The sequence below is a fragment of the Hordeum vulgare genome, chromosome 1H (assembly GCF_904849725.1).
Source record: "Hordeum vulgare subsp. vulgare chromosome 1H, MorexV3_pseudomolecules_assembly, whole genome shotgun sequence".
In the NCBI taxonomy this organism is placed as follows: Eukaryota; Viridiplantae; Streptophyta; class Magnoliopsida; order Poales; family Poaceae; genus Hordeum; species Hordeum vulgare.
The window spans coordinates 398,722,270-398,794,358 of NC_058518.1; positions in this window are offsets into that span (position 1 = coordinate 398,722,270).

A 72,089-nucleotide genomic window follows, 5' to 3' on the forward strand; every position below is an offset into this window, starting at 1 on the left:
AGGATGACAATCAATAGACTAATCATGCTCAGACTTCATCACATAGCGGTTCACCATACGTGCATGCTACGGGAATCACTAACTTCAACATAAGTATTTATAGATCCACAACACCTTACTAGCCTAACTTCAATATTACCATAACCACAACTCAAAACTAGTTGAGATGAATCAAACTTCTCTAACTATTCAGTGCACATGAAGGTGGAAGTTTTCCTATCCCTTTGGATAACTACCCCTTTTGAGACTACTTTAAAATCATAGATCAACTACCAAGCCACGCACCGCCGTGCTCTAAAATATATAAGTGAAGCACATAGAGCAAAAGCATCTAGCTCAAAAGATATAAGTGAAGCACATGTGAGCTGAATTGTCTAACCAAAGGATATAAGTGAAGCTCGAAAAAATCACGGTGAGTGCATGTCTCTCTCTCTAGGTGTGCAGCAAGGATGATTGTGGCACAACAAAAATAAAAGACTCCTACGATACAAGACACTCCAAGCAAGACACATAACATGTGGTGAATAAAAATATGGCCCCAAGTAACGTTACTGATGGATTGAAGACGAAAGAGGGGATGCCTTCCCGGGGCATCCCCAAACTTAGGCTTTTACAACATCCTTGAATCATCTTGGGGTGCCTTGGACATCCCCAAGCTTGAGCTCTTTCCACTCTTTATCTTTTTGTCCATCAGAACTTCACCAAAACTTGAAAACTTCACAACACGAAACTTAAACTAAAACTCGTGATAACATTAGTACAAGAAAGAAAACCACCACTTCCTTAGGTACTGTAGCAAACTTGAATTCTACTTATGTTGATGTTGGGTTACTGTATTTTCAATCTTCCATGGCTAATACCCCCCGATACTATCCATAGTTTCATCAAAATAAGCAACCAACACAACAAAAACAGAATCTGTTAACAACAGACCAGTGTGTAGCAATCTGTATACTTCGTATACTTCTCGTACTTCAAAAATTCTGAACAATTACGAAAGTATGAAGAATTCTCGTAGCAACCAGCAGCAAAAAGAATCAACTCAAAATCTCTTACAGAAAAAAAAATTCTTTTCGTGAGCAGAAAGTTTCTGTCTTTTCCAGCATGACCAAACGATCATCCCCAAGACTAATCATAACGGTTTTGCTTGGCACAAACGCATAAAGAAACAAAAAAACACAATCATAACAGAATTATAAAAGTGTGGAAAACACAAAACAGAAGGAAAAAGGATAGATTCGTTGGGTTGCCTCCCAACAAGCGCTATTGTTTAACGCCCTTAGCTAGGCAAAAGGTGATGGAATCACGTATAGTCATCCTTGGTGCTCAAACCATAAGTATTGTGATCATTCATCATCTTAAGATCTTCATCTTTATTGGATGACTCACCACTATCTTTAGGAACAAAAACAGACTTGACGGTCTTTTTGAGAGTGAGATTTGGAGTATTTTGCACAGCGGAAAAAGCGGAACCCAAGTTGGTTATGACATCTTCTAGTTTGCCAATTCTAGAAGAATCATTAACTATAAGTTCCTTCTCCCTTAAATTTTTCAAAAAAATTCCCACTTTGGATCCGTACTGAGTAATTTCATTGTGGATATTTCTATCCAAACTCTCAATAAGTTCAACTGTGGCAATTTTGTTTTCAATAGCGTCAAGCCTTTGCATCACGTGTTCCAAGGTTAAGATAGTTCCATTAACCATGAGCGGGGGTGAGCCTACCAAATTCATGATAGCTCCATAGGAGTCAACAGTATGGCTCCCCAAAAAATTCCCGCCTACAATGGTATCAAGGATATACCTATTCCAAGGAGAAATTCCAACATAGAAACTGCAAAGAAGAACAGTAGTGGATTGCTTACGAGTAAATCTACTTTGAGCATTGCAAATCCTGTACCAAGCGTCCTTTAAATTTTCTTCCTCATTGTGCCTAAAATTGAGAACTTCATTCTCAGGGGTATCGTTTGGAGTGGTAGGTCTAGCCATTGATGGACTATCTCACACACAAACGAGCAGGAAAAGGGAGAGTGAAACGGGCAAAAGAAAAACGGCAAGGGAGAAAGGCAAAAAGGCAAAAAGGCAAAAGAAAACAGCAAAGGAGAAAGGCAAATGAAAACGGCAAATGTGAAGTGGGGGAGAGGAAAACGAGAGGCAACTGGCAAAAAAGTAAATGCAGGAGATGAGTTTGTGAGACCTACTTGGATATATCTCTCCTTCCCTGGCAACGGCACCAGAAATACTTCTGCTGATGCAACAAAAGACCTTCCAACGGCGCCAGAAACACGTGCTGATGAGATTTATTATTGTCTTGATTCTCCTCAGCAACGGCACCAGGAATCCTTCTGCTGCGGCTACGCAATTAGGGACTTCCTTGGCAAATATGCAAACGATTCCCCCGTGGCCTTGGAGCCTTGCGTTGGTGTTCCCTCGAAGCGGAAAGGGTGATGTAGCAAAGCGGTGGTAAGTATTTCCCTCGGTTTTGAGAACCAAGGTATCGATCCAGTGAAGGAGTATCACAAGTACCTGCACAAACACAAAAATCTTGCTCCCAACTCTATGAAGGGGTTGTCAATCCCTTATAGATTGCTTGCCAAGTGAGAACTGAAAGCAACAAAGTAACAAAGCAAAGTAAAAGCGGAGGTGTAAACGATAGGTGTGAATAGTCCCGGGGGTCGTAGTGTTCACTAGTGGCTTCTCTCATGAAAGCAAGTAGAAGGTGGGTGAACAAATTACTATTGAGCAATTGATAGAACCGCGCAAAGTTGTGACATCATCTATGGCAATGATTATATCTATAAGCATCACGTCCGAAACAAGTAGACCGATACTTTCTGCATCTACTACTATTACTCCACACGTCGACCGCTATCTAGCCTGCATCTAGTGTATTAAGTCCAAAAGAACAGAGTAACACCTTAAGCAAGATGACATGATGTAGATGGACAATCTCATATCTACGACAAAGCCCATCTTGTTACCGTTGATGGCAACTACACGATGTGTGCCTTGCTACCCCTACTGTCACTGGGAAAGGTCACCACACGGTAAGAACCCAAAACCAAGCACTTCTCCCATTGCAAGAATCATAGATCTAGTTGGCCAAACAAAACCCAAGACTCGGAGAGACTTACAAGGATATCAAATCATGCATATGAGAAATCAACAAAGACTCAAATATATATCATAGATAATCTGATCACAAATCCACAATTCATCGGATCTCGACAAACACACCGCCAAAGAAGATTACATCGGATAGATCTCCATGAAGATCATGGAGAACTTTGTATTGAAGATCCAAGAGAGAGAAGAAGCCATCTAGCTACTAACTACGGACCCGTAGGTCTGAAGTGAACTACTCACGAGTCATTGGAGGGGCAATGATGTTCATGTAGAAGCCCTCCAACTCCAAAGTCCCCTCCGGCAGGGCACCGGGAAGGGTCTCCAGATGAGATCTCGCGGAAACGGAAGCTTGCGGCGGCGGAAAAGTGTTTTCGTGGGCGCCCTGATTTTTTCTGGATTTTTAGGGAATTTATAGGCCAAAGACCTAGGGTAGGGGAGCGCCAGGGGGGCACAAGCTTGGTTGCCGCGGCCTCCCCCCTGGCCGCGGCAACAGGGCTTGTGGGCTCCCTGTGGGATGATACGTCCATTTTGCATCATGCTTTCATGTTGATATTTATTGCTTTTTGGGCTGTTATATTACTTGTGGTACCATATTTATGCCTTTTCTCTCTTATTTTGCAAGTATTATTTGAAGAGGGAGAATTCAGGCAGCTGGAATTCTGGACTGGAAAAGGAGCAAATCCTAGTCCACTATTCTGCACATCTCCAAATGCCCTAAAAATTTACGTGGATTTTTTCTGGAATATATTAAAAATACTGGGCAAAAGAACTACTGGAGGGGGGCCACAAGGGCCCCACAAGCCCCACTCCGCCACCACCACCCTGGTGGCGGTGGGCAAGCTTGTCGGCTGCCTGAAGGCCCACCATCCCCCCTCTTTTGCTATATGAAGCATCCTAGTCTGGAAAAAAAAATTCAATCGAGAGTTTTTTCGTGGTTTCGCCGCCGCCACGAGGCGGAACTTGAGCAGATCCAATCTAGAGCTCCGGCAGGACGATCCTGCCGGGGAAACTTCCCTCCCGGAGGGGGAAATCGTCGCCATCGTCATCACCAACACTCCTCTCGTCGGAGGGGAGGCATCTTCGTCAACATCTTCATCAGAACCATCTCCTCTCCAATCCCTAGTTGATCTCTTGTAACCAATCTTTGTCTCGCGACTCCGATTGGTACTTGTAAGGTTGCTAGTAGTGTTGATTACTCTTTGTAGTTGATGCTAGTTGGATTATTTGGTGGAAGAGTTTATGTTCATATCCTTGATGCTATTCATTACACCTCTGGTCATGATTATGATTATGTCTTGTGAGTAGTTACTTTTGTTCCTGAGGACATGGGATAAGTCGTGTTAATAATAGTCATGTGAATTTGATATTCGTTCGGTATTTTGATATGATGTATGTTGTTTTTCCTCTAGTGGTGTTATGTGAACGTCGACTACATAACAGTTCACCATATTTGGGCCTAGAGGAAGTCATTGGGAAGTAGTAAGTAGATGATGGGTTGCTGGAGTGAAAGAAGCTTAAACCCCAGTCTATGCGTTGCTTCGTGAGGGGCTGATTTGGATCCACTAGTTTAATGCTATAGTTAGACTTTATCTTAATTCTTCTTTTGTAGTTGCGGATGCTTGCGAGAGCGGTTAATCATAAGTGGGATGCTTGTACAAGTAAGGGCAGTACCCAAGAGCCGGTCCACCCACATATCAAAGTATCAAAGTAACGAACGCGAACCATATGAACATGATGAAACTAGCATGACAGAAATTACCGTGTGTCCTCGGGAGAATTTTTCCTCCTATAAGACTTTGTTCAGGCTTGTCCCTTGCTACAAAAGGGATTGGGCCACTTGATGCACCGTTGCTACTACTTGTTACTTGTTACTCTTTGCTTGCTACGTTTCACCTCGCTACACAATCACCTGTTACCGCTACTTTCAGTGCTTGCAGTTATTACCTTGCTGAAATCCGTTTATCAGAGCCTTCTGCTCCTCGTTGGGTTCGACACTCTTACTTATCGAAAGGACTATGATTGATCCCCTATACTTGTGGGTCATCAAGACTCTTTTCTGGCGCCGTTGCCGGGGAGTGAAGCGCCTTTGGTAAGTGGAAATTGCTAAGGAAACATCTATATACTGTGCTGAAATTTATTGTCACTTGTCACTATGGAAACTCTTCCCTTGAGGAGTTTGTTCGGGGTATCTTCACCACGAACGGAAGCACGAGGAGTTGCTCCTCAACGTGTGGTACCTCTTGAAAATATCTTTTATGAAATTCCTTTGGGCATGCTTGAGAAACTGCTGGCTAATCCTTCTACAGGAGATGGATCTTCACATCCAGACTTTCATCTAATCTATGTAGATGAAGTTTGTGGTTTATTTAAGCTTGCAGGTTTGCCCGATGATGAGGTAAAGAATAAAGTATTTCATTTATCTTTGAAGGATAAGGCGTTGACATGGTATAGGCTATGTGATGACGCTGGATCATGGGGCTACAATCGGTTGAAATTGGAGTTTCATCAAAAGTTCTATCCTATGCATTTAGTACATCGTGATCGGAACTTTATTTATAACTTTTGGCCTCGTGAGAGGGAAAGCATAGCTCAAGCTTGGTGGAGGCTTAAATCAATGCTATATTCATGCCCCAATCATGAGCTCTCGAGAGAAATCATCACTCAAAACTTTTATGCTCGACTTTCTCATGAAGATCGTACCATGCTTGACACTTCTTGCGCCGGTTCTTTTATGAAGAAGGATATTGATCACAAGTGGAATTTATTGGAGAGAATCAAACGCAACTCTGAAGATTGGGAGCTGGAGGAAGGTAAGGAGTCAGGTATGAATTTCCAGTTTGATTGCGTTAAATCTTTTGTTGAGACAAACACTTCTAGAGATTTTAGCGCTAAGTATGGACTTGACTCTGAGATAGTAGCTTCTCTATGTGAACCTTTTGCTGCTCATGTTGATCTTCCCAAAGCGAAGTGGTTAAATATCAGCCTCCTGTAGAAAGCAACATAGCCAAAACCAATCTAGTTGAGGAGAAAATCATAGCTTTTAGTGATCCTGTTGTTCCTTGTGCTTACACTAAGAAACCACCATACCGTGCTAGGATAAAGGATTATTCTAAAGCTCCAACTGTGATACGTATGGGTTACATTAGACCACTTGCACCCCCTGAGGAGATTAGAGTTGAACCTAGTGTTGCTATTATCAAAGATCTCTTAGCCGAAGACATAGACGGGCATGTTATCAAATTCTGTGAGGACTCCACTAGAATTGCTAAACCTCACGCGAACGACAAGCACGGACCTATAGTTGGCGTGCCCGTTGTTTCTGTTAAGATAGGAGATCACTGTTACCATGGTTTATGTGATATGGGAGCTAGTGTTAGTGCAATACCCCGTTCTCTATATGATGAAATCAAAGATGAGATTGCACCTGCTGAGTTAGAACCCATTGATGTCACTATTACGTTAGCTAATAGAGACACTATCTGCCCTCTAGGAATTGTGAGAGACGTAGAAGTCCTGTGTGGTAAGACGAAGTATCCTACTGATTTCCTCGTCCTTGGTACTGCACAAGATAGCTTTTGTCCCATCATATTTATTAGACCCTTTCTCAACACTGTCAGTGCTCACATTGACTGCATTAAGCAGACTGTCACAGTAAGTTTCGAGGGTGTGTCTCATGAATTTAACTTCTCCAAGTTCGGAAGACAAACCCATGAAAGAGAGTCGTCTGGTAGAGATGAAATCATTGCTCTTGCCTCTATTGCCGTACCTCCTATGGATCCTTTAGAGCAATATCTGCTTGAGCATGAAAATGATATGCATATGGAGGAGAGAGATGAGATAGATAGAATTGTCTTAGAACAACATCCTATTCTCAAGAATAATCTTCCTGTTGAACTGCTTGGGCTTCCTCCCCCACCAAAGGGTGATCCTCCGTTCGAGCTTAGACAGTTGCCTGATACTCTTAAGTATGCCTATCTTGATGAGAAGGAGATATATCCTGTCATTATTAGTGCTCTCCTCTCAGAGCGCGAAGAGAAGAAGTTACTAAAAACTCTGAGGAAGCACCGCGCTGCTATTGAATATACTCTTGATGATCTTAAGGGTATTAGTCCTACTCTATGTCAGCACAAGATTAAAACCGATCATGACTTTAAACCAGTTGCTGATCATCAAAGGAGATTAAATCCTAAGATGAAAGAGGTCGTTAGAAAGGAAATATTAAAGCTTCTAGAAGTAGGAATCATTTATCCTGTTGCTCATAGTGATTGGGTAAGTCCAGTACATTGCGTACCTAAGAAGGGAGGTATCACCGTCGTTCCTAATGATAAGGATGAACTAATCCCACAAAGGATTATTACCGGCTATAGAATGGTGATAGACTTTCGGAAACTGAACAAGGCAACCAGGAAAGATCATTATCCTTTGCCGTTCATCGACCAAATGCTAGAAAGGCTATCAAAACACACACACTTCTGCTTTCTAGATGGTTATTCAGGTTTCTCGCAAATACCTGTTGCACAATCTGATCAAGAGAAAACCACTTTCACCTGCCCTTTCGGTACCTTTGCCTATAGACGTATGCCTTTTGGCTTATGTAATGCACCTGCCACCTTCCAAAGATGTATGACGGCTATATTCTCTGACTTTTGTGAGAAGATTGTCGAGGTTTTCATGGATGACTTCTCCGTTTACGGGTCTTCCTTTGATGATTGCCTCAGCAACCTTGATCGAGTCTTACAGAGATGCGAAGAAACCAACCTCGTCTTGAGTTGGGAGAAGTGCCACTTTATGGTTAATGAAGGAATCGTCCAAGGACACAAAATCTCTGAAAGAGGCATTGAAGTTGATAAGGCTAAGGTTGATGCAATTGAGAAAATGCCTTGCCCCACAGATATCAGAGGTATACAAAGTTTCTTAGGTCATGCTGGTTTCTATAGAAGGTTCATTAAAGACTTCTCTAAGATTTCTAGGCCTCTTACCAACCTCTTGCAGAAGGATGTTCCTTTTGTTTTTGATGTGGATTGTGAGGAAGCCTTTGAAATACTTAAGAAGGCTTTGATAACCGCACCTATTGTTCAACCACCTGACTGGAACTTGCCCTTTGAAATCATGTGTGACGCTAGTGATTATGCTGTTGGTGTTGTTCTAGGACAAAGAGTTGACAAGAAGTTGAATGTCATTCACTACGCTAGTAAAACTCTAGACAGTGCCCAAAGAAACTATGCCACTACGGAGAAGGAATTTTTAGCAGTCTGTTTGCATGTGAAAAGTTTAGATCTTACATAGTTGACTCCAAAGTCACTATTCACTCTGATCATGCTGCTATTAAGTACCTCATGCAGAAGAAGGACGCTAAACCTAGGCTAATCAGATGGGTTCTCCTGCTACAGGAATTTGATTTGCACGTCATTGACCGAAAGGGTGCTGATAACCCTGTAGCAGATAACTTGTCTAGGCTAGAGAATGTCCTTGATGACCCACTACCAATTGATGACAGCTTTCCTGATGAGCAATTAAATGTCATCCGCACTTCACTTAGTGCACCGTGGTATGCCGATTATGCAAACTATATCGTAGCCAAATACATACCACCCAGTTTCACCTATCAAGAAAAGAAGAAATTCTTCTTTGATTTGAGACACTACTTTTGGGATGATCCTCACCTTTATATGGAGTAGATGGTGTTATTAGATGTTGTGTGCCTGAACATGAACAGGGACAAATCCTGCAGAAGTGTCATTCCGAAGCCTACGGAGGACACCATGCTGGAGATAGAACTGCCCATAAGGTATTGCAATCAGGTTTCTATTGGCCCACTCTATTCAAGGATGCCCGTAAGTTTGTCTTGTCTTGTGATGAATGCCAAAGGATAGGGAACATCAGTAAGCGCCAAGAGATGCCTATGAACTATTCACTTGTCATTGAACCATTTGATGTCTGGGGCTTTGATTATATGGGACCCTTCCCGAGTTCCAATGGGTACACTCACATCTTAGTTGCTGTGGATTACGTTACTAAGTGGGTAGAAGCTATCCCCACTAAAAATTCTAATCACCACACCTCTATTAAGATGCTTAAAGAAGTCATATTCCCAAGATTTGGAGTCCCTAGATACTTGATGACTAATGGCGGTTCACACTTCATTCATGGTGTTTTCCGCAAGATGCTAGCTAAGTATGATGTCAACCATAGAGTTGCATCTCCTTATCATCCTCAGTCCAGTGGTCAAGTTGAGTTGAGTAATAGGGAGATCAAGTTGATCCTTCAAAAGATCGTCAATAGATCTCGAAAGAACTGGTCTAGCAAACTTGACGATGCACTATGGGCTTATAGGACTGCTTATAAGAATCCCATGGGCATGTCACCGTATAAAATGGTTTACGGTAAGGCCTGTCATTTACCTCTTGAGCTGGAACACAAAGCTTATTGGGAAATCAAAGAGCTCAACTTTGATTTCAAACTTGCCGGTGAGAAGTGGTTGTTTGATATCAGCTCGTTAGATGAATGGAAAGCCCAGGCATACGAGAATGCCAGGTTGTTCAAGGAAAAGGTTAAGAGATGGCACGACAAACGGATACAGAAACGAGAGTTCAATGTAGGTGATTACGTCTTGCTATACAATGCTCGTTTGAGATTCTTTGCATGCAAGTTTCTCTCTAAATGGGAAGGTCCCTATGTTGTCGAGGAACTATATCGTTCCGGTGCCATCAAAATCAATAACACGGAAGGAAATTTTCCTAGAGTGGTAAATGGTCAAAGAATCAAGCATTACATCTCTGGTACTCCCATAAATGTTGAGACCAATAACATCAATGTCATAACTCCATAGGAGTACATAAAGGATGTTTATCAGCCTGTTTCAGACCTTGAAAACGAAGATGTATCTGTTTCGGCAAGAAATTGGACTCCGATACTTTTCCAATAGGAAATTTCTTCCGTTTTGGATTTTTTGGAAAATTAGAAAAATAAAAAGCAGTGTGGAGAGCAAACGAGGCACCCACAAGGGCCCACTCCGCCACCCCCCTTGTGGCGGTGGGCAAGCTTGTGGGCACCTCGTGTGCCTCCCGGACTCTGTTTTCTTGCGGAGGACTCCTTCTGGCCCAGAAAAAATCAATATATAGTCGCCCGAAGGTTTTGATCTCCGTATCGCGTAGTTTTCCTCTGTTTTCGTTTAGAGCTTGTTGTCTGCTGCAGATTTAGAGCAAAGATGTCTCACGAATCTGTTGGGGAGAATGATCTTCACCAAGTTCATGAGGAAGTAGATGCTGATCTGAAAAGAGTAGAAGTCACGGAAGCCAGGGACCAAGCTAAGGAGAAAACCCAAGCTAGGGAGGAAGTTCAACCTATGTTCAACATTGAAGACGTTGAAGGAGTATATTTTCTCCAACCCTTCCTCCACGTGCTGTCTCCATCCTTGATTGAACTCTTGAGGTTTTGCGAAACAACTCGTGCTCGCAATATTTCTCTTTCTCGTGAAGTTGTTTTGCTGGAAAACCATGTCACAGATCTCAAAGGTATAAATCAAAGATTGATAGCTCTCTTGGAATCAAAGGCGACAACAACATCACCATCACCACCAAAGGAAGACAACTAAGCATTGGTATGGGCAATCCCCTTGGCTTCTGCCAAGCTTGGGGGAGTTGCCCTGGTATCGTATCACCTTTATATCTTTTGCTTTTACCTTTGTTTTAGTTCTTTCCTTTTCAGTTTTTATTTCTTCTTTTAGAGGAATAAGTCTTTAGTTTTTAGTTTGAGTCTTTTGCTTTTGTCTCTCCCCCGATGTATTCGAGCTTACGAGCTATATAATAAAGAGTGTCTTAGTCAAGGGCTTTGCTTTGTGCCATGATCAAAGAGTATGAAAAGAACGATAGCATGAAAGATCATGAGACAATCTTATGGGAAGTGATAACTTCACTTATGACACATATGATGATTGAAACTTGTTGAGAATAAATCAACATAGACCTCAGTCATTATTGCAATTAATAAGAAGTAATAAGGAAAGAGAGGTTCACATATAAATATATCATCTTAGACACTTTTTACAATTGCGAGCACTCACCAAACTATTACATGCCTAGGAGTAGATGTTGGACAAGGAAGACAACATAAGGAATTGTGTTTGCTTGGTTCCAAACAATGTTATATGATTAGAGATCCCTTAGCATGTGACGATTGCTTCCACCTCATATTAGCCAAAACTCCCGCACCAAGTAGAGATACTACTTGTGCATCCATAAACCTCCAACCAGTTTTGCCATGAGAGTCCACCATACCTACCTATGGATTGAATAAGATCCTTCAAGTAAGTTGTCATCGGTGCAAGCAATAAAAATTGCTCTCTAATATGTATGATCTATTAGTGTGTGGAAAATAAGCTTTGTACGAACCTGTGGTGAGGAAGACATAAAAGCGACAGAATGCATAATAAAGTTCTTTATCACAGGGGGCAATATAAAGTGATGTTCCTCCGCACTAAGAGGACACGCATCCAAACCTCAAAAGCGCATGACACCTCTGCTTCCCTCTGCGAAGGGCCTATCTTGTGCCTTTACTTTTTACCCTTGTAAGAGTCATGGTGATCATCACCAATTCCCTTTTTGCCTTTGCTTGTCTACCGTCACATGCTTGGGAAAGATCTATATTCATATATCAACTTGGAGTTGAGTACTCATGCTTTATTATTGTTGACTTTACCCTTGAGGTATACCGTTGGGAGGCAAAACTATAAGCCCCTATCTTCCTCTGTGTCCAGCTGAAACTTTGACACCATGAGTACCACGTGAGTTGTAACAATTGTGGAAAACAAAAGAGATGATTGAGTATGTGGGTTTGCCTTACAAGCTCTTATTTGACTCTTTCTGATGTTGTGATAAATTGCAATTGCCTCAATGACTATGGACTATTTTTGGTTACATCTCGGTAAGGTTTTTTGCTTCATGCTTTGCTTTGTGAAGGAATTGTTGCTTTCCCATAAGAATCTTTATGATATATTGCTGTCCTATGTGTGATCATGATGCGCTCATGTCTGTATTATGTTTTATCGACACCTTCGTCCCTCAACATGTGGACATGTTTATGGAACTTGGTTTTCGCTTGAGGACAAGCGAGGTCTAAGCTTGGGGGAGTTGATACGTCCATTTTGCATCATGCTTTCATGTTGATATTTATTGCTTTTTGGGCTGTTATATTACTTGTGGTACCATATTTATGCCTTTTCTCTCTTATTTTGCAAGGATTATTTGAAGAGGGAGAATTCAGGCAGTTGGAATTCTGGACTGGAAAAGGAGCAAATCCTAGTCCACTATTATGCACATCTCCAAATGCCCTAAAAATTTATGTGGATTTTTTCTAGAATATATTAAAAATACTGGGCGAAAGAACTACCGGAGGGGGGCCACCAAGGCCCCACAAGCCCCCACTCCGCCACCACCCCCTGGTGGCGGTGGGCAAGCTTGTGGGCTGCCTGAAGGCCCACTAGCCCCCCTATTTTGCTATATGAAGCGTGGTGGTCTGGAAAAAAAATCAATCGGGAGCTTTTTCGTGGTTTCGGCGCTGCCACGAGGTGGAACTTGAGCACATCCAATCTAGAGCTCCGGCAGGATGATCCTGCCGGGGAAACTTCCCTCCCGGAGGGGGAAATCGTCGCCATCGTCATCACCAACACTCCTCTCATCGGAGGGGAGGCACCTTCATCAACATCTTCATCAGCACCATCTCCTCTCCAATCCCTAGTTCATCTCTTGTAACCAATCTTCGTCTCGCGACTCCGATTGGTACTTGTAAGGTTGCTAGTAGTGTTGATTACTCTTTGTAGTTGATGCTAGTTGGATTATTTGGTGGAAGAGTTTATGTCCAGATCCTTGATGCTATTCATTACACCTCTGGTCATGATTAAGATTATGTCTTGTGAGTAGTTAATTTTGTTCCTGAGGACATGGGATAAGTCATGTTAATAATAGTCATGTGAATTTGATATTCGTTCGGTATTTTGGTATGTTGTATGTTGTTTTTCCTCTGGTGGTGTTATGTGAACATCGACTACATAACACTTCACCATATTTGGGCCTAGAGGAAGGCATTGGGAAGTAGTAAGTAGATGATGGGTTGCTGGAGTGACAGAAGCTTAAACACCAATCTATGCGTTGCTTCATGAGGGGCTGATTTGGATCCACTAGTTTAATGATATGGTTAGACTTCGTCTTAATTCTTCTTTTGTAGTTGCGGATGCTTGCGAGAGAGGTTAATCATAAGTGGGATTCTTGTCCAAGTAAGGGCAGTACCCAAGCGCCGGTCCACCCACATATCAAACTATCAAAGTAACGAACGCGAATCATATGAACATGATGAAACTAGCATGACAGAAATTCCCGTGTGTCCTCGGGAGCGTTTTTTCCTCCTATAAGACTTTGTTCAGGCTTGTCCCTTGCTACAAAAGGGATTGGGCCACTTGCTGCACCGTTGCTACTACTTGTTACCTGTTACTCTTTACTTGCTACGTTTCGCCTCGCTACACAATCACCTGTTACCGCTACTTTCAGTGCTTGCAGTTATTACCTTGCTGAAATCCGTTTATCACAGCCTTCTGCTCCTCGTTGGGTTCGACACTCTTACGTATTGAAAGGACTACGATTGACCCCCTATACTTGTGGGTCATCATGAGCCCACTTGCTTGGCCCTCAAGCCTCCCGACCTTCTTCTGTTCTGGAAAAAATCATTTTGGGCATTTTATTCCTTTTGGACTCCGTTCCAAAATCAGATCTGAAAAGAGTCAAAAACACAGAAAAAACAGGAACTGGCGCTTGGCACTGAGTTAATAAGTTAGTCCCAAAAAAGATATAAAAGGTAAACAAAACATCCAAAGTTGACAAGATAACAACGTGAAACCATCAAAAATTATAGATACGTTTGAGACGTATCAAATACCTCAAAGAATTATTATTGGATATAGAATGTGTATTGATTACAGGAAGCTGAACAAGGCAACCAGGAAAGGACCACTACCCGCTGCCGTTTATCGACCAAATGCTTAAAAGGTTATCCAAAAACACTCACTTTTGCTATCTTCATGGGTACTCTGGCTTCTCTCAAATTCATGTTAATACTGCCGATCAAGAGAATACCACTTTTACTTGTCCCTTTGGTACTTATGCTTATAGACGTATGCCTTTCGGTTTATGCAATGCTCCTGCTACTTTACAAAGGTGTATGTCCGCTATTTTTCATGGTTTTTGCGAGGAAATCGTGGAGGTCTTCATGGACGATTTCTCCGTCTATGGAACCTCTTTTGACCATTGTCTCCACAAACTTAATAAAGTTTTCCAGAGATGTGAGGAGACGAACTTGGTACTCAACTGGGAGAACTGCCACTTCATGGTCAATGAGGGAATTTTTGTTGGCCACAAGATTTCTGAAAGAGGAATCGAGGTGGACAGGGCAAAGATTGAAGCAATCGAGAGAATGCCTTATCCAAAAGATATCAGAGGTATTTGTAGTTTCCTCGGTCATGCTGGTTTCTATAGGAGATTTATTAAAGACCTTTCTAAAACTTCGAAACCCCTTACAAATCTTCTCCAGAAGGATATTCCTTTCGTGTTTGATGAAGATTGTAAGGAAGCCTTTGAAGTTCTTAAGAAAGCCTCTATAACCGCCCCTATAGTCCAACCACCTGATTGGAATTTGCCTTTTGAAATCATGTGTGATGCTAGTGATTTTGTTGTTGGAGTTGTGTTAGGACAAAGGGTTGATAAGAAATTGAATGTTATCCATTATGCTAGCAAAACCCTTGACACTGCTCAAAATAATTATGCTACTACTGAAAAGAATTTTTAGCGGCACTGTTTGCTTGTGATAAGTTTAGGCCTTACATTATTGATTCCAAAGTCATTATTCATAGTGATCATGATGCTATTAAGTATCTTATGGAAAAGAAGGATGCCAAACCAAGGCTTATCAGATGGTCCTTCTTCTTCAAGAATTTGATTTGCAGATTGTTGATTCGAAAGGAGCAGACAACCTTGTAGCAGACAACCTTTCCATGATGGAGGACATACCACATGATCCTATTCCGGTCAATGATAGTTTTCCTGACGAACAATTAGCTATTGTACAGGTGAAATCTAATTCAGATCCATGGTATGCAGATTATGCTAACTTTATTGTTGCAAAGTTTTTGCCTCCAGGTTTAACATTTCAGCAGCGGAAGAAGTTCTTCCACGACTTGAGGTATTACTTTTGGGATGACCCACATCTTTTTAGAGAAGGTGTGGATGGAATTTTGAGGAGATGCATACCGGAGCATGAGCAGAAGGATATCTTGAGACAATGTCATAGCAGTCCTTATGGGGGACATCATGCCGGTGATAGGACCTCACACAATGTTCTCCAATCAGGTTTTTATTGGTCTACTCTCTTTAAAGATGCTAGAAATTATGTTTTGTCCTGTGATAAGTGCCAGAGAGTTGGTAATATTAGTAGGACGAATGAGATGCCTATGAATTATACGCTAGTCACTGAGCCTTTTGATTGCCGGGGTTTTGATTTTATGGGTCCTTTCCCTCCTTCACACAAGTACACTCACATCTTAGTAGTTGTAGATTATGTGACCAAGTGGGTTGAAGTAATCCCCACTGAAAGTGCTGATCATAAGACATCTTTGAAAATGCTCAAGGATGTAATCTTCCCTAGGTTTGGTGTACCTAGGTACCTCATGTCTGACGGAGGATCACATTTTACACATGGTGCTTTTATAAAAGCTCTAGCCAAATATGATGTTAATCGTAGAATTGCTTCACCTTACCATCCTCAAACAAGTGGGCAAGTTGAGCTCAAAAATAGAGAGATCAAGTTGATATTGCAAAAGATAGTGAACAATTCTAGGAAGGACTGGTCCAATAAGTTAGGAGATGCCTTGTGGGCGTATAGAACTGCTTACAAAAATCCCATGGGGATGTCTCCGTATAAGATGGTTTATGGCAAGGCATGCCATCTACCTCTAGAATTAGAGCACAAAGCTTTCTGGGCTGTTAGAGAGCTTAAAGTTGATCCTAAGCTTGCTGGTGAAAAGCGTCTCATGAACTTGACTTCTCTAGATGAGTGGAGAAGTGAAGCTTACGAGAGCGCAAAAATGTTCAAAGAAAAGGTAAAGAAGTGGTATGACAAGAGAATTTTGAAACGTGAATTTAATGTTGGTGACAAAGTTTTGTTGTATAGATGTCGTTTCACGTTTTCTCCAGGTAAATTACTTTCCAAGTGGGAAGGACCGTACCATATCTAAGAAGTCTACCGCTCCGGTGCAATCAAGATTAATAATTTTGAAGGCACAAAACCACATGTTGTGAATGGGCAAAGACTCAAGCATTACATGGCTGGAGACCCCATCAATGTAGAGGTGGATGTGATACAGGTAGCCACTCACGAAGAACATATCGCAACACTGTATCAGACACCGGCAGAAGCAGAATAAGAAAACGTATGAAATATGGTAAGAAAACTTTGCGAACATCAATAAAAGTTCCGTATTACGCATTTTTGCGAAATTAGGAAAATTTCGAGCCGAAGCAGAGCCGGAGAGGAGCTCCAGGTCACCCAGGCGACCTGCTGGCGCGAGCTGGCCCCTGGCCGCACCACGAGGCCGCGTGGACAGCCTGGAGCCCGTCTCCGAGTCCACTCTCGCTTGTTACCTTCCTTTCGATGCAGAAATTTTTCCTATATATTTTCCCGGATCGTCCCGGCGTTGTATCTTGCGATTCCATGCGTTTTCTCTTTCGATCTTTTTTCTGCCAGGCTAAGAAGCTATTGTTCAAGATGTCTTCTTGTGACTCAAGCAGGGAAGACTACATAGGTCGTCGTCTCCTCCATGTCCGGCAAGATATCAACCGAGGGAAGGTCGTCGGATGGGCTACCAATGAAGAGATAGCCGCAAGACAAGCAGAGATGGAGTGCTTTGTAAGATAGGAAGTCAAGATGGTCACCGCCCAGCAAGAAGGAGATCCTTCATCACGAGGATCTAGCTCCAACAACCCCATCCTCATGGGATTTATTAACCTTCAACATGATCTTTCTCTGCACCTTCTAGAAACTGCCCCTCCACGAGGAGCTCCACCTGTGTCATCTACTATATCCGAAGCTTACAGAATCACTAACCAATTTTTTAAAGATTTCCATGTGCATCAAGTGCAGGTGGCCATACTGGAAGCTGAAAACAAAACCCTTCGGTGCATTATAGCGGACTTGAATAACAACAAGAACAAGGATGAAGAGTGAAATCTTCATGGGTAATGTCATTCCCTTTGCTTGTTCCAAGCTTGGGAAAGTGCTCGATATCTTTATTTATTTTTATCCTTTACTTATTTTTGGTCAAGTTTAGTGTCGTATCATGTCTAGGGAAGTTATCTTATGAAATACGTGTTTGCATTGAGGTTTATCACTCCTTTGTGGAGAGTTTGTATCCGTGAGCGTGCAGTGTCTATGATGGAATATTAATGAGAAGTCTATTGGTTTCTTTGTTGCACTTGTTATTCTCTTCACGCAATCGATCTTATATGCTGATTCTTATAGGAGTATTGATCTTACATATCAGGTATGGCTTTGAAAACTTTATTTAATCTTGGAAAACATAGCATTGGTCATAACAACAAGCATGAGTTTTTCTAGTAGCGACATAGCCAAAACCTTTATGTTCTTATGCTTGAAGTGTTATGCTGACAAGGAAGACAACTTGATGTTTTATGCCAATTCTTTATGTTAAACTTTATATTGTTCTGCATCAAAGTCAACATTATTTGTCTGCTCTTAAAAGCCATTGCTAGCCAACCCTTGCACTAAGCGAGAATACTGCGTGTGCATCCATACCCTGAAACCTCAACCTTCCTAAGAGTCCACCATATCTTCCCTTTATGTGGTATTTCAATGCCACTCCTAAAGTATATTACTCATGTGCTATCTTTAAAGCTTCAAATATTACTCCCTATTTTGTGCCTATGTTTTAGCTCATGAGGAAGTAGTAGGTAATTCATGATCTTCTCATACTGGACAAGTTTTATCTTGGGTTTGCATGTGATCTGCGAACCCCTAATACGAGGAGGGACTGGCATGAGCGCGCCCAACTCATAAAAGATAATGACAACAAACAAACCTCCTTCACACTTTGTTGATGAGAAATCAGAAAACTTTGGTAGTGATAAACAAAGGAGACTAAGGGGATGTGATCATCCCCACTTTGGGAGCCGTTCCTCAAAACTTGTCCGGCATGAGAAATATTGGGCTATCTACTAGCATTCGTTGACAAATTATGCAGCTCTCAAAAGCTTGTTTTACAATCTTGTTGAATTCAAACTCCCTAAAAGCTCTAGCATATGAGTTTTCCCTACTTCCATCTGCGAAGGGTCAATCTTTTACTTTTATGTTGAGTCAGTAAAACCTACTTCTTTCTATCCTGAAAAGAGCAGACACTTTATGTTGACAAAGATGCATGCATTTATATTGTTTCATTGAGACTTGTCATATCACACCTTTGTTGACATTATCGTTAAGATAAGTGAGTTGTTTGTTAAGCCTAGCTAAAGCAAACATCTTCCTTTGTGTTAGCATTTTCACTTCTTGACTAATAACATGTTCTTTCAAAAAGCTTCAATTGATCTCATCAAAATATAAGTGGAAGAGCAAAAGTTAAAAGTTATTAGTTGTTCTTCGACCAAGGACATGTTTGCCATGGTTTGATAAGTTTTCTTAGCTCTACTTTTGATTGTAATTGATATTACTCTTTCATAAGGGCCTTATGAGTTGAGATTGCTGTTGAGGATGGTTGAGTTTAGTAGAGAAATTATGATGCTTCTTGTCCATATTCTTATTTATCGACAATTCACTCTCTAAACATGTGGACAGGTTTACCGAGCTCAGTATTCGCTTGGGGACAAGCGAGGTCTAAGCTTGGGGGAGTTGATACGTCCAAAATGCATCACTATTTTGTATCACAATTTACCTCTATTCATTGATATATTTCACTTTATGATGACGTACTTATAGTGTTTTGGCTTATTTTACACAGTTTCCAACTTTCCGGTGCTGAAACAGCACACGCAGGATTCAGCGGAGAAAATAGCACGAAGAGTTGCAATATTAGGACATCTCCAATTGAGCTGAAATTTTGAGGGAAGAAGTTTCCGAGCGGGTCCCAAAGACAGGCAAAAGAAGGGCCGGAGGGGGGCCACAGGTCACCCAGGCGACTTGCTCGCGCGACCCCCCTAGGTCGCGCCAGGAGGCCGCCTGAGTGATGGGCCCCACCCCTGGCACTCTCCTTTGGCCTATATGTCCCTCTTGACCTAAAAATTCTGGAGACAGAAGAGTTTTCGCGATTCCGCCACCGCTCCGCGGCGGTAACCTACAGAGAAGAAAAGACCGTTCCGGCGAGCAGATTCCGTTGGGGAGAAGCCTTCCCGGAAGGGGAGATCGTCCTCATCGTCGTCACCATTGTCACGTGCATCATCGAGATCATCATCGCCATCATCACCAACACCAGCACCATCTCCACCTTCATCCCATCTACTTCACCATTGCAATCGGAGTTGTACCTTGCACTATTCATCCTCTCTACTCTACCGGTGTTGATTAGTCTTTTGTGATGAATGCTATTGAGTTTTGTTGGAGGATTATTGTTATGACCAGATTGTTAATCATATTTTCATCACCTCTGATCACGATCTCTTTTATGTCTTGTGAGTAGTTCCATTAGTTCTTGAGGACATGGAAAAAGTCTAGATGCTAGTAGTCATATGATGTTGAAGTAATATGTGTTGATTGATATTTAAGTTATGGTGTTATTATTCTAGTGGTGTTATGTGAATGTCGACTACATAACACTTCGCCTTTTTAAGGACCTAGGAGAATGCATCGTGTATAAAGAATGCTTATGGTGGGTTGCCGGAGTGACAGAAACTTGAACCCCAGTTTGCATACTTTTGCATGAGGGAGTATTGGATCCTAAAGCTTATTGCTATGGTTAGGCTTTGCCTTAATTTCTCTCTCGTATTGGTGGATGCTTGCAAGAGGGATTAATCATTAGAGTGTACTTGTCTTAGCCTAGACGATGCACTAGTTAAGATCCACCCACATAACACTTATCAATACAAAACATAGTACTAGACGGAATATGGCGAAAGCACTTGACTATCTCTCCCATGTGTCCTCAGGAACACCTTAGTCTTTATAGGTTTAGTCCCTCGGCTTATCCTTTGTGTTCAAAAGGATTGGGGCACTTGCTGCACCTCGGCACCCTTTACTTTACTTGCATTTATTTCCTTGTTGCTTATACTAGAAAACCCATAAAAAGCTACCTTTCAATACTTGCAGTTATTCCTTGCTCAAGATCACTTTTCAATACCTTCTTCTCCTCGTTGGGTTCGACACTCTTACTTATCAAAAAGGCTACGATAGATCCCATACACTTGTGGGTCATCACCCGCTAACTAAGCCTCTTCCACGAGCGAAACATGATCAACACCAAAACTGTATGGGTGTTAGATTCATTACAATGTAAATCACATAGTGATGCGAGCTAGATTATTGACTCTAGTGCAAGTGGGAGACTATTGGAAATATGCCCTATAGGCAATAATAAAGTGGTTATTATTATATTTCCTTGTTCATGATAATTTTTTATTACCCATGCTAGAATTATATTGATTGGAAAATTAAATACATGTGTGGATACATAGACAACACACTGTCCAGATGGTCAAGGTTTCCTGGCCATAGACATGAGTTGTGATTTGATAACAGGATCACATCATTAGGAGAATGATGTGATGGACAAGACCCAAACTATGAATGTAGCATGTGATTGTGTCAGATTATTGCTATTGTTTTCTGCATGTCAAGTATATGTTCTTATGACCATGAGATCATGTAACTCACTGACATCGGAGGAGTACCTTGTGTGTATCAAATGTCACAACGTAACTGGGTGACTATAAAGGTGCTTGATACGTCTCCAACGCATCTATAATTTTTGATGGTTTCATGCTATTATCTTGTCAAACTTTGGATGTTTTGTATGCCTTTTATATCTTTCTTGGGACTAACTTATTAACTCAGTGCCAAGTGCCAGTTCCTGTTTTTTCCGTGTTTTTACCCTTTTCAGAGGAGTTTTAAACGGAGTCCAAACGGAACGAAACTTCCAAAAAGATTTTTTCCGAAACAGAAGACGATCGGGGAACTTGAGAACCAAGGCAGGGGCCACCAGGGACCCCCCAAGCCCCCTAGCCGCGACCAAGGGGGGGGCCTCCCAGGCTTGTGGCCCCCCTGGGCCTCCTCTGCCCTAGGTCTTTCGCCTATATATTCCCAAAAATTCCAGAAAAAATCAAGAGACCATCGAAAGTACTTTTCCACCGCCGCAAGCTTCTGTCTCCGCAAGATCCCATGTGGGGCACGTTCTGGTGCCCTGCCGGAGGGGGGATTCAGATACGGAGGGCTTCTTCATCAACACCATGACCTCTCCGATGATGTGTGAGTAGTTCACCATAGACCTACGGGTCCATAGCTAGTAGCTAGATGGTTTCTTCTCTCTCTTGGATCTTCAATACAAAGTTCTCCATGATCTTCATGGAGATCTATCCGATGTAATCTTCTTTTGCGGTGTGTTTGTCGAGATCCGATGAACTGTGGATTTATGATTAGATTATCTATGAATCTTATTTGAGTTTCTTCTGATCTCTCTTATGCATGATTTCATATCCTTGAATTCTGTTCGTGTTGTGGGTTTTGTTTGGCCAACTTGATATATGATTCTTGCAATGGGAGAAGTGCTTGGTTTTGGGTTCATACCGTGCGGTGACCTCACTCAGTGACAGAAGGGGTAGCAAGTTACGCATCATGTTGTTGCCATCAAGGGTAAAAAGATGGGGTTTTCATCATTGGTTTGAGTTTATCCCTCTACATCATGTGATCTTGCTTAAGGCGTTACTCTGTTTGTCATGAACTCAATACACTAGATGCATGCTGGATAGCGGTCGATGTGTGGAGTAATAGTAGTAGATGCAGAAAGTATCGGTCTAGTTGTCTCGGACGTGATGCCTATATGTATGATCATTGCCTTAGATATCATCATGACTTTGCGCGGTTCTATCAATTGCTCGACAGTAATTTGTTCACCCACCGTAATATTTGCTATTTTTAGAGAAGCCTCTAGTGAACACTATGCCCCCGGGTCTACTTCACACCATATTTTCAGCCTTACTCTTTTACTTCGTTGCACTTTCCACCTTCAGATCTCACTTTGCAATCAATCTTGAAGGGATTGACAACCCATTTATAGCGTTGGGTGCAAGCTCTTTTGTGTTTGCGCAGGTACTATGGACTTGACGAGATTCTCCTACTGGATTGATACCTTGGTTCTCAAACTGAGGGAAATACTTACTGCTCCTGTGTTGCATCACCCTTTCCTCTTCAAGGGAAAAACCAACGCAAGCAAGTCTCCGTCAACGTATCAATTTCTGGGGCTGTTGTTTGAGAAGTAGCAGAAGGATTTCTGGCGCCGTTGTGGGGGAGGATCAAGTCAAGAACTCATCCAAGTAAGTGTCACAAACTCATGTCTTGCATTTACCTTTTTTGCCTCTCGTTTTCCTCTCCCCCACTTCTGAAAAACAAAAAATTACAAACATATTTGCCTTTTTCCTTTGCCCTTTTCTTCGTTTGCCTTTTTTGTTTGCCTTTTTTGGTTCGCCCTTTTTTCTCGCTTGCTCTTTGTTCGCTTGTGTGCTTGCTTGCTTGCTGAAGTCTCCATGACTGAAAACACCAAACTTTGTGACTTCTCGAATACTAATAATAATGATTTTATTAGTACTCCGATTGCTCCTCCCACTAGTGCGGAGTCATACGAAATCAATGCTGCTTTGCTGAATGTTGTTATGGAAGAGAAATTCTCCGGCCCTCCTAGTGAAGATGCCGCATCCCATCTTAATACCTTCATTGAGCTTTGCTATATGCAAAAGAAGAAAGATGTGGATAACGATGTGATTAAATTGAAGCTTTTTCCTTTCTCGTTGCGAGATCGAGCAAAAACTTGGTTTTCGTCTTTGCCCAAAAATGGCATTGATTCTTGGAATAAGTGCAAAGATGCTTACATATCCAAGTATTTTCCGCCGGCTAAGATCATCTCTCTCTGTAATGATATCATGAATTTTAAGCAACTTGATCATGAACATGTTGCACAATCTTGGGAGATAATGAAATTGATGTTTAGAAATTGTCCCGCTCATGGCTTGAGTCTTTGGATGATTATACAAATCTTCTACGCTGACTTGATTTCGCTTCTAGAAATATCTTGGACTCCGCCTCAGGTGGAACGTTCATGTAAATCACGTTAGGAGAAGCCACAAAACTCCTAGACAATATCATGACGAACTACTCTTAGTGGCACACTGAAAGGTCACCTACTAGTAAGAAGGTACACGCTATAGAAGAAATTAACTCGTTGAGTGCTAAGATGGATGAGTTAATGAATTTGGTTGCTAGTAGAAGTGCTCCTTTAGATCCTAATGATATGCCCTTGTCTTCCTTGATTGAGATTAGCAACGCTAGCTTGGACGTTAATTTTGTTGTTAGGAATAATTTTGGATCCAACAATGCTTTTAGAGGAAACTATGTTCCTAGGGCTTTTCCTAGTAACTCCTCTAATAACTTTGGCAACTCCTACAACAATACTCATGGAAATTACAATAGATTACCCTCTGATCTAGATAGTATTATCAAAGAGTTTATCAACTCACAAAAGATTTTCAATGCGTCCATAGAGGAAAAACTACTCAAAATTGACGATTTGGCTAGGAGCGTTGATAGAATGTCTAGTCATATTGATGCTTTGAAATTTAGATGTGCTCCTCCCAAGATCAATATGGATGAAACTTTGAAAGCTATGCGTGTTTCCATGAGCGAGAGCAAAGAAAGAACCGCCCAAATTCGTGCTAGACATGAATGGCTTTAAAAGGCGTGTTCTCGTGATAAGAATCACGGAGATCTTAAAGTGCTTGGTGTGACTCCCATTGAATCTTTGTTTTCTTGTGTCAAACCTAATGATGATGGGGCTGGATATGAATCCACTTTTGGTTGAAAGCCGCCCCAATTATTCGGAGTCCATCTATCTTGATGCTAAAAGCATTGAAAGTGGAGTATAAGATATTAAAACTTTGAGTAGTAATGAAATTACTACTTTGGATTTCAAGGAATTCAATTATGATAGTTGCTCCCTGATTGAGTTCATTTCCTTGATACAATGCATGCTAAACTCTCCACACGCTTATAGCCAAAACAAGGCCTTTACCGATCATATCGTCGAAGGTATGATAAAATCTCTTGAAGAGAAACTTGAATTGGAAGTCTCTATCCCTAGAAAGCTTCATGATGAGTGGGAACCTACTATCAAAATCAAAATCAAAAACTATGAATGCAATGCTTTGTGTGATTTGGGTGCTAGTGTTTCCGCTATTCCAAAGTCTTTATGTGATGTTCTGAGTTTTAATGAGATTGAGGAATGTTCTCTTAATTTGCATCTTGCGGATTCTACTGTCAAGAAACCCATGGGAAGGATCAATGATTTTCTTATTATTGCAAATAGGAACAATGTACCCGTGGATTTCATTGTGCTTGACATTGATTGCAATCGTACATGCCCTATCGTTCTTGGTAGACCTTTCCTTAGGACTATCGTGCTATCATCGATATGAAGGAAGGGAATATTAGATTTCAATTTCCTTTAAAGAAGGGCATGGAACATTTTCCTACAAAGAAAATAAGATTGCCTTATGAATCCATGATGAGGGCTACTTATGGTTTGACCACCAAAGACGACGATACGTGATTCTATCGCTTTATGCCTAGCTAAGGGCGTTAAACAATAGCGCTTGTTGGGAGGCAACCCAATGAATTTATCTTTTTATTTCTGTTTTGTTGCGTCCACACCATCATAATTCGGTTATGATAGTGTTTTTTGTGTTTCTTTTTGTGTTTGAGCCAAGTAAAACCTTTATGACTAGTCTTGGTGATGGTTGTTTTATCCTGCTGGAAAAAGACAGAAACTTTTCGCTCACGAGATCATTTTTCATTTTTATTCAGAAAGAGCTTTTGAGTTTATTATTTTTGATGCTGGTTGATATGCCTTTTTCCCAGGCAGTCATACATTTTCAGAATTTTTGAGGTACCAGAAGTATACAAAGTATACAGATTGCTACAGACTGGTCTGTTTTTGACAGATTCTGTTTTTGTTGAGTTGGTTGCTTGTTTTGATGGAACAATGGATAGTATCGTGGGGTACTAGCCATGGAAATGTAAGAACACAGTAATCTAACACCAATATAAATAGAAATCAAGATTGATACAATACCTAAAGAGGTGGTAGTTTGTTTTCTTGTGCTAATGTTATCACGAGTTTCTGTTTAAGTTTTGTGTTGTGAAGTTTTGAAGTTTTGGGTGATGTTCTCATGGACAAAGAGATAAGGAGAGGAAAGAGCTCAAGCTTGGGGATTCCCAAGGCATCCGAAGCCAAATTCAAGGACACCAAAAATCCTAAGCTTGGGGATGCCCCGGGAAGGCATCCCCTCTTTCGTCTTCAATCCATCGGTAACATTACTTGGAGCTATATTTTTATTCACCTCATGATATGTGTTTTGCTTGGAGCGTCTTGTATCGTAGGAGTCTTTTCTTTTTGTTGTGTCACAATCATCCTTGCTTCACACCTTTTGAGAGAGACATGCACTCATCGTGATTTTGCTAGAATGCTCATCGTGCTTCACTTATATCTTTTGAGCTAGATAATTTTGCTATATGTGCTTCACTTAGATCTTTTAGAGCACGGCGGTGCGTGACTTAGTAGTTGGCTTGCGCTATGAAAGTAGTCCCAAAGGTGATAGGTACCCAAAGAGGATACAAAAACCTCCATCTTCATGTGCATTGAGTAGAAAGAGAAGTTTTGATTCATCTCAATTACTTTTGAGACGTGGATTTGGTAATATTAAGAGTTATGTTACTAGGGTGTTGTGAACCTAGAAATACTTGTGTTGAAGTTAGTGATTCCCGTAGCATGCACGTATGGTGAACCGCTATGTTAGGAAGTCGGAGCATAATTGATCTATTGATTTTCATCCTTTGTGTTGAGGTCGGGATCGCGCGATGGTTAACACCTACCAACCCTTCCCCTAGGAGTATGCGTTTAGCACTTTGTTTCGATTACTAATAAAAACTTTCGCAACAAGTATGTGAGTTCTTCATGACTAATGTGAGTCCATGGTATAGATGCACTCTCACCTTCCACCATTGCTAGCTTCTTGAGTACCGCGCAACTTTCGCCGGTACACAAACCCACCATATGCCTTCCTCAAAACAGCCACCATACCTACCTACTATGTCATTTTCATAGCCATTCCGAGATATATTGCCATGCAACTCCCACCGTTCCGTCTCATGACTTGTGCCGTCACTCTCATATTTCCATTGCATGATCGTAAGATAGCTAGCGAGATGTTTCAACGTCATACGCCAAGCTAGATCGTTGCATATCCCGGTACACTGCCGGAGGCATTTCCTATAGAGTCATCATCGTTCTAAGCTTTGAGCTGTGAGTAAATAAAAGTGTGATGGTCATCATTTTTAGAGCATTGTCCCATGTGAGGGGAAAAAAGGGGCCAAAGAGCCCAAATAAAAAAGTGTCCAAAGAGCCCAATAAAAATAAAAATAAAAAAGAGAGAAAAAGAGAGAAGGGACAATGCTACTATCTTTTTCCACACTTGTGCTTCATAATAGCACCATGTTTTCCATGATTGAGAGCCTCTCGTTTTGTTACCACCATATACTAGTGGGAATCTTCATTATATAACTTGGCTTGTATATTCCAATGATTGGCTTCCTCAAATTGCCCTAGGTCTTCGTGAGCAAGCAAGTTGGATGCACACCCACTAGTTCTCCTTTCGAGCTTTCACATACTTATAGCTCTAGTGCATCCTTTGTATGGCAATTCCTACTCATTCACATTGATATCTATTAATGGGCATCTCCATAGCCCTTTGATACGCCGAGTCAATGTGACCATCTCCTCTTTTTTTGTCTCACAACCACCACCACACTCTATTCCACCTACAGTGCTATATCCATGGCTCACACTCATGTATTGCGTGATAGTTATAAAAAGTTTGAGAAAGTAAGAGTGCGAAAACAATTACTTGGCCAATACCGGGGTTGTGCATGATTTAAATTAGTTGTGTGAGGATGATGGAGCATAGCCAGACTATATGATTTTGTAGGGATAACTTTCCTTGGCCTTGTTATTTTGCAAGTTCATGATTACCTTGCTAGTTTGCTTGAAGTATTATTGTTTTCATGTCAATAGCAAACTGTTGTTTTGAATCTTACGGATCTAAACATTCATGTCACATGAAATAAGTTACAAAGGACAACTATGCTAGGTAGCATTCCACATCAAAAATTCAGTCTTTATCACTTCCCTACTCGAGGACGAGCAGGAATTAAGCTTGGGGATGCTTGATACGTCTCCAACTTATCTATAATTTTTGATGGTTTCATGCTATTATCTTGTCAAACTTTGGATGTTTTGTATGCCTTTTATATCTTTTTTGGGACTAACTTATTAACTCAGTGCCAAGTGCCAGTTCCTATTTTTTCCGTGTTTTTGACCCTTTTCAGACGAGGATTTTAAACGGAGTCCAAACGGAATGAAACTTCCAAAAAGATTTTTTCCGAAACACAAGACGATCGGGGAACTTGAGAACCAAGGCAGGAGGCCACCACGGACCCCACAAGCCCCCTAGCCGCGGCCAAGGGGCGTGCCTCCCAGGCTTGTGGCCCCCGTGGGCCTCCTATGCCCTAGGTCTTTCGCCAATATATTCCCAAAAATTCCAGAAAAAATCAAGAGATCATCGAAAGTACTTTTCCGCCGCCGCAAGCTTCTGTCTCCGCAAGATCCCATCTGGAAACGTATTGGTGCCCTGCCGGAGGGGGGATTCGGATACGGAGCGCTCCTTCATCAACATCATGACCTCTCCGATGATGCGTGAGTAGTTCACCATAGACCTATGGGTCCATAGCTAGTAGCTAGATGGCATCTTCTCTCTCATGGATCTTCAATACAAAGTTCTCCATGATCTTCATGGAGATCTATCCGATGTAATCTTCTTTTGCGGTGTGTTTGTTGAGATCCGATGAATTGTGGATTTATGATTAGATTATCTATGAATCTTATTTTAGTTTCTTATGATCTCTCTTATGCATGATTTCATATCCTTGTAATTCTTTTCAAGTTGTGGGTTTTGTTTGGCCAACTTGATCTATGATTCTTGCAATGGGAGAAGTGCTTCGTTTGGGTTTCATACCATGCGGTGACCTCACACAGTGACAGAAGGGGTAGCGAGGCACGCATCGTGTTGTTGACATCAAGGGTAAAAAGATGGGATTTTCATCATTGGTTTGAGTTTATCCCTGTACATCATGTCATCTTGCTTAAGGCGTTACTCTGTTCGTCATGAACTCAATACACTAGATGCATGCTGGATAGCGGTCGATGTGTGGAGTAATAGTAGTAGATGCAGAAAGTATCAGTCTACTTGTCTCGGACGTGATGCCTATATGTATGATCATTGCCTTAGATATCGTCATGACCTTGCGCGGTTCTATCAATTGCTCGACAGTAATTTGTTCACCCACCGTAATATTTGCTATTTTTTGAGAAGCCTCTAGTGAACACTATGGCCCCGGGTCTACTTCACACCATATTTTCAGCCTTACTCTTTTACTTCGTTGCACTTTCCGCCTTCAGATCTCACTTTGCAATCAATCTTGAAGAGATTGACAACCCCTTTATATCATTGGGTGCAAGCTCTTTTGTGTTTGTGCAGGTACTCTGGACTTGACAAGATTCTCCTATTGGATTGATACCTTGGTTCTCAAACCGAGGGGAATACTTACTGCTCCTGTGCTGCATCACCCTTTCCTCTTCAAGGGATAAACCAACGCAAGCAAGTCTCCGTCAATGTGTCAATTTCTAGCGCTGTTGTTTGAGAAGTAGGAGTGCTCTACATGTATCTCCGAGGGTGTTTGTTGAGTTAGCATGGATCAAGACTGGGATTTGTCACTCCGTGTGACGGAGAGGTATCTCAGGGCCTACTCAGTAATACATCATCACAACAAGCTTGCAAGCAATGTGACTAAAGAGTTAGCCACGGGATCTTGTATTACGGAACGAGTAAAGATACTTACCGGTAACGAGATTGAACTAGGTATACAGATATCGATGATCGAATGTGGGGCAAGTTTCATACCGATGGACAAAGGGAACAACATACGAGATTAACTGAAACCTTGACATAGAGGTTCAACCGATAAAGATCTTCGTAGAATATGTAGGAACCAATATGGGCATCCATGTCCCACTATTGGTTTCTCGGTCATGTCTACATAGTTCTCGAACCCGCAAGGTCTGCACACTTAAGGTTCGGTGACATTTCGGTATTACTGAGTTATGTGTATTGGTGACCGAAGGTTGTTTGGAGTCCCGGATGAGATCTCGGACATCATGAGGACCTCCAGAATGGTCTGAATGTAAAGATTTATATATAGAAAGTGGTATTTTGGTTTCGAAAAGGTTTTGCCTAGTTTTGGTAGTGTACCGGGAGTGACAAATGGGTTCTGGGGGTCCACCTGGAGGGGCCCACCCATCCTAGGGGGGCACATGGGCCCAATAGGTGGTGCACCAGCCCCTGGTGGGCTGGGCAGCCGACCCCATAAGGGGCCTATATGCCCAAGAGGAGAAAAAGGTGGAGGGTGGGAGGAGTCCTTGTTGGAGGAGGACTCCTACACCACGCCCCACCTCCTTGTAGGAGGTGGACTCCACCTCCTTGGCCGACATGTATAGTCCCATCCCATTTGCGTAGCACCTACTAGCAGCCTAACTACTTCCCACCCGCACAACCCTCATAAGTGGTAGGGTCACGCCCAAGTGCAAGTATCAACGAGGAGTAACTCGGAGACAGCCCACCAAGGTGGTCACTGCTACTTCTCAAACAACAGCGCCAGAAATTGACACGTTGACGAAGACTTGCTTGCGTTGGCTTTTCCCTTGAAGAGGAAAGGGTGATGCAGCACAGGAGAAGTAAGTATTTCCCTTAGTTTGAGAACCAAGGTATCAATCCAGTAGGAGAATCTCGTCAAGTCCAGAGTACCTGCACAAACACAAAAGAGCCCGCACCCAACGCTATAAAGGAGTTGCCAATCCCTTCAAGATTATTTGCAAAGTGAGATCTGAAGGCAGAAAGTGCAACGAAGTAAAAAGTGTAAGGCTGAAAATATGGTGTGGAGTAGACCCTCGGGGCCATAGTGTTCACTATAGGCTTCTCTCAAAATAGCAAGTATTACGGTGGGTGAACAATTACTGTCGAGCAATTGATAGAACCGCGCAAAGTCATGATGATATCTAAGGCAATGATCATACATATAAGCATCACATCCAAGACAAGTAGACCGATACTTTCTGCATCTACTACTATTACTCCACAGATCGACCGCTATCCAGCATGCATCTAGTGTATTGAGTTCATGAAAAACAGAGTAACACCTTAAGCAAGATGACATGATGTAGAGGGATAATCTCAAACCAGTGATGAAAACCCCATCTTTTTACCCTTGATGGCAACAACACGATGCGTGCCTCGCTACCCCTTCTGTCACTGGGTGAGGTCACCGCACGGTATGAACCCAAAACCAAGCACTTCTCCCATTGCAAGAATCATAGATCTAGTTGGCCACACAAAACCCACAACTCGAAGAGAATTACAAGGATATGAAATCATGCATAAGAGAGATCGGAAGAAACTCAAATAAGATTCATAGATAATCTGATCATAAATCCACAATTCATCGGATCTCGACAAACACACCGCCAAAGAAGATTACATCGGATAGATCTCCATGAAGATCATGGAGAACTTTGTATTGAAGATCCAACTGAGAGAAGAAGCCATCTAGTTACTAGCTATGGACCCGTGGGTCTATGGTGAACTACTCACGCATCATCGGAGAGGTCATGGTGTTGACGAAGAAGCCCTCCTCGTCCGAATCCCCCTCCGACAGGGCACCAGAACGTGCCCGAGATGGGATCTTACGGAGACAGAAGCTTGCATCGGCGGAAAAGTACTTTCGATGATCTCTTGATTTTTTGTGGAATTTTTGGGGATATATAGGCGCAAACCCTAGGGCAAAGGAGGTCCAGGGGGCCCACAAGCCTGTGGGCCGCGGCCTCCCCCCTGGCCGCGGGCTGAGGGCTTGTGGGGTCCCTAGGGCCCCCCTGCCTTGGCTCTCAAGTCTCCTGATCTTCTTCCGTTACGGAAAAAATCTTTTCGGGGATTTTATTCCGTTTGGATTCCGTTTCAAAATCTCCTCTGAAAGGGGTCAAAAACATGGAAAAACAGGAACTGGCACTTGGCACTGAGTTAATAAGTTAGTCCCAAAAAATATATAAAAGACATGCAAAACAACCAAAGTTTGACAAGATAATAGCTTGAAACCATCAAAAATTATATATACATTGGAGACGTATTGTGACAGCCCGAGACCGACGTTCTAGAAGATTCCCCCTTCTATTTCGTTTCCGTAGTGTGATTATATTTCGTTTGTTGCATCATCATTTAGTTTGCATCATGGCATCTTGCATCACATGTAGCGTATCGTGTTTTGAGTGTGTGTGCTTCAAGTGCGTTAGTAACTCCCCTCCTCTCCCCTCTTATTTCGTTTTTTGTGGTTTTGCTAAAGTTTCCGTTTTAACCCCTATTTAAAAAAGGTTCGTCTTCTTTTAAAAATAAAATCCTTTTATTAAATGTGGAGGCAACGCTTGGGTTCCTTTATTTTTTTTTATTTTCCTTTTTTTCCTTTTGTTTGTTTTTAAAACTAGAGACTCTTTTATTTATAAAAGGGGTTTATTTTATTCTTTTAAAAAGAAAGGTTTCATTTTATTTCTTAAAAAAATGCCCAATCTATTTTATAGATTGGGGTATGTTTTAAAGGAGTTAAAAGGTATTCTCTTTATTTTTATTTTTTTGTTAAATCCTTTCTTTGTGAGTTTTTGTTTTTAAAAAGAAAAAAACAAATAGGAAGAGGGAGCCGAGCCTGTGGCCACTTGGGCCGCACCCCAGCTCCCCAACCCTAGCGGGTCCCTCGTTCTCCGTGCCGCAGCCTTCCCCTCGCGCAGCCGCAGCCCCCTCGATCCCCTTCTCTCCCTCTCGTTTCTTCCTCCTCCCAGTGCCTCCTTCTTCCTCTTCACCCCGCGTTGCAAGCCCCGCCTCCTCGCTGCTCGCTGCGCCGCATTGCCGCCAGCCCCGCGCGCTAGCAGGAGACCAGCGTCGTGCCACCTCCCTTTCCTTGCCGGTGCCCGTCCCCGCGTGGCCCGCCCGACATGGCCTCTCCCCGTCGCCCGTGCCCCACGTCCCCCGGTCGCCGCCTCCAGCCCCAGGAACCCGAGGCCCCCGCCGGCGCCGCCATGCCATGGCCGCCTCGCCGTTCGCCCCGCCGCCGGCTTAGCCCCTGCTGCTGCTCGCCGGTGCCTTGCCGCCGTTAACTTGAGCCGCCGATGCCCGACCTCCTCCTCCTCGCTGCGTGCCTGCCGCCAGCAACTCGTCGTCGTTCCGCGCCTGCGCTGCCGTTCCTCGCCGTGCCGCCGTGCCGCGGCCTCGTCCCTCTCGAGCATGCATGTTGCCGAGCCTGCATGCTGTTGATGTTCTGTTGCTCTTGTTGTAGGCTGCTGCTTGGAGTTGCTATTGTTGCTGCCGAGCAGTGCCTGCTAATGTTGTTGCCGCTGTTCTGCTGCAGTTGCATTTGCCTTGCTAGATGGTGCTGTTGCCTGATTTGCTAGCTTGCTCTTGCTTGCGTTTTGCTGCTGTTGCTGTAGTTAGTTGCTGGTGCTAGGATAGTTGCCTTGCCGATAGCTGCTGCTAGGTAGGTTTTTGCTAGTTGTTGCCTGCTTGTGCCGCTATGCCGCCGATGATGTTGCTACTGTGTGTTGTAGCTGCTTGCTGTGCATGCTGCCTGCCGCTAGATGTTGCTGCCATGACTTGCTTGCTTTGCTGATGTTGTTCATGTTGCTTGCTAGCCTACTGCTGCTGCATGTTGCAGCTTGCTGCTGCCTCTAGAGCATAGCTGCTGCTTGTGCTTGCTTGCCGTTTTTGCTTGCTGCTAGTGATATTGTTGCTGCTCGGCTGCTAGCTTGTTGTAGCTATTGTTTGCTTGCTTGTTAATAGATGCTTGCTGATGCTAGTTGCTGCTGTTAGTTGCTAACTGCAAATTGTTGCTTGCTGTCGCTAGATAGATGCTAGGCTGCAAGTTAGCTGCTGCTAGATAGAGCTAGCATTGCCATGCTGTTGGTTGCCTGCTGCCGCCTTGCTGCTTGCGTCGCGTTGCTATTTGCTGTCGCTGGTTACGTCGCTGAAGACCGTGTGCAGGATCCCCGCCGCCGTGGGTCATCGACAAGTTCGTGGAGTCCACGACAGCCTCGACGACCCCCGGACCTCTTCGGAACGTGTTCGACTACCGACGCCGAAGACCGGTGTACCGACGCAAGAGTACGACTACCGTCGACGAGACCCGATTACCCTACTTTCACGACGACCATGACGATCGTTGTTCTCCTTCACCGTTCCAAACCCCTCCGATTCGCACGCTTCGAATGTATACCAGTGGGACGTGGCCGTGAACCGTATGCATGTGATGTATGAGTTGTATCGTATGTTTGCGCTGTATGTTTGCCCGTTGCACGTTGTCTCTCTTTCGTCGCGCCCTCGACATATGGGAACCCGGTAACCGGGATCACCCCATCTTTATTTAGCGTTCCCGCACGCGCTCCCTATTCGTTGGTGCCGATATCTCGTCGAGTTATCGGGATAGGAACGTTGTCGTGTCTTCGTTTCCGTCTTGCCGCCATGGTTCCCTCTCGCTCGCCGTGGCGACATATGTTTCTTTCTCTTCTTGCCCGTGATGTTGAACTCGCATGCATGACGCATTCATGGCATAATTTATCTTGTGTTGCATGTTTCTTGTGTCGTAGCTCCGTTCTATGCTCCGCGTGTTAACCGTCTAGGATGCCATGTAGGACCATCGCTTCACCCTTGCCATGTTAACAACATTTTAATATTGTCATGTAAATAATCGGGAGTGAATTAAATAATTAAACCTGGAGTTTCGTCGATATGCAACTCGTTGCATATCGAGCTTCACTTAATGTGTAGTGTTTGTGTGAGGTGTATTGCCATGCCATGCCTTGCATCATTGATCTGTTCATGCAACATAGTAGGTTGTGCATCATGTTGTGCATCATTGAATACCTGTGTTGATGTTTGTTTCCAGTTTTCTCCGTCTCGATAGAGTTCCGCAAGCATGTCGGAATGTGAGGACCCGTTCGACTACGTTGGTTCGCCGACTTCACGAAGTTGTTCTTCTTCCAAGCGGGATCTCAGGCAAGATGACCATTTCCCCAAATATCATTACTATCATTGCCAAGCTAGTTATTTCGATGCTATCGATTATGTCTCGTTGCCTACCACATGTTATATATCATCCTCTCAACTATGCCATGAAAACCTTCAACCAGTTCGACCTAGCAAACCACTGATTGGCTATATTACCGCTTGCTTATCCATGTGTTAGCGTTTCTAGTTGCAGGTGTAGTTGCTTCCATGTGATAACATGGGTCCCTTGTTATATCACCATATTAATGCTATTTAATTTAATGGACCTATATACTTGGTAAAAGGTGGAAGGCTCAGGCTTTCTAGCCTGGTGCTTTGTTCCACCTTTGCTCCCTTAATTTCGGCTACCGGTGTTATGTTCCATAATTGAGCGCTCCTAACACCATCGGGGTTGTTATGGGGACCCCCTTGATAATTCGTTTTAGATTAAAGCTGGTCTGGCAAGGCCCAACTTTGGTACTACATTTGCCTAATAACCTAATAAAATTGCATAGGGACTTTTCGGACCCCAAGGATAATTAATCAACCCCCGGGCTAGTGCTCCTCATGAGTGTTGGTCCCACCTGAGCGATGTTCGGCGCCCCTCTGGTCACCCAGAGGTTTAGCGATCCCGACGTCTAGCTCATCCGTCGTGTCCTGAGAACGAGATACGCGACTCCTACCGTGACCGTCGACACGTCGGGCGGCCTTGCTGGATTAGTTTTACCTTTGAGGAGATATCTTGTGCATGGGGATTCCGGTGATGCTTTGGGTAATCTCAGAGTTGAGGTTTTCCACTAAGGAGTCCGACGAGATTGCGATCTTCGTGATCGAGGATTTCTATGCGGCTTGTGGTAACTTGTGAATGACTAGTTGGAGCACCCCTGCAGGGTTAAATCTTTTCAGAACGTCGTGTCCGTGGTTATGTGGCAACGTGGAAACTTTGTTTAACACTGGTTCTAGATAACTTGAAGTTAACTTAATTAAAATATGCCAACTGTGTGCGTAACCATGACTGTCTCTTTCGTGAGTTCCTTCTCCAATCGAGGACACGATGGGGTTATGTGTGACGTAGGTAGGTGTTCAGGATCAGTCATTTGATCATCAGTAGTTCACGTCCGTTATGCATATATCATCCCCCTCTTATTTCTTGCACTCGTAAGTTTAGCCACCAAATATATGCTTAGCCGCTGCTGCAACCTCACCACTTAACCATACCTCACCTAATAAGCTTTGCTAGTCTTGATACCTTTGGAAATGAGATTGATGAGTCCCCTGTGGCTCACAGATTACTACAACACCAGTTGCAGGTACAGGTAAAGGTTACTTGACGCGAGTGCGTTGATTGTTCATTTGGAGTTGCTTCTTCTTCTTCTTCTTCTTCGATCTAGGATGGGTTCCAGGCCGGCAGCCTGGGATAGCAAGGATGGATGTCATTCTTCTTTTCTCGTTTGTTTTCGTCTGTAGCCGGACCCTGCTCTTATTCATGATGATTATGTATTGTACCGCTGTGACTCTGATGTAGCTTGCGGCGAGTGTAAGCCAATTCTATGTATATATCTCTTCTTTTCAGTACATGTACTTGTAACGATATCCATTCTTGTGACACGACAAGATGCGCTTCTATCCCTGACGAGGCCTCGTGCCAAATTGAGGATAGGGTCGCATCTTGGGCATGACAAGTTGGTATTAGAGCAGTACCGACCTAGGAGCCCCCTTGATTGATCGAACTTGGTCGAGTCGAGTCTAGTGAAAAACTGCTTTGAGTCTAGTTATATATTGGAGAGTAGGATTCTTTTTTCTTCTCTTCTATGCTCTGTGAGGAATCTTGACGTAATAGTTTAATTCTACTCCTCTTCTCACTCAAAAAAATTAGGATCACGCGGATATTTTTGGAATCTATATGATGTCGATGTGATGGAGTTCTGTCTTGGTGCCTCCTATCTGACTTGATTTCTTCCGGGGAGTTGAGCTCCAGGGGATTCTCGAGCACATCGTTATCATTTAGATTTCTTTGTATCTCAGAACGAAGGATGTTCATAATTGCTTCAATACTAGTAGTGGCGAGATAACCTCGATGTCCCCAGTACTGGTGCAGATTGTTCGGGAGTACTACCATACTTTGTATTGTTGTGATCACGAGGGTGTGCAGTAGATGAAGGTCCGAGATTCTGGTTATGTGTTGATGGATGTGATACATTGGCCGGGTTAGTATAGGAGTTGTGTGATATATTACTCCTTGTATCCGTGTGCCAGATTGCATGACCAGAAATTTCAGGAGTTCTTAGGTGGGAATTCAAGTAGTTACTTATAGGACAATCTTCCAACAAATGCACGACGTTAGGTTGGGGTTCGACATCTAGTGGATTCGTTTGTTGATGGTCGTCTTACAGCGGTTCTCGTTATGTCTTAAAGAGTCCTTGTATCTTGCTACCACTCGGGGACGCTTCGTATGTCGGGTGCACTGCCTTGCACTTGATGGCTACTGTAAGGTTCGAGCCCGTGCGATTCTGTCCGCGAAAATATAAGACGAAATCTTTCTCATGAGTTTGTTCTAGCTTGTTTCATAAGCCGCAGCTTTTGTTTTTGTTGGAATATGGTAATTCAAGCTGCTTCGATGTCAAGTGGTGATTTCAGATCTTTCCTAAGAGGCATTCTCATATTTTTATGTGAGAGTGCAAATTCTTTTGTTCATTCAAATTGTCATATCAATTCTTGTCAACCGGAGTTGTCATGTCATTTCCTTTTCAACCGGAGTCATCGTATCAATTCCATTCAACCGGTGTGTTTCTCTCCAAGTGAATTCAATCCTCTCCAATTTTGCAAGATCAACTCTCATTTCTTTCCGGAGTCATCTCATCTGTCCCATGTTGTCTTTGTTTTCCCCGCCTTCCCGCCCTTTTCTTCGGTGATTGGATTTCATCCAAGTGCCTTTATTTTCATTGAGGCTTCCTCTATCTATTCTTCCTTTCGTAACCGGTGATTCATTGTGAAGATTCTCAGGAGCTTCATGTTCATCTTTATTCAATTTTGTCATCTTCCCCGGTGAATTCAATTTAATTATCCGTGTTCATTATATCCTAGTCATCCTTGTAATTATTTCCTATGTTGGAGATTCTTATCAGTCTATCTTGTTTATTCAGTTATCTCTATTATATCCGGAGCGTTGAAGATGTCTCAGATTTTTTCGTTTTCAATTCTTTAATTATTTTGAGGTGCTCAACCTCATTAAGTTTTCATTTCTACCGGTGCAGTATCTTTCGTTGTTAGTCATTGTTTCAACGGTGGTTTCTTCAATTGGGCCCATAACCCACAGGTTTTTCCCAGGATCTTATATAGCTGTGTAATTTTTTCCGGAGATCTCTAAATCTTTTCAACTATGACGTAAGTATGAATTTCATTAGTCATATTCCTTCTTCAAGATCGCTTCAAAAAAAATTAGTCTTTGGCTCACCCTTTCATACTTCGTTATTCCGGAGTGTCTCAGTAATTCCTGGTGTTGTTTCTCGTCATCATTCTCAGCTTGCTATCTGAAGGAGTGTTTCTCTCGAAGCTTGGTCCATTCTATTGTAGATTCATCATTTCAGCTTGGTGTCGTCATCTTATTTGTTCGAATCATAAGTATCCCTTTCTTGCTATCCGGTGCTTCCCTGAGTTGTTTTCATTCTCGATCCTCCGAAGGCCATCAGTTTAGAAGATTCTTCGTTCTCAGCTTTCAGCTTTCATCCTCAATTCTTCTCCATTGTTGTCTCTTCGTTCGTCTCTCAATTATTCCGGTGCCTTGTTTAAGTTTTCCTTCTATCAGGTGGATCATGATCTCTTCATTCTCATGTATCTCCATTAATTCGTGGTGTTCCCATTCAATTGTGAATTCTTATCGGTGCTTCCTTCGTTTATGCTTCATGTCATGCATACCTATCTCTCTCTTTAATCTTTCAAGAAGATTAAGTCGTATGCTAAATCCGTTGATTGTCGTCAATTTAATTTGGTGAAGGATTAGCATAACATAATTCTTATTCTTGTTCATAGTAATCTGAATTCTTCTTCGAGAGTGGCTCATGATATCAATTCTTTTCTCTTGTGCTTATCTTTCTTTTTCGGAGTTCCAACTTCTTTTAAGTATCTCTTTGTGAGGCTTGATTTAAATCTTGGCAAGGTCATAATCTTATTCTTTTCTACCTTCATATCGTTGCATCATTCATTTGTATACGAAGGTCCTTCATGCTGGTTCTTCAAGGATGTGATTCATTCTCATGTGTTCTTCAAGATTCCTGTTGGAATACCTCAAGTATTCTTTCTCTTCCATTTTCAGTGCATTTGTTCTTCCTTATCCTTTGAGGTGGTATTATAGCATTCTTGTTAGTGTAGGAGCCTCAAAGAGTTTTCCTTTCAACAATGAGATAATTAAACCCACCAATTCTTTGATCATGACATATTTGAACCCATGGTTTCTTCATTGAGCTATCTTGGTTTAGACTCCACCTAAAGCTTTTCCTATGGATTGTTGCTATCATGGGGCTTGTCATTAATCCTAGTTCTCAAGGTATCCTCTTGGTGTAAGAAGTTTCGATATCTTTGCTTTCAACTATCCTTGTTTCTTTTAGTGGTTGGTTGTCACCTCATATATGTTGAGATGATTTTCATAAGACCACTACTATCCTGTTCTTTGTTGTTGGTTTTCCAACTGCTACGTAAAATTCTCTGTCCGGAGGCTCCTCAATTCTATTGTGATGATAGTTGTCATTCTTTTCTTCATTCTCTTCTTCTGCTTGAGCTAGTTCATATTCTGTTGTTCCGGAGGCATTGTGATGTTTCTCTTTTGGGTCTATTATGTTGTTCTATCAACATCATGGTATTCCCTTGTTATATTTAGTTGTTTGTTATGTATATTGTCTAATTCTCTCTTCTTATCGATTTTTTTGTCCCATTTTCCTACCGAAGTGCTGCCGAAATTTTCCGTGAATTCTTGTTTGTTTCTCATATCAGTCCTCATCTCTTTGCAACCTTCAAGGATCGTTGGTCTCACTCGTTGTCAAAGAAGCGACTAAGTTTTTACCTCTTGTTCTTTCTCATCCTCTCCCCTTTTCATTCTTGGATCTCGGGGCGAGATCCTCTTGTAGTGTAGGAGAGTTGTGACAGCCCGAGACCGACGTTCGAGAAGATTCCCCCTTCTTTTCCGTTTCTGTCGTGTGACTATATTTCGTTTGTTGCATCATCATTTAGTTTGCATCATGGCATCTTCCATCATCTGTAGGGTGTGGTGTTTTGATTGGTGTGCTTCAAGTGCGTTAGTAACTCCCCTCCTCTCCTCTCTTATTTCGTTTTTTGTGGGTTTGCTAAAGTTTCCGTTTTAACCCCTATTTAAAAAAAAGGTCCGTCTTCTTTTAAAAATAAAATCCTTTTATTAAATGTGGAGGCAACCCTTGGGTTCCTTTTTCTCTTTTCCTTTTTTTCCTTTCGTTTGTTTTTAAAACTAGAGACTCTTTTATTTATAAAAGGGGTTTATTTTATTCTTTAAAAAAGAAAGGTTTCATTTTATTTCTTTAAAAAAAATGCCCAATCTATTTTATAGATTGGGGTATGTTTTAAAGGAGTTAAAAGGTATTCTCTATATTTTTATTTTTTTGTTAAATCCTTTCTTTGTGTGTTTCTATTTTTAAAAACAAAAAAAAACAAATAGGAAGAGGGAGCCCAGTGTGTGGCCACTTGGGCCGCAGCCCAGCTCCCCAACCCTACCGAGTCCCCTCGTCCTCCCTGCCGCAGCCTTCCCCTCGCGCAGCCGCAGCCCCCTCGATCCCCTTCTCTCCCTCTCGTTTCATCGTCCTCCCAGCGCCTCCTTCTTCCTCTTGACCCTGCGCTGCAAGCCCCACCTCCTCGCTGCTCACCGCGCCGCATCGCCGCCAGCCCCACGCGCCAGCAGGAGACCAGCACCATGCCACCTCCCTTTCCCCGCCGGTGCCTGTCCCCGCGTGGCCCGCCCGCCATGGCCTCTCCCCGTCGCCCGTGCCCGCGTCCCCCGATCGCTGCCTCCAGCCCCAGGAACCCGAGGCCCCTGCTGATCGCGCAGTCTCTGGCGTTAACTTGACGAATGCTTATAACAACAAACCTTCTCCTGCAACGGCACCAGAAGAATGCTGATAGCACTCCCCGGCAATGAAACTGGAAGAATGTTGTTGATGGCCGACCAGCGCGTGGGTTCGTAGCAATTTTCGAGGGTAGAGTATTCGACCCAAATTTGTAGATTGCCTGAAGGAGGTGAGAGAATACTCTCGAGTATTAGCAGCTGAATTTGTCAGATTCAACCACACCTGAAAGATTAGTATCTGCAAGCACAGTAGTAACAACAAAGTAATATGATAACAATGGTGTCAGAAACGATCTGTTGACGGCAGACTATTCCTAACAATTGTACCAATGGTGCCTTCGTTGCCGCGTCGACGGAAGTTGTCAATTCCCGTCAACGGTAGGTGAACCAACAGTGTAGCAGGTAGCAGCAGTGTAACGAGCAATAGCAGTGGCAAGGAACAACAGTAGTGACGGCAGTAGCAAGTAGCAACAGTAGTAGCAACAGCAGAGCAAGACAAGTAACAGCAGTAGCAACAGTAGTAGCAGCAGAGCAAGACAAGTAACAGCAGTAGCAATAGTAGTAGCAGCAGAGCAAGACAAGTAACAGCAGTAGTAGGACAAACTCGTATGCAATGGGTCGGTGATTTGTTTGGATGATATTCATCATGCAACAGCTATAACACGGAGAGATAAGTGGCTAGCTCCCGTTTGTCAATGTGATGTAGGCATGCATTCCATGTGTCGTCATACGTGCTTAGGGAAAAGAACTTGCATGACATCTATTGTCCATCCCTCCCGTGGCAGCGGGGTCCAAAAGGAAACTACGGGATATTAAGGTTCTCCTTTTAATAAAGAACCGGACCAACACATTAGCACTTGGTGAACACATGAACTCCTCAAACTATGGTCATCACCGGGAGTGGTTCCGGTTATTGTCACTCCGGGGTTGCCGGATCATAACACATAGTAGGTAACTACAACTTGCAAGATCGGATCTAAAACACACATATATTGGTGACAACATAATAATTTCAGATCTGAAATCATGGCACTCAGGCCCTAGTGACAAGCATGAAGCATGGCAAAGTAGTAGCAACATCAAATCTCAGAACATAGTGCATACTAGGGATCAATCCCCATCAAAACTAGCTCGATTACATGATAGATCTCATCCTACTCATCACCACCTAGCGAGCCTATGAATAGATTACTCACGAACGACAAAGAGATTCATGGAATTGGAGAGTGAAGAAGGTTGATGATGACGATGGCGATGATTTCCCCTCTCTAGAGCCCAAGACGGCCTCCAGATCTGCCCTCCAGATGAAGAACAGGTGATGGCGGCGCCTCCGTATCGAAAACGCGACAAAAACTTCTCTTTTTATTTTTTCTGGGACGAAAGACAACTTATAGAGCCGGAGTTGGGGGCGGCAGGTGCCTGTGGGCCCCACAAGCCTGCCCACCACCACCAGGGGGTGGCGGCGGAGCAGGGGCTTGTGGCCCACTAGCCCACCGCCTGAGGTGGAACTTGGCGCATATATTTTTGATATTTTCCAAAACTGCTCCCCGTAAATTTTCAGGACGTTTGGAGAACTTTGATTTCTGCACAAAAGTAACACCAACACAATTCTGCTGAAAACAGCATCAGTCCAGGTTAGTTCCATTCAAATCATGCAAATTATATTCCAAAACAAGGGCAAAAGAGTTTGGAAAAGTAGATACGTTGGAGAAGTATCAACTCCCCCAAGCTTAAAACCTTGCTTGTCCTCAAGCAACTCAGTTGACAAACTGAGAGAGAAAGAGAAACTTTGACAAACTCTGTTTTATCTTGTTGTTGCAACTGTGTCTAATTCATAACCAGAATTTCAGCATGATCACAAGTTAGCCACATAAGCGAATGACACAAAGGTCTCACGGTAAACTAATATCAATGGCATAATCAGCTAACGAGCAAATAATAATGAGTTTCAAATACCAACACTTCGGTCAAAACAAGCATGAAGCAATATGAATAGGTGGTATCTCGCTAGCTCTTTCTGAGACCGCAAAACATAAATGCATAGCACTTTCAAAGATCAAGGGCTGACTAAACATTGTAATTCATAGCAACGAAGATCCAGTCATAGTCATACTCAATATCAATCAAAAGCAAAGCATAAAAATGACAGTGGTGCTCTCTAATTGGTGCTTATAAAAGAGGAGGATGACTTGACAGGAAAATAAATAGGCATGCCCTTCGCAGAGGGAAGCATTGATTTGCAGAGGTGCTAGAGCTCAAGCTTTGAAAACAGAGATAATAATTTTGGGTGGCATACTTTCATTGTCAACGCAATGACCAAGAGTTCTCAATATCTTCCATGCTACTCATGCTATAGGCGGTTCCCAAACAGAAAAGTAAAGTTTTAACTCCCCCACCACCAATCAATCACACTCCACGGCTAGCCGAATCCTCGGGTACCGTCCATACTAACATCAATCCGGGGGGAGTCTTATTTTACAGTTATGTTTTTGATTTAAGCATGGAACTGGGCATCCCAAATACTGACCCTTTCTCGTGAATGACTGTGAATAAACACATGTCGAGGATAATACTCCTAGCATGGAAGATACCAATAGCCCTCTATCACCACATGAGCGGTTCGGGCATGCAAAACAGATTTATTTCTTGAAGGTTTAGAGAGTGGCACATGCAAATTTACTTGGAACGGAAGGTAGATACCGCAAATTGGTAGGTATGGTGGACTCTCACGGAAAAACTTTTGGGTTTATGGGAGTGGATGCACAAGCAGTATTCTCGCTTAGTACAAGTGAAGGCTGGCAAAAGACTGGGAAGCAACCAACTAGAGAGCGACAACGGTCATCAAGATGCAATGAGTTTGACTAAAATTGAATGCAAGCATGAACAGGATATGAATCACCATGAACACGAACATCATAGAGGCTATGTTGATTTTGTTTCAACTACATGCATGCACATGGGCCAAGTCAAGCCACTTGAAACATTCAAAGGAGAATACCATCCTATCATACTACATCATAGTCATCTCAAAATCTATGTTGGCAATCAAGACAAACCATTATAAGCTCTCAGCTAAATAAGCGTGGCATCAAAAACTATGATCTCTAAGTTGTCATTGAAAACATGGTTCTCTCACAACAAAGCTAAATCTGGGTCGACAAGCTAGTCATATTTACAAAAACAAAATAGATAGAGTTCAAACCAGCTTTTCAGTCTCAGTCACTTCATCATATATCATCATTATTGCCTTTCATTTGCACGATCGAATGATGAAAACGATAATAAGCGCATTGGACTAAGCTGAATCTGCAGGCAAACACAAAGGATAAGACAAAATAATAAGGCTCTTTGAAAGCTAAACAGGTAAGCATGCAAGAACCAATATCTTCTACCTTGACACAAAGAAAAAGAAAACTATTTACACGGGAAAACTCCCAACAAGCAAAGGAAGAAAGAAACATCTTTTTGGGTTTTCTCAAAAGGACACAAAACAAGAAAACAAGAAAACAAAAAGAAACTAGCATTGATAATACAGTGGCAAAGTGTAAACACCGGCTAACAAAGTGAAAGCATAAGCATGAATGTAAAGTCGGTGAGAACACGTACTCCCCCAAGCTTAGGCTTTTGGCCTAGCTTGGTCTACTCCCATGGTGGGAAATAACCAGCTCCAGGCTACTCCGGAGCAGACTGCGGATGCCACTGCTGTGTGAGCTCCTCTGGCTCCCACTGATAAACTGGCGTCTAGTACTCAACTGGCGGCTCGAACGCTGGCGCCTGTGGTTGGGCCAAGCCCCAATATGCGTAGATGTCCGCGGGCATAATAGTGTACCTGCCTGCATGAAGATCAAACAAAGAAGGAGCAGGCAAAGTAATAGTCTCCCGAGTACCCTGACTAAACACCAGGTTATAAATCATCCGTCTACTAGCATCTCTATCCAGAAAATCATGGCGAACCATGCTGTCATAATCCAGATATCTCTCAGGGAGAAGCATCTCTCCTTCCTCTGCGAGTCTAATGGGTATCTCAAAGTGTCTGGCAAGACGGGTAGCATAGATACCTCCATAGACAACACCCTTGGAACAGTTCAGGTTCAACCGTTGAGCGACTATAGCGCCCAAGCTATAAGTCTTATCGTTATAAAAGCCTTCGCGCAAAACCGCAAGGTCTGGAGAACTAAGTGATCCAGCCTCCCCACGGCCAATCAAACATTTTCCCACAAATAGTGAGAAGTACCGAAGCACAGGAAAATGTATGCTAGCAATTCTAGCGCGAGACACTCCTCTCTCCTCTCCAACAGCAATAGAACCAATGAAATCCTCCAAGTCCCGTAGACGAGGGTCACGGATATCCCCAACATAAGGTAATTTGCATACATTGCAAAAAATCTTGCAGCGTCATGCACTGGGTGTTGGGGAACGTCGCATGGGAAACAAAAATTTTCCTACGCGCAAGAAGACCTATCATGGTGATGTCCATCTACGAGAGGGGATGAGAGATCTACGTACCCTTGTAGACCATACAGCAGAAGCGTTAGTGAACGCGGTTGATGTAGTGGAACGTCCTCACGTCCCTCGATCCGCCCCGTGAACAATCCCGCGATCAGTCCCACGATCTAGTACCGAACGGACGGCACCTCCGCGTTCAGCACACGTACAGCTCGACGATGATCTCGGCCTTCTTGATCCAGCAAGAGAGACGGAGAGGTAGAAGAGTTCTCCGGAAGCGTGACGGCGCTCCGGAGGTTGGTGATGATCTCGTCTCAGCAGGGCTCCGCCCGAGCTCCGCACAAACGCGATCTAGAGGAAAAACGATGGAGGTATATGGTCCTCCATCGTGGAAAAGTCGTCTCAAATCATCCCTAAAACCTCCGTATATATAGGTGGGAGAGAGGGGACCTTGCCTTGGGGCTCAAGGAGCCCCAAGGGGGTCGGCCGAGCCAAGGGGGGAAGGTCTTCGCCCCAAACCGAGTTGGACTTGGTTTGGTGGATGGGAGTCCTTCCTTCCCTTCCCACCTCCTCTTTTTTTTCTCTTTGATTTTTCTTCCAATGCGCACAGGGCCCCTTTTGGGCTGTCCCACCAGCCCACTAAGGGCTGGTGCGCCACCCTCAAGGCCTATGGGCTTCCCCGGGGTGGGTTGCCCCCCCGGTGAACTCCCGGAACCCATTCGTCATTCCCGGTACATTCCCGGTAACTCCGAAAACCTTCCGGTAATCAAATGAGGTCATCCTATATATCAATCTTCATTTCCGGACCATTCCGGAAACCCTCATGACGTCCGTGATCTCATCTGGGACTCCGAACAACATTCAGTAACCAACCATATAACTCAAATACGCATAAAACAACGTCGAACCTTAAGTGTGCAGACCCTGCGGGTTCGAGAACTATGTATACATGACCCAAGAGACTCCTCGGTCAATATCCAATAGCGGGACCTGGATGCCCATATTGGATCCTACATATTCTACGAAGATCTTATCATTTGAACCTCAGTGCCAAGGATTCATATAATCCCGTATGTCATTCCCTTTGTCCTTCGTTATGTTACTTGCCCGAGATTCGATCGTCAGTATCCACATACCTATTTCAATCTCGTTTACCGGAAAGTCTCTTTACTCGTTCCGTAATACAAGATCCCGCGACTTACACTAAGTCACATTGCTTGCAAGGCTTGTGTGTGATGTTATATTACCGAGTGGGCCCCGAGATACCTCTCCGTCACACGGAGTGACAAATCCCAGTCTTGATCCATACTAACTCAACCAACACCTTCGGAGATACCTGTAGAGCATCTTTATAGTCACCCAGTTACGTTGCGACGTTTGATACACACAAAGTATTCCTCCGGTGTCAGTGAGTTATATGATCTCATGGTCATAGGAACAAATACTTGACACGCAGAAAACAGTAGCAACAAAATGACACGATCAACATGCTACGTCTATTAGTTTGGGTCTAGTCCATCACGTGATTCTCCTAATGACGTGATCCAGTTATCAAGCAACAACACCTTGTTCATAATCAGAAGACACTGACTATCTTTGACCAACTGGCTAGCCAACTAGAGGCTTGCTAGGGATAGTGTTTTGTCTATGTATCCACACATGTAAATGAGTCTTCATTCAATACAATTATAGCATGGATAATAAACGATTATCTTGATACAAGAATTATAATAATAACTATTTTATTATTGCCTCTAGGGCATAATTCCAACAGTCTCCCACTTGCACTAGAGTCAATAATCTAGCCCTCACATCATCATGCGAATTACATTGTAATAAATCTAACACCCATACAGTTCTGGTGTTGATCATGCTTTGACCGTGGAAGAGGTTTAGTCAGCGGGTCTGCTATATTCAGATCCGTGTGCACTTTGCATATATTTACGTCCTCCCCTTCGACGTAGTCGCGGATGAGGTTGAAGCGTCGTTTGATGTGTCTGGACTTCTTGCGAAACCGTGGTTCCTTTGCTAAGGCAATGGCACCCGTGTTGTCACAGAACAAGGTTATTGGATTCAGTGCGCTTGGCACCACTCCAAGATCCGTCATGAACTGCTTCATCCAGACACCCTCCTTAGCCGCCTCCGAGGCAGCCATGTACTCTGCTTCACATGTAGAATCTGCTACGACGCTTTGCTTGGAACTGCACCAGCTTACCGCACCCCCATTAAGAATAAATACGTATCCGGTTTGCGACTTAGAGTCGTCCGGATCTGTGTCAAAGCTTGCATCGACGTAACCTTTTACGGCGAGCTCTTCGTCACCTCCATACACGAGAAACATCTCCTTAGTCCTTTTCAAGTACTTCAGGATATTCTTGACCGTTGTCCAGTGATCCACTCCTGGATTACTCTGGAACCTACCTGCCATACTTATGGCCAGGCTAACGTCCGGTCTAGTGCACAGCATTGCATACATGATAGAGCCTATGGCTGAAGCATAGGGGACGGAGCGCATATGCTCTCTATCCTCATCAGTTGCTGGGCACTGAGTCTTACTCAATCTCGTACCTTGTAAAACTGGCAAGAACCCCTTCTTTGACTGTTCTATTTTGAACCTCTTCAAAACTTTATCAAGGTATGTGCTTTGTGAAAGTCCTATCAGGCGTTTTGATCTATCCCGATAGATCTTAATGCCTAGAATGTAAGCAGCTTCTCCTAGGTCCTTCATAGAGAAACTTTTATTCAAGTAATCCTTTATGCTCTCCAAAAACTCCACGTTGTTTCCAATCAGCAATATGTCATCCACATATAATATTAGAAACGCCACAGAGCTCCCACTCACTTTCTTGTAAATACAAGATTCTCCAACCACTTGTATAAACCCAAATGCTTTGATCACCTCATCAAAGCGTTTGTTCCAACTCCGAGATGCTTGCACCAGTCCATAAATGGATCGCTGGAGCTTGCACACCTTGTTAGCATTCTTAGGATCAACAAAACCTTCGGGTTGCATCATATACAATTCTTCCTTAAGGAAACCGTTCAGGAACGCCGTTTTGACATCCATCTGCCAGATTTCATAATCGAAAAATGCAGCTATTGCTAACATGATTCTGACGGACTTAAGCATCGCTACGGGTGAGAATGTCTCATCGTAGTCAACTCCTTGAACTTGTGAAAAACCCTTTGCCACAAGTCGAGCTTTATAAACGGTCACATTGCCGTCAGCGTCCGTCTTCCTCTTAAAGATCCATTTGTTCTGAATAGCCTTGCGGCCCTCAGGCAGTACCTCCAAAGTCCACACTTTGTTCTCATACATGGATCCTATCTCGGACTTCATGGCTTCTAGCCATTTGTTGGAATCTGGGCGCACCATTGCTTCTTCATAATTTGCAGGTTCATTGTTGTCCAACAAAATGATTGATAAGACGGGATTACCGTACCACTCTGGAGCAGCACGTGGTCTCGTCGACCTGCGTGGTTCGACAAAAACTTGAACTGGAGTTTCATGATCATCATCATTAACGTCCTCCTCAACCGGCGTCGCAACGACAGAGGTTTCCCCTTGCCCTGCGCCACCATCCAGAGGGATGAGAGGTTCGACAACCTCGTCAAGTTCTATCTTCCTCCCACTCAATTCTCTCGAGAGAAACTCCTTCTCGAGAAAAGCTCCGTTTTTAGCAACAAACACTTTGCCCTCGGATTTGAGATAGAAGGTGTACCCAACTGTCTCTTTTGGGTAACCTATGAAGACGCACTTTTCCGCTTTGGGTTCCAGCTTTTCAGGCTGAAGCTTTTTGACATAAGCATCACATCCCCAAACTTTAAGAAACGACAAATTTGGCCTTTTGTCATACCACAGTTCGTATGGTGTCGTCTCAACGGATTTTGATGGTGCCCTATTTAAAGTGAATGCAGCTGTTTCTAATGCATAACCCCAAAACGATAATGGCAAATCGGTAAGAGACATCATAGATCGCACCATCTCTAATAAAGTACGATCACGACGTTCGGACACACCATTACGCTGTGGTGTTCCAGGCGGTGTCAACTGTGAAACAATTCCACATTGTCTTATGTGAGCAGCAAACTCGAAACTCAGATATTCACCCCCACGATCAGACCGTAGGAACTTGATCTTCTTGTTACGATGATTTTCAACTTCACTCTGAAATTGCTTGAACTTTTCAAATGTTTCAGACTTGTGCTTCATTAAGTAGACATAACCATATCTACTCAAATCGTCAGTGAAGGTGAGAAAATAACGATATCCGCCGCGTGCCTCCACGCTCATCGGACCACACACATCGGTATGTATGATTTCCAACAAGTCACTTGCACGCTCCATTGTTCCGGAGAACGGAGTCTTAGTCATCTTGCCCATGAGGCATGGTTCGCACGTGTCAAGTGAATCAAAGTCAAGTGACTCCAAAAGTCCATCAGCATGGAGTTTCTTCATGCACTTTACACCAATATGACCTAAGCGGCAGTGCCACAAAAATATGGCACTATCATTGTTAACTCTAACTCTTTTGGCCTCAATGTTATGTATGTGTGTATCGCTATCAAGATTCAATATGAACAATCCTCTCACATTGGGTGCATGACCATAAAAGATGTTACTCATAGAAATAGAACAACCATTATTCTCTGACTTAAAAGAGTAACCGTCTCGCAATAAACAAGATCCAGATATAATGTTCATGCTCAACGCAGGCACTAAATAACAATGATTTAAGTTCATAACTAATCCTGATGGTAACTGAAGTGAAACTGTGCCGACGGCGATTGCATCAACCTTGGAACCATTTCCTACGCGCATTGTCACTTCATCTTTCGCCAGCCTTCGTCTATTCCGCGGTTCCTGTTTCGAGTTGCAAATATGAGCAACAGAACCGGTATCGAATACCCAGGCACTACTACGAGAGCCGGTCAAGTACACATCAATAACATGTATATCAAATATACCTGATTTTTCTTTGGCCGCCTTCTTATCTGCCAGATACTTGGGGCAATTGCGCTTCCAGTGACCCATACCCTTGCAATAGTAACACTCTGTTTCACGCTTAGGTCCAGCTTTGGGTTTCTTCATCGGATTGGCAACAGGCTTGCCGCTCTTCTTTGAATTACCCTTCTTGCCTTTGCCGTTTCTCTTGAAACTAGTGGTCTTATTCACCATCAACACTTGATGCTCTTTACGGAGTTCAGACTCTGCGACTTTCAGCATCGCAAACAACTCGTCGGGAGACTTGTTCATCCCTTGCATGTTGTAGTTCAACACAAAGCCTTTATAGCTTGGCGGCAGTGGTTGAAGGATTCTGTCAGTGATAGCCTCTTGCGGGATTTCAATCCCCAGCTCAGCTAGATGGTTTGAGTACCCAGACATTTTGAGCACATGTTCACTGACAGACGAGTTTTCCTCCATCTTGCAAGCATAGAATTTATCGGAGGTCTCATACCTCTCGATCTGGGCGTTCTTATGAAAGATAAACTTCAACTCCTGGAACATCTCAAATGCTCCATGACGCTCAAAGCGACGTTGAAGTCCCGGTTCTAAGCCATACAAGACTGCACATTGAACTACTGAGTAGTCCTCCTTACGTGCTAACCAAGCGTTCTTAACATCCTGATCTGCCGTAGCGGGTGGTTCATCTCCTAGCGCAGCATTAAGGACATAATCCTTTTTCCCAGCTTGTAAGATTATCTTAAGATTACGAGCCCAGTCTACAAAGTTGCTTCCATCATCTTTCAACTTAGCTTTCTCTAGGAACGTATTAAAATTCAGGGTGACTGTCACGTGAGCCATGATCTACAACACAAATATATTCAAAGTGGACTTAGACTATGTTCAAGATAATTAGAGTTTAACTTGATCAAATTATTCGCTAAACTCCCACTCAAAAAGTACATCTCTCTAGTCATTTGAGTGGTTCATGATCCACTTACACTAGCTCAAGTCTGATCATCACGTGAGTTGAGTATAGTTTCAGTGGTAAGCATCCCTATGCTAATCATATCATCTATATGATTCATGATCGACCTTTCGGTCTCATGTGTTCCGAGGCCATGTCTGCACATGCTAGGCTCGTCAAGCTTAACCCGAGTGTTCCGCGTGCACAACTGTTTTGCACCCGTTGTATGTGAACGTTGAGTCTATCACACCCGATCATCACGTGGTGTCTCGAAACGATGAACTGTAGCAACGATGCACAGTCGGGGAGAACACAATTTCGTCTTGAAATTTTAGTGAGAGATCACCTCATAATGCTACTGTCGTTCTAAGAAAAATAAGGTGCATAAAAGGATTAACATCACATGCAATTCGTAAGTGACATGATATGGCCATCATCACGTGCTTCTTGATCTCCATCACCAAAGCACCGGCACGATCTTCTTGTCACCGGAGCCACACCATGATCTCCATCAACGTGTCGCCATCGGGGTTGTCGTGCTACTCATGCTATTACTACTAAAGCTACATCCTAGCAAAATAGTAAACGCATCTGCAAGCAAACGTTAGTATCAAGACAACCCTATGGCTCCTGCCGGTTGCCGTACCATCGACGTGCAAGTCGATATTATCTATTACAACATGATCATCTCATACATCCAATATATCACATCACATCGTTGGCCATATCACATCACAAGCATACCGTGCAAAAACAAGTTAGACGTCCTCTAATTTTGTTGTTGCATGTTTTACGTGGTGACCATGGGTATCTAGTAGGATCGCATCTTACTTACGCAAACACCACAACGGAGATATATGAGTTGCTATTTAACCTCATCCAAGGACCTCCTCGGTCAAATCCGATTCAACTAAAGTTGGAGAAACCGACACTTGCCAGTCATCTTTGAGCAACGGGGTTACTCGTAGCGATGAAACCAGTCTCTCGTAAGCGTACGAGTAATGTCGGTCCAAGCCGCTTCAATCCAACAATACCGCGGAATCAAGAAAAGACTAAGGAGGGCAGCAAAACGCACATCACCGCCCACAAAAACTTTTGTGTTCTACTCGAGAAGACATCTACGCATGAACCTAGCTCATGATGCCACTGTTGGGGAACGTCGCATGGGAAACAAAAATTTTCCTACGCGCACGAAGACCTATCATGGTGATGTCCATCTACGAGAGGGGATGAGTGATCTACGTACCCTTGTAGACCGTACAGCAGAAGCGTTAGTGAACGCGGTTGATGTAGTGGAACGTCCTCACGTCCCTTGATCCGCCCCGCGAACAATCCCGCGATCAGTCCCACGATCTAGTACCGAACGGACGGCACCTCCGCGTTCAGCACACGTACAGCTCGACGATGATCTCGGCCTTCTTGATCCAGCAAGAGAGACGGAGAGGTAGAAGAGTTCTCCGGCAGCGTGACGGCGCTCCGGAGGTTGGTGATGATCTCGTCTCAGCAGGGCTCCGCCCGAGCTCCGCAGAAACGCGATCTAGAGGAAAAACCGTGGAGGTATGTGGTCGGGCTGCCGTGGAAAAGTCGTCTCAAATCAGCCCTAAAACCTCCGTATATATAGGTGGGGGAGAGGGGACCTTGCCTTGGGGCTCAAGGAGCCCCAAGGGGGTCGGCCGAGCCAAGGGGGGAAGGTCTCCCCCCCCCAAACCGAGTTGGACTTGGTTTGGTGGGTGGGAGTCCTTCCTTCCCTTCCCACCTCCTCTTTTTTTTCTTTCTCTTTGATTTTTCTTCCAATGCGCACATGGCCCCTTTTGGGCTGTCCCACCAGCCCACTAAGGGCTGGTGCGCCACCCTCAAGGCCTATGGGCTTCCCCGGGGTGGGTTGCCCCCCCGGTGAACTCCCGGAACCCATTCGTCATTCCTGGTACATTCCCGGTAACTCCGAAAACCTTCCGGTAATCAAATGAGGTCATCCTATATATCAATCTTTGTTTCCGGACCATTCCAGAAACCCTCGTGACGTCCGTGATCTCATCCGGGACTCCGAACAACATTCGGTAACCAACCATATAACTCAAATACGCATAAAACAACGTCGAACCTTAAGTGTGCAGACCCTGCGGGTTCGAGAACTATGTAGACATGACCCGAGAGAATCTTTGGTCAATATCCAATAGCGGGACCTGGATGCCCATATTGGATCCTACTTATTCTACGAAGATCTTATCGTTTGAACCTCAGTGCCAAGGATTCATATAATCCCGTATGTCATTCCCTTTGTCCTTCGTTATGTTACTTGCCCGAGATTCGATCGTCAGTATCCACATACCTATTTCAATCTCGTTTACCGGCTAGTCTATTTACTCGTTCCGTAATACAAGATCCCACAACTTACACTAAGTCACATTGCTTGCAAGGCTTGTGTGTGATGTTGTATTACCGAGTGGGCCCCGAGATACCTCTCCGTCACACGGAGTGACAAATCCCAGTCTTGATCCATACTAACTCAACCAACACCTTCGGAGATACCTGTAGAGCATCTTTATAGTCACCCAGTTACGTTGCGACGTTTGATACACACAAAGTATTCCTCCGGTGTCAGTGAGTTATATGATCTCATGGTCATAGGAACAAATACTTGACACGCAGAAAACAGTAGCAACAAAATGACACGATCAACATGCTACGTCTATTAGTTTGGGTCTAGTCCATCACGTGATTCTCCTAATGACGTGATCCAGTTATCAAGCAACAACACCTTGTTCATAATCAGAAGACACTGACTATCTTTGATCAACTGGCTAGCCAACTAGAGGCTTGCTAGGGACAGTGTTTTGTCTATGTATCCACACATGTAAATGAGTCTTCATTCAATACAATTATAGCATGGATAATAAACGATTATCTTGATACAGGAATTATAATAATAACTATATTTATTATTGCCTCTAGGGCATAATTCCAACACTGGGGGACATCGTATAACATGAACTCTACCATGGGAGGATTCTTCCTCGGATAAAAAATTCTAGAAAAAATCATACTAAATTTTCAGGACCATCGGAGAACTTTTATTTTCGAGGTATTTTTCTCCGGGACACTAAAACAGAAAACAGGAAAAACTAAACTAATTCTATAATTTTTCTTCTAAGCAACAGAAAAGGAAAGCTCAAAACAGAGGTATGTGACTCTTTGATTCATCCGTTTCATGGTCATCGGAAGAAATCTGTCAATGGCGTTGATCAAATCCTTATGACAAAACCTTCTCGAATCGCAAGAGAGAACGGAGAATTTTCGAATAGCCACTAAGTCACCTCAATGGGGATATGAATCTCCCCAACAAGCAAATCATACTTCATCTTGACACGAGGAATAGGGCATTCCAAGCTCCCAATGAGAATCGGTGAAGTCTTTCCGATAGCATTGATGCAATGTACTGGATATCGTTTCTTCGGAAAGTGCACTATGTGCTCATTACCGTTGACATGGAAAGTGACATTGCCTTTGTTGCAATCTATAACAGCCCCTGCAGTGTTTAAAAAGGGTCTTCCGAGGATGATAGCCATGTCATCGTCCTCGGGGATATCCAAGATAACAAAGTCTGTTAAGATAGTGGTATTAGCAACCACAACAGGCACATCCTCGCGCCGATAGGGAAAGCAGTTGATTTGTCGGCCATTTGCAGAGAAATTTCAGTGGGTGTCAACTTATCCAACTCAAGTCTACGATAAAGAGAAAGCGGCATAACACTAACACTAGCTCCAAGGTCACATAAGGCAGTTCTTATATAGTTTTCTTTAATGGAGCAAGGTATAGTGGGCACTCCGGGATCACCAAGTTTCTTAGGAGTTCCACCTTTGAAAGTGTAATTGGCAAGCATGGTGGAGATCTCAAGATCTGGTATCTTCTGTTTATTAGTCACGATATCTTTAATGTACTTGGCATACGGAGACATCTTGAGCATATAAGTTAACCACATCTGCAGAAATACAGGTCTTATCATCTCAACAAAGCGCTCAAAATCCTCATCATCCTTTTTCTTGGATGGCTTAGGAGGAAAGGGCATAGGTCTCTAAACCCATGTCTCTCTTTATTTACCATGCTTCCTAGCAGTGAAGTCATTCTTGTCATATCTCTTAGGTTGTGGATTATCAGGATTAACCGTAGGTTCAATCTCCACATCCTCATCATGGCTTGGTTGAGCATTATTATGAACATCACTGTCCATATTGTCACCAGGTTCATGTTCATCACCAGATTGTGTTTCCGCATCAGATGTAGAAATATCATTAGGTTCTTCAGGTGTGACAGTGTTTGGCGAACTGGCATGCAGGTTTCTATCATCCTTCTTCTTCTCCTTAGGATGACTGGGTGTATCAGCATTGATTCCTTGAGAATCTTGATCAATTCTCTTAGGATGACCTTCAGGATACAAAGGTTCCTGAGTCATTTTGCCTCCTCTAGTAATGACTCTGACAGAGTTGTCATTTAATTCATTGAGCAGGTCATTCTGAGCTTTAAGTACTTGTTCTACCTGAGTAGTAATCATAGAGGCATGTTTACTCAGAAGCTTCAGAGCATTGACATTTCTGTCTACACAAGCACTTAAATGGCTAAGCATACGAGTAGTTTGTTCCAAATGTCTGCTAACATAATCATTGAAACTCTGTTGTTTGGCAACAAAGTTGTCAAATTCATCAAAGCATAGGCTAGCAGGTTTATCAAAAGGAATATCACTCTCATCAAACCTACGCAGAGAATTCACTTCTACTACCTGTATCGGGTTATCGAGACCATGAATCTCTTCGATAGGTGGTAGATTTTTGACATCTTCAGATCTAATGCCTTTCTCTTGCATAGATTTCTTGGCTTCTTGCATATCTTCGGGACTGAAGAATATAATACCTCTTTTCTTAGGAGTTGGCTTAGGAGGTGGTCCGGGAATAGTCCAAGCATTATCGTTGATCAAGAGGTTATTCAGTAGAGTCTCAGCTTGTTCTACAGTTCGTTCTCTAAAAACATAACCGGCACAACTATCTAGGTGGTCTCTAGAGGCATCGGTAAGTCTGTTATAGAGGATATCAAGTATCTCGTTCTTCTTAAGAGGGTGATCAAGAAAAGCATTCTATAGCTAGACGAGCCTCCCCCAAGCTTGTGGAAGACTCTCTTCTTGGAGTTGAGAAAAGTTGTATATTTCCTGCAAGGCAGCTTCCTTCTTATGGGCAGGCAAATATTTCTCACAGAAGTAATAGACCATCTCCTGGGGTCTACGCACACATCCAGGAGCAAGAGAGGTGAACCAGACTTTAGCGTCATCCTTTAGAGAGAAAGGAAACAGCTTAAGGATATAGCAGTGGCGGATCTTCTCCTCATTAGTGAAAAGGTTGGCTATTTCGGATAGTTTGGCAAGATGGGCTATGACCGTCTTAGACTCATAACCGTGAAAAGGATCATATTCGACTAGAGAGATTATCTCAGGGTCGACAGAGAATTCATAATCCTTATCGGTGACAACGATAGGCGAACTGGCAAACTTCGGGTCATTTTTCATCCTAGCTTCACGAGATTTTTCCTTCCACTTGAGAATTAATTTCTCAGCGTCATAGGCATCCTTACACGCAGGAAAATCCTCAGCTATCTCCCCCTCCATAACGTAACCCTCAGGTATATCACGCAGTTCATATCTAGGAGAGCTAGATCTAGCAGGAGCAAAAGCAGGTTCTATCTCAATAGTATCGGCAGTATCAGAAGCATCACGAGCATTGGCAGTAACTCTAGCAATATGAGCATCAAGGAACACTCCTAGTGGAACATCAGGCAAAGGAGTATCTCTAGCAGTATCAAGCATAGCATCATCAGGCAAAATAGCATCTCTAGCATCATCAGGCAAAGCAGTATCAGGCATAGCATCTCTAGGAATATCAGGCATAGTATCAAGCATAACTTCATCAAGCACAGGCGACATATCAAGATTTCTAGCAGGAGGTGATGTCGCAAACTTACTCATAACTGAAGGTGAATCAAGTGCAGAGCTAGATGGCAATTCCTTACCTCCCCTCGTAGTTGAGGGAAATACTTTGGTCTTCGGGTCCTTCAGATTCTTCATAGTGATCAGCAGATATAAATCCCAAGTGACTCAGTGAATATAGCAATACCTCCCCGGCAACGGCGCCAAAAAAATGTTGATCACGCAATCTCTAGCGTTAACTAGACGAATGCTTATAACAACAAACCTTCTCCAGCAACGGCACCGGAAGAATGCTGATAGCACTCCCCGGAAATGAAACTGGAAGAATGTTGTTGATGGCCCACCAGCGCGTGGGTTCACAGCAGTTTTCGTGGGTAGAGTATCGGACCAAAATTTGTAGATCGCCTGAAGGAGGTGAGAGAATACTCTCGAGTATTAGCAGCTGAATTTTTCGGATTCAACCACACCTGAAAGGTTAGTATATGTAAGCACAGTAGTAACAACAAAGTAATATGATAACAACGGTGTCAGAAAAGATCTGTTTATGGTAGACTATTCCTAACAATTGTATCAATGGCGCCTTCGTTGCCCCGTCGAGGGAAGTTGTCAATTCCTGTCAACGGTAGGTGAACCAACAGTGTAGCAGGTAGCAGCAGTGTAACGAGCAATAGCAGTGGCAAGGAACAACAGTAGTGATATCAGTAGCAAGTAGCAACACTAGTAGCAGCAGCAGAGCAAGACAAGTAACAACAGTAGCAACAGTAGTAGCAGCAGAGCAAGACAAGTAACGGCAGTAGCAACAGTAGTAGCAGCAGAGCAAGACAAGTAACAACAATAGTAGGACAAACTCGTAGGCAATGGGTCGGTGATTTGTTTGGATGATATTCATCATGCAACAGCTATAACATGGAGAGATAAGTGGCTAGCTCCCGTTCGTCAATGTGATGTAGGCATGCATTCCGTGTGTCGTCATACGTGCTTAGGAAAAAGAACTTGCATGGCATCTATTGTCCATCCCTCCCATGGCAGCGGGGTCCAAAAGTAAACTATGGGATATTAAGGTTCTCCTTTTAATAAAGAACCGGACCAATGCATTAGCACTTGGTGAACACATGAACTCCTCAAACTATGGTCATCACCGGGAGTGGTTCCGGTTATTGTCACTCCGGGGTTGCCGGATCATAACACATAGTAGGTAACTACAACTTGCAAGATCGGATCTAAAACACACATATATTGGTGACAACATAATAATTTCAGATTTGAAATCATGGCACTCGGGCCCTAGTGACAAGCATTAAGCATGGCAAAGTAGTAGCAACATAAAATCTCAGAACATAGTGGATACTAGGGATCAATCACCATCAAAACTAACTCGATTACATGATAGATCTCATCCTACTCATCACCGCCCAGCGAGCCTATGAATAGATTACTCACAAACGACGAAGAGCTTCATGGAATTGGAGAGGGAAGAAGGTTGATGATGACGATGGCGACGATTTCCCCTCTCTGGAGCCCAAGACGGACTCCAGATCTGCCCTCCAGATGAAGAACAGGTGGTGGCGGCACCTCCTTATCGAAAACGCGACGAAAACTTCTCTTTTTATTTTTTCTGGGACGAAAGACAACTTATAGAGCTGGAGTTGCGGGCGGCAGGTGCCTGTGGGCCCCACAAGCCTGCCCACCGCCACCAGGCGGTGGTGGCGGAGCACGGGCTTGTGGCCCACTGGCCCACCCCCTGAGGTTGAACTTGGCGTAGATATTTTTGATATTTTCCAAAACTGCTCCCGTAAATTTTCACGACGTTTGGAGAACTTTGATTTCTGCACAAAAATAACACCAAGGAAATTCTACTGAAAACAGCGTTAGTCCAGGTTAGTTCCATTCAAATCATGCAAATTATAGTCCAAAACAAGGGCAAAAGAGTTTGGAAAAGTAGATACGTTGGAGACATATCACCCGCCGGCGCCGCCATGCCATGGCCGCCTCGCCATTCGCCCCGCCGCTGGCTTAGCCCCTGCTGCTGCTCGCCGGTGGCTTGCCGCCGTCGCCTCGAGCCGCCGGTGCCCGACCTCCTCCTCCTTGCCGCGTGCCTGCCGCCAGCAGCTCATCGCCGTTCCGCGCCTGCGCCGCCGTTCCTCGCCGTGCCGCGGCCTCGTCCCTCTCGAGCATGCATGTTGTCGAGCCTGCATGTTGTTGACGTTCTGTTGCTCTTGCTGTAGGCTGGTGCTTGGAGTTGTTATTGTTGCTGCCGAGCAGTGCCTGCTAATGTTGTTGCCGCTGTTCTGCTGCAGTTGCGTTTGCCTTGCTAGATGCTGCTTTTGCCCGATTTGCTAGCTTGCTCTTGCTTGCGTTTTGCTGCTCTTGGTGTAGTTAGTTGCTGCTGCTAGGCTAGTTGCCTTGCCGATAGCTGCTGCGTTTTGCTGCTCCTAGGTAGGTTTTTTCTAGCTGTTGCCTGCTTGTGCCGCTATGCAACCGATGATGTTGCTACTCTGTGCTGTAGCTGCTTGCTGTGCATGCTGCATGCCGCTAGATGTTGCTGCCATGCCTTGCTTGCTTTGTTGTTGCTGTTCATGTTGCTTGATGGCCTGCTGCTGCAGCATGCTGTAGCTTGCTGCTGCCGCTAGAGCTTAGCTGTTGCTTGTGCTTGCTTGCCGTTTTTGCTTGCTCCTAGTGTTGTTGCTGCTGCTCGGCTGCTAGCTTGCTGTAGCTGCTGTTTGCTTGCTTGTTAATACATGCTTGCTGATGCTAGTTGCTGCTGTTAGTTGCTAAGTGCAGATTGTTGCTTGCTGTCGCTAGATAGATGCTAGGGTGCAAGCTAGCTGCTGCTAGATAGTGCTAGCATTGCCATGTTGTTGGTTGCCTACTGCCGCCTTGCTGGTTGCGTCGCGTTGCTATTTGCTGTCGCTGGTTACGTCGCCGAAGATCGCGTGCACCATCCCCGCCGCCGTGGGTCGTCGACAAGTTCGCCGAGTCCACGACGTCCTCGACGACCCCCGGACCTCTTCGGAACGTGTTCAACTACCGACGCCGAAGACCGGTGTACCGACGCAAGAGTACGACTACCGTCGACGAGACCCGAGTACTCTACTTCCACGACGACCACGACGATCGTTGTTCTCCTTCACCGTTCCGAACCCCTCCGATTCGCATGCTTCGAAGGTATACCTGTGGGACGTGGCCGTGAACCGTATGCATGTGATGTATGAGTTGTATCGTATGTTTGCGCCGCATGTTTGCCCATTGCACGTTGTCTCTCTTTCGTCGCGCCCTCGACACATGGGAACCCGGTAACCAGGATCACCCCATCTTTATTTAGCGTTCCCGCACGTGCTCCCAATTCGTTGGCGCCGATATCTCGTCGAGTTATCGGGATAGGAACGTTGTCGTGGCTTCGTTTCCGTCTTGCCGCCATGGTTCCCTCTCGCTCGCCGTGGCGGCATATGTTTCTTTCTCTTCTTGCCCGTGGTGTTGAACTCGCATGCATGACGCATTCATGGCATAATTTATCTTGTGTTGCATGTTTCTTGTGTCGTAGCTCCGTTCTATGCTCCGCGTGTTAACCGTCTAGGATGCCATGTAGGACCATCGCTTCACCCTTGCCATGTTAACAACAATTTAATATTGCCGTGTAAATAATTGGGAGTGAATTAAATTATTAAACGTGGAGTTTCGTCGATATGCAACTCATTGGTTATCGAGCTTCACTTTAATGTGTAGTGTTTGTGTGAGGTGTATTGCCATGCCATGCCTTGCATCATTGATCTGTTCATGCATCATAGTAGGTTATGCATCATGTTGTGCATCGTGTGGTGAATACCTGTGTTGATGTTTGTTTCTGGTTTGCTCCGTCTCGATAGAGTTCCGCAAGCGTGTCGGAATGTGAGGACCCGTTCGACTACGTTGGTTCGCCGACTTCACGGAGTTGTTCTTCTTCCAAGCGGGATCTTAGGCAAGATGACCATTTCCCCAGATACGATTACTATCATTGCCATGCTAGTTATTTCGATGCTATCGATTATGTCTCGTTGCGTACCACATGTTATATATCAGCCTCTCAACTATGCCATGAAAACCTTCAACCTGTTCGACCTAGCAAACCACTGATTGGCTATGTTACCGCTTGCTTATCCATGTGTTAGCGTTTCTAGTTGCAGGTGTAGTTGCTTCCATGTGATAGCATGGGTTCCTTGTTATATCACCATATTAATGCTATTTAATTTAATGGACCTATATACTTGGTAAAAGGTGGAAGGCTCGGCCTTTCTAGCCTGGTGTTTTGTCCCACCTTTGCCCGCCTTAGTTTCGGCTACCGGTGTTATGTTCCATAATTGAGCGCTCCTAACACCATCGGGGTTGTTATGGGGACCCCCTTGATAATTCGTTTTAGATTAAAGCTGGCCTGGCAAGGCCCAACTTTAGTACTACATTTGCCTAATAACCTAATAAAATGGCATAGGGACTTTCGGGACCCCGAGGATAATTAATCAACCCCTGGGCGAGTGCTCCTCATGAGTGTTGGTCCCACCTGAGCGATGTCTGGCGCCCCTCTGGTCACCCAGAGGTTTAGCGATCCCGACGTCTAGCTCATCCGTCATGTCCTGAGAACGAGATACGCGGCTCCTATCGGGATCGTCGACACGTCGGGCGGCCTTGCTGGATTAGTTTTACCTTTGACGAGATATCTTGTGCATCGGGATTCCGGTGATGCTTTGGGTAATCTCAGAGTTGAGGTTTTCCACTAAGGAGTTCGACGAGATTGCGAGCTTCTGATCGAGGATTTCTATGCGGCTTGTGGTAATTTGTGACGGACTAGTTGGAGCACCCCTGCAGGGTTAAATCTTTTCGGAAAGCCGTGCGCGCGGTTATGTGGCAACGTGGAAACTTTGTTTAACACTGGTTCTAGATAACTTGAAGTTAACTTAATTAAAATATGCATAACCATGACTGTCTCTTTCGTGAGTTCCTTCTCCGATTGAGGACACAGTGGGGTTATGTCTGACGTAGGTAGGTGTTCAGGATCAGTCATTTGATCATCAGTAGTTCACGTCCGTTATGCGTAGATCATCCCCCTCTTATTTCTTGTACTCGTAAGTTTAGCCACCAAATATATGCTTAGCCGCTGCTGCAACCTCACCACTTAATCATACCTCACCTAATAAGCTTTGCTAGTCTTGATACCTTTGGAAATGAGATTGCTGAGTCCCCTGTGGCTCACAGATTACTACAACATCAGTTGCAGGTACATGTAAAGGTTACAGGCTGGCAGCCTGGGATAGCAAGGATGGACGTCGTTCTTCTTTTCTCGTTTGTTTTCGTCCGTAGCTGGACCCTGCTCTTATTCATGATGATTATGTATTGTACTGCCGTGACTCTGATGTAGCTTGTGGCGAGTGTAAGCCAATTCTATGTATATATCTCTTCTTTTAAGTACATGTACTTGTAACGATATCCATTCTTGCGAAACAACGAGATGCGCTTCTATCCCTGATGAGGCCTCGTGCCAAATTGAGGATAGGGTCGCATCTTGGGCGTGACACGTATCAAGCATCCCCAAGCTTAACTCCTACTCGTCCTCGAGTAGGGAAGTGATAAAGAATGAATTTTTGATGTGGAATGCTACCTAGCATAGTTGTCCTTTGCAACTTCTTTCACGTGACATGAATGTTCAGATCCGTAAGATTCAAAACAATAGTTTGCTATTGACATGAAAACAATAATACTCCAAGCAAACTAGCAAAGTAATCATGAACTTTCAAAATAACAAGGCCAAGGAAAGTTATCCCTACAAAATCATATAGTCTGGCTATGCTCCATCATCCTCACACAACTAATGTAAATCATGCACAACCCCGGTATTGGCCAAGTAATTGTTTTCGCATTCTTACTTTCTCAAACTTTTTATAACTATCACGCAATACATGAGCGCGAGCCATGGATATAGCACTATAGGTGGAATAGAGTGTGGTGGTGGTTGTGAGACAAAAATGAGGAGATGATCACATTGACTCGGCGTATCAAAAGGCTATGGAGATTCCCATTAATAGATATCAATGTGAATGAGTAGGTATTGCCATGCAATGGATGCACTAGAGCTATAAGTATGTGAAAGCTCAAAAGGAAAACTAGTGGGTGTGCATCCAACTTGCTTGCTCACGAAGACCTAGGGCAATTTTGAGGAAGCCCATCATTGGAATATACAAGCCAAGTTATATAATGAAGATTCCCACTAGCATATGGTAGTGACAAAACAAGAAGCTCTCAATCATGAAGAACATGGTGCTATCAGGAAGCACAAGTGTGGAAAAAGATAGTAGCATTGTCCCTTCTCTCCTTTTCTCTCTTTTTTTTGTTTGGGCTCTTAGGCCTCTCTTTTTTCTATTTGGGCACTTTGGCCTCTTTTTTTTTCCTCACATGGGACAATGCTCTAATAATGATGATCATCACACTTTTATTTACTCACAACTCAAAGCTCAAAATGATGATGACTCTATAGGAAATGCCTCCGGCAGTGTACCGGGATGTGCAACGATCTAGCATGGCGCATGACGTTGAAACATCTAGCTAGCTATCTTACGATCATGCAATGGCAATTTGAGAGTGACTACACAAGTCATGAGACGGAACGGTGGGAGTTGCATGGCAATATATCTCGGAATGGCTATGAAAATGCCATAGTAGGTAGGTATGGTGGCTGTTTTGAGGAAGGCATATGATGGGTTTGTGCACCGGCGAGAATTGCACGACACTAGAGAGGCTAGCAATGGTGGAAGGTCAAAGTGCATCTATACCATGGACTCACATTAGTCATGAAGAACTCACATACTTGTTGCGAAATTTTTTATTAGTAATCGAAACAGAGTGCTAAACTCATACTCCTAGGGGAAGAAGGTAGGTGTTAACCATCGTGCGATCCCGACCTCAACACAAAGGATGACAATCAATAGATCAATTATGCTCCGACTTCCTAACATAGCGGTTCACCATACGTGCATGCTACGGGAATCACTAACTTCAACACAAGTATTTCTAGATTCACAACACCTTACTAACATAACTCTTAATATTACCGAATCCACGTCTCAAAACTAATTGAGAGGAATCAAGACTTCTCTTTCTACTCAACGCACATGAAGATGGAGGTTTTTGTATCCTCTTTGGGTACCTATCACATTTGGGATTACTTTCATAGCATAAGCCAAGTACCAAGTCACGCACCGCCGTGCTCTAAAATATATAAGTGAAGCACATAGAGCAAAAGTATCTAGCTCAAAAGATATAAGTGAAGCACTATGAGCATTCTAGCAAAAATCACGATGAGTGCATGTCTCTCTCTCTCAAAAAGGTGTGCAGCAAGGATGATTGTGACACAACAAAAAGAAAAGACTCCTAGGATACAAGACGCTCCAAGCAAAACACATATCATGTGGTGAATAAAAATATAGCTCCAAGTAATGTTACCGATGGATTGAAGATGAAAGAGGGGATGCCTTCCCGGGTCATCCCCAAGATTAGGCTTTTTGGTGTCCTTGAATTTGGCTTGGGATGCCTCGGGAATCCCCAAGCTCGAGCTCTTTCCGCTCCTTATCTCTTTTTCCATGAGAACATCACCCAAAACTTGAAAACTTCACAACACAAACTTAAACAGAAACTCGTGATATCATTAGCACAAGAAAACAAACTACCACCTCTTTTGTACTGTAGAAAACTTGATATTGGTGTTGGGCTACTGTATTCTCACTTTTCCATGGCTAGTACCCCCCCCCCCCGATACTAACCATAGTTTCATCAAAACAAGCAACCAACTCAACAAAAACAGAATCTGTCAAAAACAGACCAGTCTGTAGCAATCTGTATACTTCATATACTTCTGGTACCTCAAAAATTCTGAACAATTACGACTGCGTGGGAAAAAGGCATATCAACTAGAAGCAAAACGAATCAACTCAAAAGCTCTTTATGAATAAAAATTAAAAATCATCTCGTGAGCGAAAAGTTTCTGTCTTTTTCCAGCAGGATCAAACAACCATTACCAAGACTAGTCATAAAGGTTTTGCTTGGCTCAAACACAATAAGAAACACAAAAAACACAATCATAACAGAATTATGATGGTGTGGACGCAACAAAACAGAAAGAAAAAGAAATAAATTCATTGGGTTGCCTCCCAACAAGTGCTATTGTTTAACGCCCTTAGCTAGGCATTGATAATTCAATGATCCTCACACAAAAGACAAGAATTGAAGCACAACGAGAGCATCATAAAGCATGTGAAAATCACATCTAAGTCTAACATACTTCTTATGCATAGGCATTTTATAGGAAAACAAATTGGCAAGACAACCAATAGTTACCAAATGCAAGGAAGAAGAAAGAGACAATAGCAATCTCAACATAACGAGAGGTAATTTGGTAACATGAAGGTTTCGACCACAATATTTTCCTCTCTCGTAGAAATTACATGTGGGATCATAATCAAATTCAACAATATAGCTATCACAAAGGATATTCTTTTCATGATCCACATGCATGCAAAGTTGACGCTCTTCAAAAATAGTGGGATTATCATCAACTAAAGTCATGGCTTCTCCAAACCCACTTTCAATAATATTGCAAATATCATAATCGTCATGAGGCTTAAACAAATTTTCAAGATCATAAGAAAAATCATTACCCCAATCACGATCATTGCAACAAGTAGTGGACATAGCAAAACTAGCATCCCCAAGCTTAGGGTTTTGCATATTTTTAGCATGATTGTCATTAATAGAATTTATAATGAAATCATTGCAATCATGCTTTTCATTCAAGGAGCCCTCATGAATCATTTCATAAATTTCTTCATCACGATTTTCAGATTCACGCATCTCAAGCAAAACTCCATAGAGAAAGTCAAGTGCACTCAACTCACTAGCAATTGGTTCCACATAAGTGGATCTCTTAAAGAGATTAGCAAGTGGGTGAGGAACCATATCAATAGATTTTCAGCAAGCGAAAATGTAAGCATATTGAAGGCACATGGCAACACAAGCAAACAGAAAGCAAGCGAAAGAAAGGGCGAATGAAAAAGGAAAACGAAAAAAAGCAAATTGGTGAAGTGGGGGAGAGGAAAACGAGAGGCAACTCGCAAACAAAGTAAATGCAAGAGATCAGTTTGCGACACTTACTTGGATGAGTTCTTGACTTGATCCTCCCCGGCAACGGCGCCAGAAATCCTTCTGCTACTTCTCAAACAACAGCGCCAGAAATTGACACGTTGACGGAGACTTGATTGCGTTGGCTTTTCCCTTGAAGAGGAAACGGTGATGCAGCACAGGAGAAGTAAGTATTTCCCTCAGTTTGAGAACCAAGGTATCAATCCAGTAGGAGAATCTCGTCAAGTCTAGAGTACCTGCGCTAACACAAAAGAGCTTGCACCCAACGCTATAAAGGGGTTGTCAATCCCTTCAAGATTGTTTGCAAAGTGAGATCTGAAGGCGGAAAGTGCAACGAAGTAAAAAGTGTAAGGCTGAAAATATGGTGTGGAGTAGATCCCGGGGGCCATAGTGTTCACTAGAGGCTTTTCTAAAAATAGCAAGTATTAGGGTGGGTGAACAAATTACTGTCGAGCAATTGATAGAACCGCGCAAAGTCATGACGATATCTAAGGCAATGATCATACATATAGGCATCACGTCCGAGACAAGTAGACTGGTACTTTCTGCATCAACTACTATTACTCCACACATCGACCGCTATCGAGCATGCATCTAGTGTATTGAGTTCATGACAAACAGAGTAACGCCTTAAGCAAGATGACATGATGTAGAGGGATAATCTCAAACCAATGATGAAAACCCCATCTTTTTACCCTTGATGGCAACAACATGATGCGTTCCTCGCTACCCCTTCTGTCACTGGGTGAGGTCACCGCACGGTATGAACCCAAAACCAAGCACTTCTCCCATTGCAAGAATCATAGATCTAGTTGGCCAGACAAAACCCACAACTCGAAGAGAATTACAAGGATATGAAATCATGCATAAGAGAGATCAGAAGAAACTCAAATAAGATTCATAGATAATCTGATCATAAATCCACAATTCATTGGATCTCTACAAACACACCGCAAAAGAAGATTACATCGGATAGATCTCCATGAAGATCATGTAGAACTTTGTATTGAAGATCCAAGAGAGAGAAGAAGCCATCTAGTTACTAGCTATGGACCCGTAGGTCTATGGTGAACTACTCACGCATCATCGGAGAGGTCATGGTGTTGATGAAGAAGCCCTTCGTGTCCGAATCCCCCCTCCGGCAGGGCACCAGAACGTGCCCCAGATGGGATCTTGCGGAGACAGAAGCTTGCGGCGGCGGAAAAGTACTTTCGGTGATCTCTTGATTTTTTGTGGAATTTTTGGGGATATATAGGCGCAAACCCTAGGGAAAAGGAGGTCTAGGGGGCCCACAAGCCTGTGGGCCGAGGCCTCCCCCTGGCCGCGGGGTGAGGGCTTGTGGGGGGGCCCCTGCCTTGGCTCTCAAGTCTCCTGATCTTCTTCCGTTACGGAAAAAATCTTTTCGGGGATTTTATTCCGTTGGACTCCGTTTCAAAATCTCCTCTGAAAGGGGTCAAAAACATGGAAAAAACAGGAACTGGAACTTGGCACTGAGTTAATAAGTTAGTCCCAAAAAATATATAAAAGGCATGCAAAACATCCAAAGTTTGACAAGATAATAGCATGAAACCATCAAAAATTATAGATACGTTGGAGACGTATCAGTCACCGACTCATCATGAATCAAATGCAACAGAATATAGTGCTATATGACATGTAAAATAATGGTTTCTTAGACATGATCAAAGGGTTGCTTGCCTTGCTCAACAGAGTCTTCGGGGTCTTCAAAGTCTCCTGGTCCAAATCCCTTCCCAACAACGCAATCTATCGTCGCAATATTAACGGGCAAAATAAGAACATGACAAAAATAGAGAAAACAAAATCTTCCTAAAAATGTCACACCATTTTTGTAAAATAGAAGGGTACTTATAAGCTTGGTGAAAATTATTGGATTTTGGTTTTGAAGTGTAAAAAGTTTTAAAACCCATTTTAACAGATAGCTAAAATATTAAAACTAGGTCTTTAATTAACACAAATTTTAAAAGCTTTTGTATAAATTACACAAATCATACCATTAAATAGCTTAGGATTTTAGAAAAATTTAGGATTTGGAATTACTGCATTTGCTTTTACTTTATCCTAGGGGATTTTTGCGAAACGGAGTAAAAAGGAAAAAGGGAAAACGCACTGTGCCCATGGGTCGAAGCTGACGCGGGCTCAACCGACCCAAGCAAAATTGGCCCACGCGGAGGGGCACGCACGAAGGCTGGGGGGTTTAAACCCGACAGGGGGGCCCTAGCGGCCAACGAGATAGAGGGGGGGGATGAGAGGGGGCAACGCCTGTCATCACCTTCCTCGGGACATGGAGGAGAGGAGCTCATCACCGGTGATGTGGGGCGTGGGGGAAGGACCTGCTGGCACCGCTATGCTCAGGGCCTCGCCGCCAGTTGGATGGTGGTGGAGAGGGGCATTGGGGAGCTCCCGTTCATCGACAACGAGTTGGTCGGGCGGCGCCGCTTAGGGAGGTGCATGCTCAGTCGTCACCGACCACAAACTGCATGTTTGAGAGGGGGGACAACGCCAAGAGGGCAAGGGAGGCTCGTAGGAGGGGGGAGTCAGAGAACGGCTATACCCGGATATCTCCGGTGAGCCAATGCAGCGGGGCTCGGGTTCTATATCAAGCCCTCGAGCTCCAAAATGAGGGGCGAGGTGGGGGTGAAATTGGAGGAATAGGTAGGCTGGAAACAGGGAGAATGCTCTTGGGGAGGCCCTTTTTATAGGGGGCGGCGGTGCACCGAAGGGTGGTGTGCCGATGGGCTAGTGTTCGAGGCTAGGGGCATGGAAGCGAGCTGGGGGTGTCTGGGGTGTTCCAAGGTTCGGTCTAGGGCGAGGGGAGATGAAAGGGAGAGCAGGGCAGCTCGCGCGTGTGAGGGTCGTGGTTGGCCGAGACGGGCGACCGAGGCGCGCGTGCGAGGAGCTACTTCTGAGAGAGGGAGGAGGGGGCCAACAGTTCGACGTGTTGAGGACGCCAAGGCGCCTCGACTCGCACGAGGGGAGGGACCGAGGGGGTCGGGGCGTCGGGCACATGACAACTACAGTGCAACTAGGACTATAGTACACTATAGATCACTAGCATTGCATGCAATGGCATGTCAATGGTGACTTTTGCACGGCCAAACGTGTCCACGGGGTCTAGGTAGGATTAAACAAGTTGGGAAGGGCATTGGATGCTCTGGAGGCTCATGAGAGAGGGATAGGAGTGGAGAGAGAGCTAGTTTTCTGTTGTCCAGAAGGAGAAATGGAGTTTTACCCCACCAATAATAGAGTTGTGGCCGTGGGAATCTTACTAGGGTTAGAAGGTGATATTGTGGACCTGTGGTAAAAGTTTGGGGTGAAGGGAAATAACTTTTGATGCCCTAGCAGTGGTTTTGGTCTCCTGCCAGAAGGTGTTTGATGATTGCTTGGGCAAGTTACCTATACTCAGTTGTTGTTAAAGTTAAGAGGATTGAATTTTGGTAAAAACCAATAGTGTTCACCAAGTTTCAGCTCATTTGAGCAAAGTTGGCAATGTAAACATGAAAATCCCCAAAAATAGACAGAATTAGATTCCTATGGACTTGGGTGATCAAATCAAATCCCACAAATGCAAAACTTGGTGTAGCATCCTTATTTGGGGTCGAGATCACCTCTGTAAAATTTGGGATCAATTGGATGAACTTGGCAACGTAAAGTTGCTCAAATTTGGTTCTGGACATGGAGGGTTTTGGGGTTCTTAGGTGAACTGTAAGTGCATCTAGTGCACCTTAGTGATTTTGGTGGTTTGAAGACTTATAGGTTAAGTATCTAATGTGTTCATGAGTGTACACAGGTTCTATAAGTCGCTGAGGAGTTTGAAATATTCGATGAATATCGACCCCTAAAAATGTATATCTTCGGTTGAAGAAATTGGTCTGAAGCTGAAGATTTGAATCGCGAAAAATTTGCGATGAAATTGATATTCCTCATGAAGATATTGAAATTGAGGAATTCGGTGTGTCCTGAAGAAAATCATTCTGAAGACTTTGAAGCTTGAAGATTTACTCTTTCTGTTTTGTTTTCTTCACACTTGAGTAATAGGAACACGGTACTGTTAAAGGGGTCGAGGTAACACATTGGAATGAATTTCCTCATGATGCTCAACCCAAGCCTAATCCTACCAAAAGCCTCAAGTGAGGAATATGAGTGACATGAGGACTCTCACAATTGAGGGTCCCGACCGTTTTGATAGCCACACCACATCATTGGTCTTATCCACACCAACGGTCATATTATTTAAGGGCATTAATGTCAAATCATGTCGGGATGCTCCCAGGCTATAAATAGCCGCCCCCACAACCATTAGTTGGTTGGCTGCTCCGTTAGAAACTGACACTTGTCATAAGAGCAACCCAAATTCCTTAGAGTCTTCGAGAGTAATTCATCAGTGAGGAAATACCCCAAACTACAAACTACAAACCAAGAACCAAGTGATTGAGCATCACTGAAGAAGTTGTTCCTGTGTGGGACTGAAGCCTTTTACCTTTGAGGACTGTGCATCCTCCAGACGGTTAGGCGTCATGGTCTAGAGCAATCCAGCAGTCAAATGTGGATCGCCGGGTGACCAAGTTTGTGAGGGTTTGGAAGTCCGCCCTGAAGACTTACCACGAGTGTTGGGCGAGGATTGTGTGTTCTTAGCCCAAGGAGAATACGGTAGGGACTGTGTGTCCCGGGACTGTGTGTCTTTTGGTTTCAATACCAAACCACTCCAAACCAGATGTACAACTGTCACAACAGTTGGAACTGGGTCATCAACTACTGTCTTCGCTATGAAACGGGTTCTAATTCCTCAACTCTTTATATTCCTCAGATTATGTGTTGATGATTTTCACTGTCACTGTTTGAAGAATTTGCGGAAGACTTTCTCTGAAATTCCTCAACCCGAAATTCTTCACGCAAGTTAATCCTCATCTGTTTTCTGTGTGCCTGCTTACTGTGCAATCTGTTTTCACATTCCTCATCCTGAAAAACTGCTGTAGTGAAACTTTGCACTCCTGATCCTTTACTGTTTCCGCTGTAAGTTAGTCATCAGTGAGTAATTTCCTCAAAAGGAATTTCCTCAGTGATGAAATTCTAAAAATCTCCTATTCACCCCCCTCTAGTCGATATAACGCACTTTCAATTGGTATCAGAGCGAGCTACTCCCTTGTTCTGTGTGATTTTGGTTTAACCATCTGGAGTTTTAGTTATGTCGACTGCAGGCATGATTAAGGTTACTGCAGCATGTCTACTTTTGAAGGAAAGAACTTTCCCTTCTGGAAGACCAAGATGCAGATGCATCTACAAGCTATTGACAATGATCTCTGGTATATTGTGGAACATGGCGTCCCCATCATCTCTGCTAGTGTCTCTGTTGTTGATGTGAAGAAATTCAAGCAACTTGATTCTCAAGCGAAGAATATCATCTATGGCCATCTGAGCCCAGGCCAGTTTGGCAGAGTGAGTGCTTTGGGCTCAGCGACACTTATCTAGGAAAGACTGTCCAAAGTAAATGAAGGAGTATCAACCCAGCGTGATTCTCGTGTTGATGTTCTTCGCAATCTCTTCAATCGCTTCAAGAGGTTCGACAATGAAAGCTACCAAGATACCTTTGATCGCCTCACTGACATATCAAATGAACTGCAAGCACTGGGAGCTCGAGACATTACTAATCATGAAGTTGTGAAGAAACTGCTAAGATCTTTGGATTCTTCATTTGATACTTTAGTTCTCATGATTCAAGAAAGACCAGACTACAAGATGCTTGATCCAGCTGATATACTCAAAAGACTCAATACTCATGAATTCCAGCAAGAAGAAAAGAGAGATCTATATGGACCAAGCTATTCTAGACCACGTGCATTGAAGGCTAAAGCAATTTCCTCATCTGAAGAAGAAGACTCGGATGATAGCATTT